This window comes from Camarhynchus parvulus, chromosome 1A (genome assembly GCF_901933205.1).
Source record: "Camarhynchus parvulus chromosome 1A, STF_HiC, whole genome shotgun sequence".
In the NCBI taxonomy this organism is placed as follows: domain Eukaryota; kingdom Metazoa; phylum Chordata; class Aves; order Passeriformes; family Thraupidae; genus Camarhynchus; species Camarhynchus parvulus.
This window is the reverse complement of record NC_044586.1, coordinates 30,952,658-31,024,746: the sequence shown is the minus strand read 5'-3', so window position 1 is coordinate 31,024,746 and position 72,089 is coordinate 30,952,658. Positions and strand designations below refer to the sequence as shown.

The 72,089-nt window shown below is 37.3% G+C and overlaps 2 protein-coding genes across 2 annotated transcripts; one reads left to right on the top strand and one right to left on the bottom strand.

Moving 5' to 3' along the window:
- Positions 1-13,579: 13,579 nt before the first annotated feature.
- On the bottom strand, positions 13,580-18,912 carry CCDC59 (coiled-coil domain containing 59). Its single transcript, XM_030960195.1, has 4 exons — positions 18,767-18,912; positions 17,353-17,575; positions 16,488-16,587; positions 13,580-13,951 (listed from the first exon to the last, which is right to left on the bottom strand). Exons 1-4 carry the CDS (start codon positions 18,897-18,899, stop codon positions 13,790-13,792), a joined length of 618 nt encoding a protein of 205 aa, XP_030816055.1. The 5' UTR covers positions 18,900-18,912; the 3' UTR covers positions 13,580-13,789.
- Positions 18,913-18,973: 61 nt separating this feature from the next.
- METTL25 (methyltransferase like 25) lies at positions 18,974-64,699 on the top strand. The gene is given in 14 exon segments (XM_030960824.1): positions 18,974-19,055; positions 19,058-19,126; positions 19,129-19,224; positions 23,152-23,316; positions 27,853-27,953; positions 33,357-33,989; positions 36,220-36,364; positions 45,524-45,618; positions 48,075-48,104; positions 49,195-49,268; positions 51,447-51,540; positions 62,117-62,191; positions 62,815-62,886; positions 64,458-64,699. Coding segments are annotated over 14 exon segments (1,830 nt in total). The 3' UTR covers positions 64,557-64,699.
- The last annotated feature ends 7,390 nt before the right edge of the window (positions 64,700-72,089 follow it).

The window sequence follows — 72,089 nt, the reverse complement described above, 5'->3', positions numbered from 1 at the left end:
ACAAGAGGCATCATCAGCTTCTTTCATTCGATTTTTCATAACTTTGGTTTCCATGACAACAAAGGAGGCAATTCCTCAAATTCGGCAGCTCATTATTTGAGACAGTTTGCTAGTTTGTTGTTTTCTCTGGAGAGGAGAGACACTACTTTTTTTTTTTTTTTTGTAAAGTCTCTTGTATGAAATTCATAATTCGGTGGATGAAATCTGAAGGAAAAAGTAATTGAAGTGAAGCCTCTCTTTGGGTACCTGGTATATCTTGTGAAGAACACTTACTGAGACTTATATTGGTTCTTCCTCCACTCCCAGTTCGCAGACTTATGTTGCCAATATAGCAATATAACTCTCTTGGTTTTCTGAGACAAAATTTGACACAATTTGAACTCTCACTAAGAAAAAAATACTTGTAAGGTGAGGAAGAGATTGTTTTCCTTTTTTTTTTTTCGCCCTTAAGCACAGCATCCAGAACTCTGCAGCTCCCCAGTAAGTGGATGAAAATACTGTTGATCTTAGCCACGTATGAACTCTCATTATGTTAGGAAATACCTCTTGAAAATGCAACTAAGCAAGATCCCAAGTTCTGCTAGTAATTTTTTTTAAAGACTTGTTTATTTTTATATGTTATGTTTGAGAAATCCACCTATAGAAAAGCAGTTTGCTGAAGAAGGCACAAATCAGACTTCCTATAAATGTACAGGCAGTATGAAAAGGTTTCTTTACCAATAACCTGGCTCTATCACTTGAAAAATATCCTTTTAGAAAGGGTACTAGTGTAGGGGAGGATACGGTATGCATATTTTTCACTTCTAAATGGAACATTTAGAGAACTATTTAGTTCTCTAAGTGTTCCACATGCAGGCAAGGCAAGAGGAAATATAAACCAACATGAACATTTGAATCTTGAAATGTAAGCAGAAAATCCGTTAAGCAGCATTTCCTGCTATTAGCCCCATTTAAAGTACAATACCATAATATATGAATATCCAGTTTCAGAATTTGAATCCAAATTCTTCCATGGGTTTTAAAAGGCCACACTATTGGTCCTGATAGAATCAGATCTTGTAGGAAATCATAATTTTCTTCACAGTCTCAGCATATCATTACTGAGCAGTGTTTTATGGCATGAAGTTAGGTTTCTTCTGACAACTTTAGAAATGCTGAAAGCCAGACACTGTTGCTAAGCAGTAAACATGTTGTTTGCAATGTTGCCTGCTTTTTCTAATTTAGCATCAAACCACATTAGCTGCATAGAATTTCAGGTCTGTCAAATCTGTATTCATCCACAACTTTTGTTTCCTGGTACTATACGAGGTTCTTGGAATCCAGATGTTTTAACTAGACAACAGAAAAAAAGAATTCAAGAGCTTCACCACAGAGAAAGTACCTCAAATACCTTATAGTGGCACAGCAAAGTCTTTCAACAACAACCAAACTACCAGAACCAAACCAAACCAACAAAACTAAACAAAAACACTCCAAAAATTTAGTAAAGTGAAATGTTGCATGCAAATGGCAGAAAGGTGATAAGTAAAGCAGCGATGAAGGAATGCATGAGGGAACTGACTCTTACCCTTCACCAAAAAAAAAGTCCCAAAGTGATAATGTTTACTTGTATGCAATCCAAACAAGTTTCCAACTTGTTTTCTGATGTGGTAAAGGACTGCAGTTCTGCTTCTGTGGAATCACTACATTAAAAAAAGACCAATTTAAAAAGGATCCATCTCAGGAAGAAAGACTTCTGTTCAAAAAAACATAACTAAAGATTTGATATATTGCTGTAACTTTATTTTCCCTTGTTTCTAAATGTGATTTGTAGCTCCTCTTTTCAATGCTCCACTGTTTCTGGCTTGACTTCAGCATCCAGACCCCAGTCATAAATAGGATTTTCCAACAGTTAGGAAAGCTTTATAGCTTGTGATCCACACGCTCATAAGGTTCCATGAACTACATGTAGTGAGATAACAGAATATTTCTCAAGAAACCCAAGGGCCATATATTGTCATGCAGCAGTCTGTTTGCCTGTTTTGGGTTTTTTTTCCAAAGTGTTCAATGCCATCATCGGAAAATTTCTTGCAGTCCGCAACTGGACACAGTGACACACATCTCACACTCCAGCATAATGCAACTGTAGGCTGTAGCAGGATTGTGGGCAGTAAAAATGGATTACATTACAGGGTATAAATAACCTAGACATATCATTATTTTTGACTGAACTTACACTTCATTTTACACTAGCATGCAATCCACTGGTGAATTTAAATACATTAATATTTAAATTAAAATACATGAAGTAAAATTAGTAACTACAGAAGGACTGAGCTTCCTTTGTAGAAGTGTGCAGTTTGTTTTTAGAACCAAGTTTTGTAAAGGTTTTATTGACCTAGCGGTTGAATGGAGAAACACATGTTTATTCAGACTACACATTTGTTAACACTGTTTTGAAATGACAGTTTGGCTTTCTCTCAAGAAAATGTTGTTTGGGATACACAAAGGAAATCTTGAATGACATGATTTCTGTTAAGATTGCTCCTTTTCTTTTGTAAAGGATACACAAAGTTTCATTCATCTCCCTTTAAAGTAAACTGAGGGCATCACAACTAGGAGTTTCTGAAATGCCCTTAAATGCCCTCTCTGTGCTTCATGAAAGCTGCAGGTTCTACTGAATGTTTTCCTGAGCCATTGTCAAAACACCAAACAGTTTTGCCTTTCAAAGACATGACCCCAGGTGCCCATCTGAGGTGATGCATTTGTTTCTTGACACCAGAGGGAAGGTGACTTATGCTTGTTACAGGATGAAATACTCACTGTGCATTGTTACATGGTGTTTTCAAGCAGAAGTCTCTAGCTGTAGCTATTTTAAAAGCAGGAGTGTAATGAGAAATCAGCAGTTCACCATTAATTAACTGCATTTTTCTTTGAGTTCATAAAAATCTGTGTGTTTCCTATTACAGAGACAGCCAGGTCTTGAGGCACCGTGTTTGTGTTACCATCTTTATATGCTAGCAAAAAGAAATAAAACATGTTCATCTGAAGGTCTAGTGAGCTTGCCTTTACAGCTTAAAAATTACTGACACAGCAAATAAAGGGCTATGGTCCACAAGATCTATCAAGTGTGGCAATCAGATCTTTGAACTCCATCATTTCAAGAAATGAAAGACCAGAATGGGAGCAAAAAAGGTCAAGAAAAGAAACAGATGTTGAAAACACAAGGTGAAAATCTGATTGCCTTCAAAAGATCAAAATTTTATTTCAAGAAGCAATTAAATGAAGTTAATACAAGCTGCTTCATTTATGGCTAATCATCACACTTAAATACATGCCTCCTTTTTAAATATTAAAGTATCTGGATAATTTTACTATTACTGTTACAGCTATTACTTCTATGGTTTTATGACAGAAATTTGGTTCTCTTTTAATGAAACAAATTTTTTAAATATCTGATGTTTTCTTATTAGAATAGCTCTATTGAGTTTAAAAACAATTGAATTATTTGTTGCTACTTTATTTTCTGGGAGATATAGTTGCTATGGTATGTCAACATACAATGCATCAGCATCTTGTTATGTTAACATATGTTAACATACAATGTTAACATATGTTAACATAACAAGATGCTGACTCCACAGGGCATTGCTACCCAGTATGACTTTTACTTTGTTTGAGATCTACCTGTTATGAATCATGGCCTCATCCTACACTGAGATTTGCCTTACAGACTCTTCTTTTGATTCACGTAAAGGCAAGGAAGAGCTCTGGCAGAAGATCCAACAGTGGAGATTGGATCCAGAGAGTTGGGGGTTCTCTGTGGTTTTTTTTATTATTATTATTTGGTTTTGGTTGGTTTGTTGGTTTTGGGTTTTTTTAGGGCTCAGCCTGCACACCAGTAAATTGCAAAGCAAAAATTGTAATAGAGATCAGTTTCAAATGTGTCTGCTTCATTCATTTTTCCACATTGAAAAAGGACAGAGGCCAAGCAAGCAAGCTTTGCTGACTTGAAGAGGAACCTAAAAGAAAGCTGTCCAATTCCGAAGAGATGCTTTGCTTTAAGACTCTCTGGAGAAAATACTGTTGTGAAGCTCTATGGCGAAGGGCTATTAACAAGAAAAGTGGTGGGGAAAAACATTCATGTTCATTCTTTTTTACTTTGGAAGACAGTAAAACCCCAAAACAAGAAGCATAATCAATGTAGTGGCTTGGAATGTATACTCTATTCACTACAGAGAGCTACCAGAAACATCCCACAAAATTATTCATTTTCTGTTCCCCAGGGGCTAGACTTCCTTTGACAGTTACTTTTGCTCTGAGACAGGCTAAGAAAAGCGCCTCATATGATGGCAAGTGTAAAAAAGTAGCATCTTCAGACTTGAACATCAGTTTTCCTGACTTCCAGCAGAAGAGTTGCAGGCTATGACAAATCCAAATGAAGAAATCTTACTCCAATTTTCAGATACTGAAATAATATAACCAGTGTAGAGGAAAAGTACCTAGATATTACTAGCATCAAGTATGGCAAGAAAAATAACAACAGCCTTCGAAATAGATGGGCAAAGAAGGATCATGCGCTTCTGAAGTACGGCTCCAACCATACCATGGTTTCTTAGTATCTGTTTTAAAACTTTATTTTATGCCTTTGTGTAAAGAATGTGATTACTTCCCTGGAACTGATCACTCTTAAAACAAACTGGTTTATGGATCCAGGGTAAAAACCAGACAGTGGAAAGTATGCAGCAATGCTGAGTATGTAAAATCTTGACATTTTAAGCATGTACATGCATGTGTATGTACGTACACATATATGAGTGTAGGCATGAGCACACAAAACCAGTGTTTTTATTAGTCTCACACTGTAGGTCAAAACTGCAGAGACGTTGTAGACTGTGGAAGAGATAATGTTACAGATAATACTAAAATATTCATATTCTTTTTATGAAGGTACAGAATGAAGAATAAAAAAATCATTACTACCTACTACTTCTCAATCATCCTCAATTTAAAAGGTTTTGATAGAAGAATCAGAATGCAAATACGTTGTATCTGATCCTATTGCACCATAAGTGGAAGAAAATGTGCATAATGTGCAGGCTGAATTGTACTTCCATAAAGCACTGGATAAATGGTGATGAATAAAATATATAAAACAGCAGAGTCACTTTTCTGCCCCACTCACTCCTGATGCCCACTTGTGCACTGGTTCTGCTGGATACTGCTCAAAGAGGAAAGGATTCTCTGCACCTCACAGGAGAGAGTGGTGCCAAGCCAGCATCATTCCTGTTATATTCACACCTTAATATTAGCAGATGTTTAGCAGGGAGTGATTTACAGAAAGGAGCTGAGATGTCAACTACCTGTCCCTGTTCTGACTGACATGACCCTTGAAGCTTCACATGACAGACGCTACAGTGGCTGGCTGGGTGTGCCCTTCTCACCCTGCCTCACTCCAGCTCTGCATGAATTGCTGCTTTACTGCCTCAGGTATGGCTCTAGCCTCCAGATTCCAACCACAATTATTACCCAGCACAATTCTCCTGAGCAGGCATCAAAGAAATCTCAGTCTGTAGAATTCAAATTCAATGGTCTGTCAGGACTCTGTTTCCAAAAGCCATCTGGAACAAAACCTAACATTTAACAAGCACTTATCGTTACATAAAACATTCCCTGTCATACATACACTGTTGTTGTTAGAATACTGCTAGAGCTCCAGCAAACAAAGTAATCCCTTCAGTTATGCTTTTCCCCAGGAATTTTTTCACAGTATGTGAGTAATTGTGCTGAGGTGTTTGTCAATCATATTATGTAAACAAGCTCTCGGTGATTATTTCACTTGGAAAACATCCATTTACGCATAAAACTCACAAGAAAAATCAAATTTGTAAGTTGCCACAACTTGTATATATTATACATTTAATCTCAGGAGAGTAACAGTCAAGATAAAATCTGCATAAATGCACAAGGGTACTTTCTCTTGTAAATTTTTGGATTGGCTTAGTTCCTCATAAATCTACAAGACAAAAGTATCCAAAGTCATAAAGAAGCTGTCTAGCTATTTTACAACCTTATATTGTAATAACATTGTATTATTTGCTGGAATAAAGAGATGCCTGAATTGAAGTGCATGGCTGGGTCGGTAGTTTTTTCAAGTACTATTCCCCAGTATGTAATTTCTAAATAACAATATAATTGAAATATAATTGAGACATGGTCACTGAAACTGAGCTACAAAAATTTATAATTCTGTGGGATAACTCATCATCTGTCAGAGTGAAGGATAAGACCAAATATTACTGATCTGAATGAAGTTCTTTTCAAAATAATTATATAAGACTTTTAGAATGATCTTGGTACAGCTGATAACATTGAGTTTAAAATCTTCAGTGAAAGGCTTCTTTTTTTTCCCCTTAGAATCTATGCATACAAGATGATATAGATTATTTTAGAAAACAGGATAAAATACTTGTGAAAATATTCTTGTACTGCAGGACTGTTAGGCCTTAAAAATATAACAGCTATTGCTATTTTTATATGGAGTATCTCTGCCTCTTTATGATGCTCATTTTTTGAATAATACTAAATGAGCTGAATTTATGCACATAAATTAGTACTTCTGCATTTTCATTTTTATTACATACATACATCACAGGGTTGCACAGATTAATATAAAAATCCTTTTTATGTTCAACAGAGCAGAAACAAAGAAGGATAGGGAAATGAATATCAATAAGAAATTGTAGAAAATCAATAGAGGAAATTAAAGGATAACAAGGGAACTCTATAGCTGACAGTAAGGAAAATAAAACTAATTTAAGCTCTATTTAGGACAGAAGGAACCCTATCAATTCTATTTCGGCAAAAACTGATTAAAAAATCATAAATGGCCTAAGATTTCAATAAATATTTCTACTTGCTACTTGAGGAAAGAGGAAAATGGGATACAAATTGTGTATTTACCATTTAAAAATATTATTTAACAGGTTATAAGATGGCTCAGAACTTACTGGATGACTGCACTCAGAGGGTCATGGGTTGCTGGTTGGAGACAGTGAAAAGTAGAACACAAGGGTCTATCCTGTCTTGTCTGTTTATTAGCAGCCTGGGCACAAAACTGGGGAGACCAATTGCCATGCTCAAAGGCAAAGGCAGGACTTGGATTCAGACCTAGGCAGGGCAGAGGAACAGGCAAATAGGGGCAAGGACAAATGGGAGTCCTGGACATGGGTTAGAAGGACCTGGCAGCACATCACATGATCCACTCTTGAATTTGAGAGCATCCTGACCTGGGTGAAAACACTGCTTTCATGATCAAGTGTTTCTGTCCTTTACACTGTGTTGTGAAAAGCAACAGAACCAGTAATGCTGGAATTCAATTCTCCAGAGGAAGGAACTCCTGCCCATCTCTCCTTGGGTCAGTGCATAGGCTGAAACCTTCCTTCTGTAACCCCACCTGAAGGCTGCCCTCACTCTCCCCAGTGGACTGGTCATCCAAGACTCAGGTCTCATGTGACACAGTAGAATAACCTGGGCTCAGACTCCCACTAAAGTGCTGTGAGGAGGTCTGTCAAGTGACAGAAGAAACAAAAGTCTCATGAAGGGGTAGTATTATTGATACAGTATCAATAGTAACTCAAAGATACAAGAGAGAAAATACCAGCATGAAAATATGAAAAGGTCTGATGGGAAAACAGGCAGGTTAGTTGGGATGGTCTCTTTAGTTTGGAATGAGTTGTGAAGCATTGGGTCAAACTGGCAGTGTTGTCAGTGTTGATGCTGCTGGCGGCAGACAGCACAATGAAATACTGAGGATATGTGTTGGTGTCCAACCCTTCCTGCTTCTGAATTATTCCAGACTGTTTGCCAAGGTTTTTCACACCAGAGGTGGTGGGCACTCTGTTTTTTAGGCTAACAGCTCATTCCTAGCGTCTCTTTTATGTTAAATAATAAATTTTTGCTGTTTTACTTTAAAGGTGCATCTATCCTGACTTCAGGCTGTCTTCATGCCTGGCTGAAGATGCCCAAGTGAACCAGCCAAAAGGGAGTACAACAGCATTGCAGCAGCACAGCATCACATGGGTTGACCGTGGGGCACTGACTTGTCTCACAGATGGTCAGTATTTGCCAAGACTCCACTTACTAATTGCAATTCCTCTGGAGACTCTCTGCAAGCATTTCCCAGGAACAAGGAGCACAGAATAGGCATCTATAGACAAAATTACAAAGCCTGACCTTGTGGTACTTGTGCTTCCCCTGACTAGAACTGACTATGTGGATGTTAGTCAAAACTCTTGCTAGATCTCATTTCACTTTGTTTTTCCTTCCCACACAGTTCACAGCAGAAAAGACTTTATACAAAGTTGCTTTGAGAGACATCAACAGAAGAACAGTCAATGACAGATGTCATCACCATTACGGCTGACAGACAGAGGTCCTGGGCTGAAACTGTGTCCAAGACCCAGAAAAGCAGATTAGGCAGAGATTATCAAATCCCAGAACCCCACAGTGCTCCATTAACAATCCCTGTGTATATATGTAACGGATGTCAATAACCAGCTTTTGGCCCTTTGTGGCATTCACATTATCTGAACATGAGTCCTTCGCCCAGGGTTTTTTCTCCTGGAAACCTGAAAGGCAGAGAGAGGCCTCAGAGAAAAGAAAAACAATTTTTATCTCATTTGCTTCTCCTTTGTTGTGCTCGTGTGGAATGTGTTTGGAGATTGTTTACCCAGAGTGATTGCTTGATTGGACTCCGGTGTGAGTTGTTTTCACTCATTGGCTAATCAGGGCCAAGCTGTGTCGGGACTCTGGAAAGAGTCACGAGTTTTCATTATTATCTTTTTAGCATTCAGTAAGTATCTTTTCTGTATTCTTTAGTATAGTATAGTATAGTATAGTATTCTTTAATATAATATAGTATAGTATTCTTTAATATAATATAGTATAATAAAGTATATAAATTAGCCTTCTGATGAGATGGAGTCCTCCTCATCATTCTTTCCCCTCGTTGGGGTTGCCTGAATTTACAATAGCCCTTTACTCCCAGTTCCGTCTGCAAGGTCACAGACCCCACTGAAGCAGCTCCTCTAGCAGAATCACTGCAGGGGGATGCAGGCACATCCCCTGTGGCATTTTGGATTGGCCCCCTAAAGCAGACGCTCACGTGGCTAAAAGTATTTGAGCTGCCTGTGACACTGGGGCCACCACAATGCTCAGCCACAGCTGTCAGCACCTGCAGGAGAAAGCTGAGCCCAGCTGTGGAATTGTGATTAGTTTCTGCTGTAAGAACGGTTTTGTGCTGATACTACTACCAGGGCAGCAAGTGGAAAATGAGGGATTGCGGCAAAGACTCTTACTTGGCATTGGATAAGAGTATAATTTAGTAGAAAACAAGGTGTTGTGCAATGCACAATGGCTGGTAGAACAGTTAGCCTTGCTCAGCTTTCGTGCCCCTACCAAGAGAAAAATGTTGATAAACTGGCAATTAGCTCTGAGAAGAGTCAAAAAATTACTGAAGCAGATTCTATACTGCAAGACTTCGGGGTTCCAGCTAGGTATTTCAGGAAGGATAAATACATATGCAACTGCTGCAATATTGTTTTTGTAACTGGCAGGATACGGCCAAAATTCTAAGAGAACAGCATAAAATTAAAACTAAGGGATACATCTGAGAAATTCAAGAAAATTTTCCATTGATTCTGTAATGCAGACACAATTCTAAATTATAATCACAAAATTTTAAGGAAGATGTGCGCAACTTCAAATAGCTAGCAAGTCTTAAAGACTTCATTAAGCAGGGCTACTGGGTTTTGTTCTTAATGTCCCTTCCTTTTTTTACGTTTTTTAATCTACAAATTGCTGTCTCCTGATGAAATTTAGCTCCATGCCTCCACCCAGTGGGCTTTTCTTAATCAAAAACAAAAAGAGACCCTAAAAAGTGCATGCACACACTGTACATCACCAGCAGCAACATTGGTGGTGTGAATTATTTCTTTCCATCTTTTCTGTAGAGTGGATCAGCTGAAATGTAGACAGGTATTTGATATTACCTTCTGCAGCTAGATAACCACAAATGTGAGATCTTTAAAAACGTTTTAATATTGCTTCCATCATATGTTTGCCATTGCTATAGAAACAGTAATTGGGAAGCATCCAAATCCAGTTGTCACCAAAGAAAAACTTAAATTTCAGAGTGGGGGTTTTTTAATCTAAAAAATCTGAAATTAGTTTTAATTTTTAAAATAAATGAGAAGCAGATTAAAACACTGGCTTGTGATTATAAATAACCCTTTACTCTGTAGTACTTCTTTTCCATACGTAAACTAAGGAAAAGTATTTTCTATATTTTTTCCTTCCAAATGAGATTATTTATTGACTTCCAATGGCACCTCTGCCTTAAACTGGAAGAACTATCCTGGATATATATCCTAAAGAGCTTATAAAAAAATGAGTTCTGTAGATGTCAACTTCTTAGTTAAATTACATATGGTATTTAAGATATATGCACTGGTTTTGTAAAACTGTGGTTCATATAAACTGAATATTCTTTACACTAAGAAACACATGGTTGTTACCAGTTCTCCAATTATCTTTTCTTTCCATTCCTTTCTTTTCTGTCAGGCCTCTTACTAAACTATGGTGTGTCACTATATATTAAAAAATATAAACTTCAGAGGAAGTGCACATTTAATATATCAAAGAAGAAAACACAATTTAGGGAAACACCTTTATGCCAAGCCATGAAGAAGAACAAGATCCCTTCCTTCATTCCAGACTGAGAAATAAAAAATACACTTTTATGATCCCCCACCACTTTAATGATATCTTCCTTACTTCTAATACCAAAACCACTCCAGAATAACTCTCTTTCCCATACAATAGCTCTACTACTCTCTGCAAAGATCTGTTTACAATTTACTAATACTACCATAGAACTGAAACTAAAAGACAATGATATCAAAGGATAATGAAAAGCTTTTTAGCCTGTAATTAATCTGCAGCTGTTAACAGATAAGAAAATCTGCAGTCTTCAGTACAAATTAGATTTTGGTGGAGTAGGAATAATAGCCCAAACATATTAGATAATGATTCAAACTGCAAAGAAGTCATACACTAACCTTCTGTTCTTACATTTCTTATACCACAGGTCAAAGAATCATTTCTATATCAAGTGCATAATTTTCTAGGAGATTGCACTGTTTTGAGAGATACCTAATACAAACTGACAGACAAAGATGCTTCGAGCTATTCCTGCTTTTTGGAGGGGAGGGGGGTGTATTGGTTTTTTTTTTGTTTCATAATGTTGTGGATTTTTTACAGCTGCTACAGGTCTGAGATAGCTTCATTTCACATTTGTCAAATGACATTCTAGGGAAATGGAAAGAGTCTTACCTATACATTACAGTTTCAGGTTAAGCTCACTTCTGATCTGTTTCTTTCCCCTTTTTTGGTTTTTAGTTACAAGCTTTTCCTTAAATAGTAAATATCCTAACTTCACCATACCAATGTTTTTGGTTTGTGAATCCAAATCCAGGAAAGGTAATTAACTATTTTAAAAGAGTTTACAATAGAACCCAAGAATCTTCAGAAAGTTAAAATTATTCTAAAATTGTCTTAGTGTCAAAGTTATGACTATATATTACTTTTGTAAATACTTGTACTTTTCAGAATCAAGGAATTTGGCAAACACTATTCATTTGGATTTTATACAGAGAATTAAATGTAGGTCCATCTTCTAACCAAAATCCTTAGGCTTTCTTCAGTTGTGAGTGCTGAAGGTATGAACAATATTCAGAACTTACTTGGAATTTAAAACTTTTGTGAAAAATTTCTTTCAGAGCAAAAATGTTTCCTAATATCCTAACATCCAATCTAAACCTGCCTGGTGCAACTTGAGACACTATTTCCTCTTTCCTCTGTCACTTGTTACCTGAGAGAAGAGGCTGACCTCCCTCTGGCTACAGCCTCCTTTCAGGCAGTCTTAGAGAGAGATAAGGTCTCTCCCGAAAGAGTGTCAAAGGTCTTGCTAAAGTTGAGGTAATTAACATCCACACTTCCTCCCTTATCCACTAAGCACATCACCTTCACAGAGAGTGAGATTAGGCTGGTCAAGCAGCACCTGCTTCTCATACTACCATGCTGGCTGGGCCTTATCTCCTGGTTGTCCTGTACCTGATGTGTGATGGCAGTCAGGGTAATCTGCTCCATGACCTTCCCTGGCATCGAGGTCAAACTGAGACCTGTAGTTCCTCAGATCCTCTTCTGGTTCTTCTTGTAAAAAAAACAAACCAAAAAACAACAAACAAACAAAACAAAAAACTACTCTGCCAGAAATTAATAAGGCTTAGGTTGCAACTTCAGGGAAAAAACCAAACTAATAAGGCATCAGAGGAACAATGAGGTAGCTTTTTATTTTTCCTTTTTGTTTGTCTTTATGTGATTAAGAATGTGCTTAAGCCCCACTGATTGAAGGTGCAGCCCAATCCTAGGTGTGTTTCTTCTGAACACATACAGCAAGTGAGGATGTGAGCTGGAAGAGCTCCCCTGCCCCCACTCATGCAGTGAAAATTGGATAACTTGCTCTAATCCAAAGTATGATGCAGAAGTGGAAGGTGTTCCTGTGTATGTTGTAACTGTGTTCTGTACCCCTCCTGCATTCCCAAAGAAATATTTGTTAAATACAAAACATTTGTAAGTTTTGGCATGATTTATTGCTCCTAGTGCAAAGGCAATTTATCAGCCTATCTCCACTGCCTTCAGAGCAGATTACTGTATGGATCAAGAAGCAACAGCTCATACACTTGAACGTTCAGCAACTGAAATTACCACAAAATGATATCTATATAGAGAAGATTGGTTTTAAAATAACACTGACAACAGTAATCACTACCACTTGGACAAGAATACACTGTTTTAAAATAAAAAGTGATCATCTTAAGATATTGCCTGAAAATCAGACCAGTATATACAGGTAAGTATGTGAAGTTATGGGTGTGTAAATGATATCCACAAAAAGGGATCCTCAACTAGTTTCTCAACTGACAAATGCTATGTTTTCTCAACTGGGTTGATGGCAAGATATTAAAAAAAGACACAAACATAGCGATAACCTCACTTTTCAGGAAAATACATAAATCCAGTCTTGATAATATTGATCCAAATAGCTATTAATTAAAAGCTACATAGGAGAAAACAAATTTCATGACAAAGTTGTACACAAAAGGTAGAGCAATTCACATGTTACAAGTTACAAATCAGCTTTACGAATGGGACATCAATCATTATGCCAAGATCTTTACATCCAAACCACTTTTGAACCTTTGGCAAGATTTATTCTTTGTGGAGAATGAGAACTAAAACTAGCCACCCAAGTATAGTATATGTACTTTGTTTTCATATGCCCAACCTATCCAAGAGCACACAAAACATGCTCCTAAAACTGGCAGTTCTTGAGATATCAAACACGTCACATACATCATTTTAATCCTCCCAAGTGAGTGCAATTTTAGTAGTCACAATCGCAGGAAGTATTAGATTCATGGTCAGATGGTGCTACAGCCTATTATTTCGAATTCAAGATGTCACACAGCTAATAGAATTTAAGTTTAGAAATACAGACTATTTATTTTCAAGGTACCAAATCCCTTTCACTCTCAGCATAGAATACATATTTTCAGGATGAATATGTCATTACTGGACTGATGAGATAAATAAAGGCAATAACAAAAGTAATTTGGAAGCAAAAAGACATTATTTATTAAACGTAATATAATAAAATATCCACAGCTAACTTAAATATATGCAGGGGTTATGTATTTTGCTGTATTTTCTGAAGAAGAAATTCTACTTGTAAATTTAGATTTGGCTGTCCTTTTTTTGTCTTCTTACTCAGTATTTTAAAAGCTTCCATTTTCTTTTTCTTGTACAAACGTTGAGCTTCTTCTCTTTGTTGTTTTCTTTTTTCTGCTTCCTGCAATTAAATAAATATGTAAGATTATGAAACAATTACAAACCCTCTGTGACTGTGAAGCTATTTATAAGCAATAAAGTTTATTTTGTATAGGTACTGGCAATTAGGTATTGTACTGCCAACAGAAACACCATTTGTCTAAAGCTGAATCAGGATGTTCTTCCAGCACATACTACAATCAGAACAAATTATACAGCCTCAAGCTTCAAGAGAAGAACCAAGTTTTCTTCAGCAGAACATCCTACAATAAGGTTTGCTGCTGCAATGCATACTACTTCCTTTCTGTGAAATGTGCTCCTTGACTACTCTCTTTAAATGACAAACTGGTATAAAATTGCCACTTTCTCCTCTTGAGTGCAAGAAAGAAAAAGGTGATGCAGCAGCTCCCATGTATCTTGCCAATCCAGATGTGCTAGGATATGGAACACCTCTGCATGGGACAGTCTGATAGGATACGGGACCTATCTGGACCATGTGTTGGGCAGGTTTGTGATACTAAGACAGCTTTATCTAGGGAAAATTAATCCAGACCACACCCTAGTGACCTGTTCTCTTTAAAGCAACATAGGCTCTGTCTTTACATCAAAGAGAGATGGAATGAAACCACAAACCTTAATCAAATTTTTACCTGTAAAACCTTCCATGAAGCACGCATGCAACCAAACTACTAATGGAACATTAACTATATATGGATTGACTATTAACACTATACAGATAATCACCACAATGTTACATTCAGATTTTATCCAACATCTCACACCCCCTTCTCCAGTGTTGTAATTTTACTCAGTAATTTGGGCAAACATCCACAAGCCAGATAACCAGCTTACTTCACTTATATCACATCCTACCAAAATATTCCAGACATCACAAATCAGACTGAAAGACTGCTTCAGTTCATTTGGATAATTTATTCTCATACAGTTTACTTTTGAAATGCAATGCCACGCTGATCACATAGACAAGCATTTCTGCAGAATGCCTGAACAGATGATAATATATGGATAATATTTTTGTTTTCCACAGTATAGATGGCTTCAGCAATGTACAAAAACTAGTAAGAATTGCTCTCTGATATAAAATTTACAGGATACAATTCAAAGAAAGATTTCTAAACAGAAATCTAAGAAGGATTTTCCTCAGGGAAAAACTCCAAACATTCAAATAAATATGCATATGCAAAAATATGCACAGATAACCTCCCTCACAGACAACCTCTTCAGAAACCTTGACTTATTTTACCATAATGTCTGACACAATTTATTCTCTCTTTAAAAAAAAAAAACAGAGCAGCATCAGCTCTAACTTACCTGTAATTCACTTTGTATCTAATAATTTTTCTGTTGTTCAGCATATTCTTGTAAACAACATGCAAGTTAAGCTACCAACCAAATGCTCACTTCAAAGCAAGAACATTCATCTTACTTAGACAGTTGCTATTTACGTTCATATTTTTACTAAATACTAGCTTTTTTTTCCATAATGTTCCACCTAAGTACTCCACCTAAATGATTACTGTATTGGGGCACTTAGCTCATGTTTTACCTAACTATCTTTAACAAAAATAAAAATGCCAACATCTGCACTCAGGAAAGTCCTATGTGCTGCTCAAAAAGAACTCCCTGAAGTCTTGCTGGGGTTTTGCTTGTTCCCATCCTCTCTAAATAAGCTGGTCATAACATTAATTTCTTTTGACACAATCTGTAGCTAATATACAAAAAAGCAGCCATGAGCTCAATAACCATGTAAATCACCCAGACTCACAGATCAGCTTGCATAAAACTAAATATAGCTGAAGAAACAGTATCTTTTATACAGCTATATATTCAATATTTATACAATAGCTACTGAAATTTAGTATGTCACCAGGAAGTTACACAACTTCTACAAGGTTACACTGTGTGCCATTTTACAGTACAATGAACAGTGTCTTGGGAGAGAAGAAAACTACATAAGGACCACTCAAATTAATAATTCAAGTGAGCTGATCGACAGTGATGATATTACAATATGTCCTGTAATAAATCCAATAAAATAATTCCAATTAAATTCAAATGAAGGGAATGACTAAAAAATTTAACTGTGGATACTATTAAATTTAATTGTTTCACTGTTGGTCAAAGTTCATAAAAAAGTAAAATGAGGACTGCATTATGATAATGCCATAAGAAACAGGATGGGTATTTCATTTTTCATCACAAGATGATGGTATTGCTATTACTTCCCCTTCTACAAAATTTAAGAGGTCTAATATAATCCACTGGGGTATGCAGATCAAGTTCCAAGCTTTTTTTCATGTACCAAGTGACATAATAAAATCCTGCTATGGGCAACCGCAAGATGAAAATGGTAAGAACAAAGAGAATGATCCTTTGAACACCCACGTGCCTGAATACCACTGTCAAGTTGAAAAAGACTGAAAGAGTTCCAATACCTCCTACAGTCTTCCCTGGGTTCAGATGGAAGACAAGGAGGTGGAAATGGTATTAATCCGGATTTTGTTTAACATCAAGTAAGAACTCTGTTTAAGATTTACCTCTTTCTTTCTAGCATGCTCAGCCTTTATTTTCTCATAGTCTTCTTTTGCCTTCTGATTGGATGTTTTATTTTTAAACTTCTCTTGAGTTCCAACTGACCTGGGGGAAAAAGTACACGTTCTTGAGACACTGAGTACCATGAAGCAGACATAACCATAGATACCACTGCAGAATCACAGCCCAGTCTTCCACTGCTTTTTGCATCTTCAGGGAAGTTAACTACAAATACAGGTTTCAGAACACTCATCCTTCTACACTGAATGGATTGTTTGCACCACTCTCACATGATTGCAACACCATGCCAGGCCATACATGAGCAGTCAGCAAGAAAACATAACAAACTGAACTTCTTCAATGCCAAATGTACCAAAGACCAGAGTGCACACAACTGTTAGTAATGCAGACACCTTCTCTGCTGTATCTTCACATGGATGATGTTTCCTTAAGCTTAAAGACTGCCTAAAACAGTTTTCCCCATCATTCAAGCTCCTCAGAGCTAGAAAACCTGAACACACTAGCTTAGAGCTGCATTCTCTCTTTCTAGTTCCAACACATGGAAGCAAGTGCAGAGAGATGAGAACATTCATTTAGAAATATCACTCTCTTATGGAAAAACAATGAAAAATTTTTCCCTTATTCTCACCTCCATCTGCTGGCAATAATGTGCAATGACGCCTCACTGTCTCAAGTACAAAACTGTTACACTGCCATTTATTTTTCTAAAAAGCACGAAAAAATATTTAAGACATAACAGCATTTTTAGTAAAGTAAATCACTAAAGTCCATATGAACTTTTAAGATCTAAAATATTTCTTTAGTGATAGAAGAAACTACTTTTTTTAAAGGCATGCTTTGAAAACTTACTCTGCTGCTTTATTAAGCTTTTCCTCTGGTGACACTGAATCATCTGGAGTCCTGCGCCGCTTCTTAAGCTTTTCTTCCTCTGCAAGGTAAAGATGTTTCAAGTGCTCGGGATAGGTGTCTGTAAACTGATCATCCTGCTGGGAATGCACTTGTCTTCTCTTTTTCAGTAATTTCCTGTACTGCCGTTCAATCTTTTGTTTCCTCCGAAATGCAAATCCTCGTCCTGAAAGCACAAGGAAAAGGCAGTTAAACACTCCTGCACCTTTCAACTGTTTGAATGGCAGGACCCTTGCCATCTGTCTTCTTCCCACACTGAAAAAAGCCACAATTTCAATAAGGACCAGTCATAAGCTCAAGGAAAGAACCACTATGATTAGGTTGTTCCCTACTGCAGCATTGCAGCTTGCACAGGTTTACTGAAAATGACTGCCCAAACCCCCGGGAGAGCACTGCAAACACTGCTGCTTAATGCCCACTCACCACCTCACCTTTGCCAATGCTTTTTGAGTCCAGTGGAAAGATGTATTACCATTTCACTTCACTCCTACTCTTGGCAGCTTCTAAAGCAATATGAAAATAGATTCTAAAGTATCTCCTAAAAGCAGTCTCAAGAAAACACTGGTAATAACGCTGACAGCAGCAGCTGTGACACAGCAAAATAGTCACTAAATCGTCCTATCACTCTACATTAATGATCCACTATGTCTTTTCACTTAAATACTATTTATTGCTACTACTTTCTCGCTGCACATGTCCAGGAAATGTTTTTCTACAGCTACATCATAGAATCCTTTCTGCTTAAAGGAAAGCTCAGACACTGGCTGTTTCAGCCTTGATCATTAAAGAAAACTTATCAAAGTTGAAGATGCTTTTTTCCTAATGCCTTATTTTTTATTGCATTAGTCTTAAGATCTACTGACTTTCATAATATTCACTAACAAAACAGTTTCGGAAAGGAAGCCAAATTAGTTGCAACTTTTCCTTTCATTCTTTCTCCAAAGCTGCCACTTCAGCAAAGTGCTGCTAAAGGCCATGCTCTTTTTCCTATTAATTTTTACATCTGCATAACTACCTACCAATAATCTGAACCTCTCTTCAGACATGCTTCTGTTTAACTGTACGCCTTTCTATGGAGAAAACGCAAAGCGATTCCTCAAGCCGAAGATCATCGCCACGCGGCCCAGGGGCTGCAATCGGAGCCCCGGGAGCTCCAGCTCACACAGGCTGCCCCAGCCAGCCCTGCAGCCCCCGGCCCCGAGTCCACGGTGGCGAGGCGGGGCTGCGGGCTCCGCCAGCCCAAACCCCCGCCGGGGCTGGCCCCAGCCGGGACGCTCGGGTCGAGCCAGCTCGCAGCTGGGTCAGGGACTCGGGCCTTCTTCGGCGCCCCTTCATACCCACCGGCGGCCCGACTCACCCTCCTGGACGCTGCCGACAACGCTGCGCAGCAGGACGGGCCTCCACCGCCGCTTTCGGCCGGGCCCGCGGGCCGCCGCTCCCGCCTTGGCCGCCGCCGCCGGCCCTGGCCCATCGTGCCTCGCCGCCGCCATCGCGCTTCCGGCGCCGCGCACCGAGATGACGTCACCGATCCGCGCCGCAGCGCGGACGGGCCGCGCGCGGGGCCATGTCGCGGCCGTCGCGCGCGCTCCCGGCGCAGCTGCCCCCGGCGGCGGCGGCGCGGGCGCTGCGGCGCGCGGCGCGGTTCGTGGGCGCGCGCTGCCGCTGTGCCGCGCGCACACCGTGGAGTTCTTCACGCGCGGGCTCTGGCAGCGGCTCGTGGCGCCGCCCCCGACGCCGTGCTCGAGGCGCTGCGCGCGGCCGGGCCGCTGGCGCGCCCCCTGGCGGCGGGCTCGGGCACCGCGGCGGCTCCGTGCGGTGAGTGAGGCCGGGACGCGGGGGGCGCTCCGCCGTGCGGGGGAGCGGGACGCGGTCGGACCCGCCCCGCTTCGGAGAGACCGCAGCCGGCCCGGGAATTGCACTGCCGGGGCTCGCGGTAGTGCCGCTCGTGACGGTGGTCTCATGTTTGGAAAGGGAACCCCAAAGTGTCAGATTCCTGCACTCTGACTGAGCCCTGAGGAACACAATTGAAATGAAAAAAAAAACCCCAAATCAAACAAAACATCCAAGAAACCTCCACGAGTGGAAAGATGTAGCAGTTAAAAGTGAAAAGAGTGCTGGAACTGGAGATGCGGAGGACAGCTGGAAAAGGCTTAAAAGCCGCTTTCCTGTGTCTGTAATAGTCAGTGTGTCTGGCACAGGAAAGCAGCTGCTTTATTTCTGACGAGATCTGTTTAAGGAGCACTTCATATTTTTAGTGATTTTCACGAAACTGAAGAGGAAGCCAGCTAGGCTGCTGCGTTGCTGAATGTGCTGCAGTCCAAGGAGGAGGGGAACGTAGCAGTAATGCTGCTTCAGGCAGGGCACAGAAATGAAGATAAAGCATCTGAAAGCTGTGGTGTTTGGGGGGACTGAGCCCAAGCAGGGAGATCACTTTCAAATCCAAGGTGAAATCTCTGACAAAGCACTTAGCTGAGAAAAGCCAGTGTCGTGCCAAAGCATATGGAGTGTAGATAGCTGTCACATTGCGTTAGCTCTGAAATGCTACGGTAAATGGCACTCGAGGCAGAAAAATGTGTGTGCAGTGTAAGAGGAGGCTCCACAGAAAGTAGCATGTGCTTTTTGGCACAGAATACAAGTTAAGATAATTATTTGGACTCAGAAAGAGATTGAAGAACTGTGAATTGCTACATCACTAGCAACATTTCTCTGTTGGATCTGAAGACCTTTCAAAATATTAACTGTAAGACTCATTTTTAAAGGGTTGAGTTATTTGGGAAAAATCCCACAGAGTTTATTTGTGTGTGGAAAAGACACTGGATTATGAATTACCTTCAAGAGCCAAATGGAAATAAGACAGTGGTCTGGTCAGCCAGCAAAAGTGTTGGGAAGCAGCAAGGACAGGCTTAATGTTCTTGACAGGTAATGTCAGAGTCAGAACTGATCCAGAGCAACAGGACATAAAATTGAATGTAAATAGAAGCTGGAACAAAACTAATCAGATGCAATCATCATAAAGAAAACAGTAAAGGAAAATTAAGCTGATCTAACCTGCTTCTATGGGAAAGTCCATGGAACGATTGAAACACCAAAGTGGTGGCCTGTAGAGTAGCATGAGAATCAGGAAGGCAGAGTATTGTTTTGTAGAATTCAAAATTGGATAATAATTTAATAGTCTGCATTCAAAATGCATGTTACAGAATCTGATGCAGAGATTACTGTAACAAAAAGACAATTTATGTCTAAAATATGGCACGTCTTTTGAAGAGTATGAAGCTTTCATGCTGTGGCTAAAATATGAAATTTCTTCTTTGATTTCTACAGGAATTGTTTCTGATAACCAAAATAAAAAAGGAAGAATTGCCCCTTTTTTCTGACTTTAACACTCCAGTATGCTAGTTAACAGAATGCACTGTAGCAGTGGGCGTATGCTTGTTGATTTGTTGGTTCATGCTTTACTCATTTTACTGCATGGTATCTGTCCATCCAGTCATATGATGAAAATACTTCGTAGTAGAATATGAGTTTTTCAGTGAAGATACCTGCAAGCATCTACTTACATTTGCAAATTAATGCACTGCTAGCCTGTATTAAAATTAGGAGGGAGAGAGAGAAATGTAATATCATGGCTCACTTGAGTGCATTAATAACATGCAACTCAATAACATTAGGGATCAGAAAAAGACCATTAGAGATCTTGAAACCCAGCATAAACAGAAATTACTCTTTCTTGTTCAAAGTCGTTTCCTTATAATGACCATGTGAAGGATGGAACCCTTGTTTTCACTTGTACTCTGCAGAAAAATGTAAGATCCCTTTTTAGGTTCAGAAACTGGTTTGAATACATCAAAAAGCTGTCACTTGCCATATTGCATTTTGTTGATCACGTCATTGCTGTAAATCAGACACAGGCGCAGACAAATCTGTTTTTAAGTATTTTCATAATTCACTGTAAATTACTGTTTGTATTGTGATTCCAACTTTGGGGCATGTATTTCTTTCCTCTCAAGATTTGTTTGCAAATGTATAGACTGACTGGTTTTCCTGGATTTCCTCTTGTGAGCATCCTGAGCAGAAATGTGTCCAAAAACCTAACATTTTTAATATTCATAAATAATGCAAAGTTCACCAACTGTCATTCTGTAGCTTGAAGTTAGGCTTCAGATGCCTTAAAGCAGTTGGTTCCTGTTTTTTAGTGATCAAGCTGGGACAACAATTTAAGTTAGGTGGGAGTGTTATTAGGGGTGATCTTATATGAGAATCTGCTAGTTCTGTCATGTTCTTCCACCAGATAACCAAGTTAAGGAGTGTTATAGAGCATGGGCATTGCTGCATTGGATTTCAGTTAAGTGACATTTGTAAGAACAGCAATTATGTTTTATGTCAGCTGCTGAAAAAGTGAAAGCACATCTATTTTCTTATCTTTCTGTAATAAATCTTACAGAAGAGACATTGTAAAGCAAAGTTGCCCCTTCTTCCTGAAAGCTGTGGTCTATATTTCTTGTCTCTAATATCCTATTACAATCTTACCCTTCATGAAGACTACACTAACTAAAATTTGTTCAGACAAGGAAGTTGTTTATGGAGAAATGTGGCTTTCTTTTTAGATTTTGTGGCAGAGAGGAGTAAGAAGTGCTGTGCAGACAACGGAACCTTGTTAATTCTGGTCATAGCCTAGACAATATTTATGCTTTCTTAGATACAAAATTTGTTTGCTGTGCTTGTGCCTTTGTAGTGTCATATCGGGAAAATTAACATGGTTTAGGACTGTTTTCAGTGGACTGTAATATGTGCATGACCTTTCATTATGGTCATGCAAGGAAATAAATAGCGTTAGAGCTGAGGTCAATCCAAACAGCTGTATACATTGTCGTGCCAGATTCAGGAAAGCTACTGTGCTAGGTATGTACTTCCTCAAAATCTACCTATGACACAAAAGACAAACCAGGAGACTTTTTCCAAAAATTTTTGTAATTGTTTGATTGCTGGACTGGGTGCCTTTTATATGTTGAAAAGAATTTCAAATATATAAAAATTATTAGCAAAACCACGTAGAATTCACAAGTAGTTTCATGCAAAATAGAGAGGAATTAGGCAATTCAAAACAATCTCAGAATTAATAAATTATTCATACTAATATGTTTCACTTAAAAATAGATGTACATTTTTAAAACTAAGTAGTAAGCAATACCAAAATTAGCTATTTTATCATGACTCTAACAAAATACACATTGGAATCTAACTTTGGCTCACACCTGGTTGGAAATAAAAATGAATTTAATTCTCCCAGTATTCATCAGTTACAAAGCAGCTTGGAAAGTACGTGAATGGAGTGATTGTAAATCCAAACATTTCATATACGAAGCAGCTGCATTCCTTTAAAAAAATCTAGCAGCATATATTGGCAGGTTGGGCTGATTAGGACATGTATAATGAGCAAGTCTGTAAACAGAAGAGAAGTGATAATGTTCACTGAATTAGCTTGTCAGTTATGCTGAAGTAGGTCTGCTGAAACAACAGATTTTGTCACATTTACACTGGTTCAACTAAGAGCAAAATTTGACCTCATTTCTGGAGTGGGAATGCAGCTGAAGAAAAATAATGAGTTTTCCCACTTAGAGAAGCAAGAAAAATGGCCAGTTGTGTGTGATACTAAGTATTTATTACCTGTAGTTCTCTGTCAGCAGTATTAGAGAGCTGTTAAGTGCTGCTTACAAAAATCTTTTCCTTTTCTTTTATGTGCAGATGATGACATCTTTTCCAGTGCATTTTGTGAGAACTCTGAGAAGCTTATCAATGTACATTTGTTTGCCCTGGCTGCTAAGTATTATTCTTTGTCCAGCCTTGGAGTGTGCACCCCATTAGAAGATGTGCTTGAAGCACTGAAAGGAGACAGTGAAGGAGCAACAGGTATATTTACATTTGTATTTTAATGTTTACTTATTCACTATAGGACTATACAAGAGTTTTGGTTTTGGAGGCTAGTTTGTTGTTTGAGGATTTTTTCCTACATGATCCTCACTCCCATTTTCATTTGTTCTTGGATAGTTTCTTTATTGCCTTTGTTTACGAAAAGGATTCTCTTGCTAAAATTTGAGCATTTGATGTCTGTAGACCCATCATGGGATTCAGTTTTAAAGGGGATGGAACAGAGAAGAGGGCACATCGCTGTATGAGATACTTTGTTAATTCTCATTTTTGTCTTGTCCCCAAGTGGGGACAGAATCATAGTTGCTACTCATGGTTTTCTTAGAAGTATCACCCTAAAATATGACAAATATATGATGTCTTAGAAAAAAAAGATCTTATTAAATCTGTATTTTTGGGCCTAATACCAATTATATGTGGTGAAAGAGGAGTAATTTCATTTTCTGTAGTTAAGGAAATTGAATTAAAACACTCTTAAATTGGCATCAAGTTGGACACTGGGAATCTTACCGCTTATAATTTTTGAATCAGATGATAAACTGACATTTATCCTTACTTGGACTGTTGTAATTTCACTGCAGATGTGCTATTCATGGAGTCCTCAGCCTCACTACATTTTGAAATTTCTCATTAGTTTTTAAGAGACAGACTGAGCAGCTCTCTGCCTTTGCCTTCTAGTGCCTTTTATCTCTGGGATGCATGAAAACTCCTGACATTTCTTATCCTAAGTGATAGCACCATTATACAAATGTTGTGCATCTCTCCCGTTTTCTACAGTGATCTCTTCCCAATTTTGCCATTTTTCATTGTTGGCTCCTCCGGTTGTTTTAGAAGTATTAGAATGCCATTGCTGAGGTACTCCTAATGATTTGTAGTGCACTCATCTTCCTTTCTGTCTTCTTTCCTTATGCCCTTAGTTCATTGGAAACCCTTTTTTCTTCCTTGACAACTGTATGCTTCTTTTCTTTCCCACTAGCTTTTTCATTATTTTCATTTTTACTATATCTCATTCTCCATGTTCCTCTTAATTTTCTGTAATTCTCTAGTTCTACCTTCTTGTACTTGAGTTCATACCTGGATTAACTTTTTTAGCCAAAACTTTGAGGATTCTTTCGTTTTCTTGTCATGTAGAATGGAGCATCAGGAATAAGGGAGTTGCTGAATATCTTGTTTCTGTGTTGCAGAAGTGATGCTTGGTTGGGTTACTGGGGCCTGGGTTTGTATTTTTGCAGTACTTCTGGGTTGTACTTCTTGGGAAAAATAAAATATGTTCCAAATGTGTACAATAGAATTATAATTCAGAACCTTTGTGCTGAATTGGCAGTAAATATCAGTTAAATTAACTTAATTGAAGTTCCTGGTAATCATTTGGCAGAGGCAAAATACCAACTAAGGGATTCATAGTGTGGAAGTTGCCAAATGAAAGTTGAGATCATTGAGGTATTTTAGATATTTTGAACTAATTTCTATATTTCAGAAGATATGATGGTTCCCTGACATGCTAAAGCATGCAAGTTGAAAGAAATGTAAGTCTGAGGAAACTGGCAACGTTATGATGGTGTTGCTTATATTCTGAAAAATATGCATCAGGATAATTCTGTTTATGTTTCAGATGTTTTTAATATGTTTTCTTCCTATAAGATAAACAGGCTTTTGAGCCCATTCCCACAGTTTGCATACTTACATAGTTCTCTAGATCCTTTGCAATCTTAATGTAGATTTATTGCTATCCTTCCTGGGAATAACTGGGAAGCACAAACATCTTAAGCACGTTGTGGACACAGCTACTCAGAATGGAGGTCTGAGTCGGAAGGGTGTTCCCTTTGCTTCATAACCACCCACAGGAGAGGGTTGGATTGAGAGTGCTCCACCTTTGCAGTGTGTTCAGGGCCAAGGCAATAATCATGCCATGTACTGAATACTAACGAATCTATCTTTAAATTCCATGTGCTGGAGTATCACTCTCCTCAGAAGGGTTTATTTGAGTATATGGAACTGAATCCAGTTCTTCACTCTGGATCATGGAGTTAGATCATCCTAGTAAACTTCTGTATAGATGGTTGTGTGGCGTGGACTATGGATTTATACTTCTGTATCTAGTGTATCTGAATTTCCACATCTCTGGGGTGTAAAACCCCTACACCCTGCCATAGGAGGTCTTAAAAACATCTGTGTGAGCTGTATATAAAAACAGTCTCTCCTCAATTTGCTCAGCTTCACAACTAAAGATGTGGCTGTAAACAGCACTATGGAGTTAAAGCAGTTCTTCAAATGGAATACAGGTACTCATGCTAGGGATTCCCAGTGGAAATGAGCAGCATTTCATTACCAACTAAAACTGGTAACACGAAGCTTTCTGTTACTCTATCGTATCCAAGCTGCTTCTGTAATGCATTTGAAACCATACTATCTTTTTTCCATCACAAAGGGAGATGGTTCTCTAAATTTCTGATGTTTTTTGAAACTAGTATTTGTTCTGCCTGCATCAGTTGTACACATAATAAGGAAATGTATAATTATTTGTTTCAAGAAAATAATTTTGTGATAGCAGAAAGAATTTACACAGTTTGAGTCAAACTAGTATTATTTTTAATTCAAATTTTCAGTTGTCCGGACAATATAGAACAGTCCCTAGATACATTTGTTTGCATTAGTTTGTAATATGTACTTGTTTTTCAGAATAATATAAAAACCTATCAGAATTTTGCATAAAAAGCAGGGGAAAAAATTACTTTAAAAACTGTAATTTTCTCCAAAAGATATAGTTTTCCCTGAGCTGAAATATAAACAGTGTGTTATCCTGCAGAAAGTAGGGAAAGAAGTCAAAAAGTGCTTAAGAAGCTTTCATAACTAAGATGATAAATAAACTATATATGTACATATAAACAAATTATGTCTTTTCTATCTGGAACCTCAGCTTTTGTAAATTAGGTAATTGTTCTGGATTTCTACCATGTTTGAAATGCTTAATTTGGATTAAGTACTCTCTGACATAGTACTTCACCTAGCATTACCCCATTCAGTCTTTTGAGTTCCTAATAGAGAAAAGAGTAAAGGTGCAGTATGTGGTCATCGTACAAAGTGACAGTGCTGCTTTGGAGAAAAAACAACTTTTATTTCTGTCAAGAAGTTAAATGTCTGTTTCTTCTCATTCCAGTTCTGCTTCTTTTTCTGATGAGCCTATCCAGACACAAAAATGTTCAAACATAAACAAAAAGAGAGACTTCTTTACTTTTTAATTTTTTTTCCTGTCTGTTTTTCTTTAACCTGATATGTTACAAATTAAGAACTTTTTAGGATTCTTAACAATTTTAAAGTTAAGGAAATTCTTCAATGAGATGACAAACACTTGTTTCTGCTATTTGTATTTTTTAAGTCTTTTAGTCTATTTTTCCTTTTGTCAGTTCATAGAGTCTATATTAGATTTTAAGTATTGTCATAACAGCTTGTTATAAAAACCCCAGATGTTTAAGAAATAGACAGATCCCTTGGGGTTTGGGAAAAATAGAGAAAACGCTGGGTTTCTTATGAGCTCGGTTCAATTCCCCACTCTCTTTTAAAGAAGTAACACACTTGGTTCTGCTCCCAGCATGATCTGATGAAGAAATGAGCATGGTTTTTGCCTAATGATCAGTTTCTGGACAGATGAATACATACTGTGCATAAAGCAGAAAATAGGAAAGTATATTAATCTGCCTAGTCATGTAGAAAAATACTGTTTCCTAGGATCATGCTCGTCAGTAATGATCCAGTTTCTTCTGCCATCACTCAGACTTACCATCAATTTAACTAGATCCAAGTGTACTGCAGCATTGGACCCCTAAGAGTAACGTGTGGGTTTTTCCCAGGGGAGTGACTTCTGAGCTTCTGCACAGAGGTTGGCGAGTGCTTGGTGTTCTCCACAAGCAGTTAACCCATGATGGAGGTTGACTCCATCTCGTTAACACATTCTCCATCAACACTGAAATGAGTAATTTTCTGCCATAAAGGTGTTACAGTTCTTTAACTAATCCGTAGGGTAAATAAAGAAAAGGAAAGTTCATCTTCTGAATTTTCCCAGGATCGCTCGTAGCTTTTGGTAGAGGTATTTCCCTCTTGATACTGTCAGCAAATCTGCAGCATTAAGAAGCTGTACAATGTGATTATTTATTGTCCCTGCCCTTTTATTTCATTTATGGAAAGGTAAACATGATAAATGAGACAAATATTTTTTAATAAAAAGGAAGAAATAGTACAGTTTTATAGTTGTAGCCATTGTCTAATATCTGGTCAGGTATTAAATATGCTACATCTTAAAAAAAACTGAGTTTTTTTTACAGGGTGTTGAATATTGCTAATTCATCCATAGTTACAAAATTTACTCTTGTAATAATTTAGTGAGTTTTTAATTAAAAATTACTACCCTGAAAATATATAAACACTGAAGTATATATTAGCTTCTTTTTTTTCCTGATTAATCTTGAATCCTTATTATTACAAGTTGTGTTAATGTGTATTTATTTTCCTAATCTGATACAGGTATCAAACCAGATGAGTTTATGAATAATAAGAAATCACATGAAGTGCAGGTGATGTCAGAGCTGGTAGACAGCATAGCAAATTATTGTGGGATAAAGCAGGTAAGAAAGCATTTCTTATTTTGTCTTACCAGGTACCTTCCGAGTTATTCTCCTTGTTTTGTGCAAATACACCACTTTGATATTCTGTCACTGCTGTTCTTATTTTTCCTGTACATAATTGGAGCTAAAGAAGAGCTGTTGGGACCAAACTGAAGGACAATTTTGTTTACAAATGTATTGTTCCAAAGGAACAGCCTTTCAGTGACTCATAATCACTCATGAGTAATTTTAAAAAGTGTTGAGCAGCTAAAAACTGTTCTGCTTTTTGGACCGGTACTGCCTTGTTTGTCAGTAGTATATTGCTGGCAGTGTTGCACATGTGTCAGTAGGAGAGCTGCCTTGTGTCATGCACACAAAGAGTGTCACACAGAGACCAAGGCAGAATGTCTTGAGAAATTTTGAAAGCTCCTCTTATTCTGACGCAAGATTTAAATAATTTCCTATTGTTTAATGCTGTTCACCGTTGCTTAACGTGGATTGAGATCTATAAATTGGAAATCTAGTTATGATGTTTTTAGTTTGAAGAGAGACCAAATTAAGCAGAGATTTATGTAAGAGTGTGTATGAAATACATTTAGTAGAACATGTATGAGGCCTGGACACCCAACACCATTATCACCAAGCAATTACTGCATGAGTTGGCTGTTTCATACATCAGATGCTAGGTTTGTCTTTGGGTGGTGAAGAATTGCAGGATTCCTTTCTCAAATTTGATTGTAACTTAAACCTTTTTTTAATAAACATGTAATTATGACTGCACAGTGCACTAAGATCACCGTTTCAGTAAAACCTTGTAGACGTTTATTTATGGATCTGTTGACAAAACACAAGCACCCCAGCAATACTTGACATTTTTGAGTAGTATTTTTCACATTTTGTAGACAAAATGCACCAATACCATTTCCTCAGTTTACATATATATGCTTTTTCATAAGCTTTTTCAGTGTTAAACTTTGTGTTAGATTCCATACCTTAGGCTTGTGTTGTGGTAAGGGTAAATTTTTCAGGTGAGCTGAGTTCGTTTATTTGTTTTAATCTCTGTAATGCTGGTAACTGGCCAATGTAGCCTCATCCTTGCTTTAAACTGGAGGTGTCATGGGACTCTCAATAGACATTTGATTCCTTTCTATATCTGAGCTGCAGTTGCTTTCCATGCAAGGGGCTGTAACTGTAAATGGAGACTTATTTCCTCCAGGCTGATATTCATTCCCACAAAGATTTGTGCAGAGCAAACTATATTTGTTTAAAACCAAAGGTTAATAAGGTACCTGCCCAGGTTTTATGGTGAGGGTATTTTCTCTGAGTATTCTTTTTTGTAAGTAAATATGTAATATTGAGTATAGTTTAAAATTAATGTACCTGCAGTATCCCAGGTTGCTGTTGCTCCCACCACAGGGAAAGCCCCAAAACTTGGATTCAGCTCTGAATTGCTGAAGTTGAACTTTGGTTAGGAGGTTATTTGGCTCAGACTGAATTTAATTTAGATAAGTAAATGATGCTGTATTCTTGCTAGATTTGGGTCAGGCCTTTGTGGCATCCTTGGAAACAGAGATCAAAATTCTCAGTCCTGACCATCTGTTTTGTGAGGAACAGCTGATGAAGACAAAGTTTTAGGCAGTGTTCTTACATCTGGGATTGTCAAGTAAATAGAGAGCTTTAATTAAGGCCAAACATTACTGGGTGAGACGCAATCAGTTTGTGAGCATCTGCAATCACTTACAGCGATGGAAGACGCGCTCTCCTGCAGCCCTTGAAGAGCCACCACAGTGACAAGTGTGGGTGCCCTCCCCAAAGTGGGGGTGCTCTGTGGAGAACAGAAATACACCAGCAGCACGCTTGTGAATGTCTTGTATTCTCTCATGAGCATGTTGTTTTGCCTTGTTTACCTTTTGTTTCAGGCAAATATTAGTTGTTCAGTCCTTTCATGTACTGAAAAAGCTATAGGAGGGTATAGTTTGCTTACAGTGCAGCAGTAAGTAGTCTCTGCATTTGCTGGAAAGTGGTGTTTCATACAGTGTTTTCATTTAGATTTAAATAGCTCCTGTGAGATTCAGGAATGAAAAGAAAGGAAAAACCCTGTTCAGAAAGTAAAAAAGTGAAGCCGTCTTAATAACGTAACCAAAGTTTTGATGTAGCTGGTTGCTAATAAAATCACAAACCAATCCTTACTAAGTATCTGTCAACATGCTGCAGTTTCATCCAGGGATTAATACTTTTATCAGGTAGCTTGGAGTATCTCTATACATGGGGTTATTTTCTGTTTACTTTTTAAAAAAATTATAACAAATGAAAAATATTATTGCAGTGTATCACTAAATATGAAATGCTGACTGCTCTATAATAACTTTTTTCCATTTTAGTTATACACTAAACAATATTTATTTGCGCAAAGTTACAAAACTCTAATATAAGAAAAGAGCTTTCCTGTTATTTTGGAAAATAAAAAAAAGAAAAGCCTCCTTCTTAGTCTTTAAAAAGCAACTCCTTTTGGTTTTGATTTCTTTCAACTTAAAAAAAAGTAGCAATTATAAATTTTTAGTTTTTCCTTATTGATTTTTTTCTGCCCTTCTCTCAAAACAAAATATATGTAGCATTTAATTAAAAAATCTAGAGCCGTGAAAACACAACACGTTTTACAACAGCACATGTCCTCAGGGTGTTTCTTCCAGATATTACAGATCACTGACAGCTTGAAAAATGCCCTCCATTTCACCTCTGTACCCACGTTATATAATGGGTGGTAGACGATATTGCTCTGTTGGTATTTTATAATGTACAACAGTAAATAGCAAAATAAGAATAAAAGCAAACATTTTATTACCACTATAATCACTTCTAGGTTTATGATTTTAATTTAAACATTAAAGCAAAATAACTGAAGGGCTTTTTTCTTCCAGTAGTTTGCTGACCCTTTTAAGCACTGTTCCTATCATATAAGTGGAACTTTTTTTATTAAAGAAATTCTTGATTAAACTCTGAAAAGAAGCCAGTGTTGACTCCTCTTTGCTTAAGCACACATTTGTTTTATTTAATGTATTGGTCAAAGTTTTCCTTGGAAATTGCAGCATGTGCAGCAAGACTTGGAGTGTATAATGTAAGGATGATATAATTCTGCATTCAGCATCCATTACATTTGTGATTTGGTGCTGGGAAATGTTGGAATGCTTGATTGTGCCAGAAATTGTGTTTAAACATAGGACCCAACTCACTGTGGACAAGACCTTTGGAGTTTATTATATCATGGAAATTTCATTTTAAAGGTTCATGCGTGACAGATATGCTTTGGATTGCTTATTACCTTTCCCTATGTAATCAATGGAAGGTAAAGCAGGGAATAATTTAATTCAGTTTATTTGTTTAGCGCAAGATCGTTGCTTGCTATTTTTAGTCAACTTTTCCTTTTGTTTCTAAATCCCAGTGCTAATTTAACAGTGTCTTACTATTTTCTATTTACCTGAGCAACTTTCCCCGAGTTGGTCTCTACAGCCACTAGGGGTCACACTTAGGAATTATTCACTACCCCCTTCTTGGGTCCAAAAGCCGCTTTTTACTGAAAAAATTCAAAACTTGAAGTGGAGGTGTGCATATTCTACATAATTGTAATAGCTGTTAAACAAAAGGGTGGGTAAAATTATTCCTTCAGCACTTCTCTTTCATTTCAAATGCCAGAAACACAGAATGGGTCAGATTGCAAGGGACCACAGTGGGTCATGTGGTCCAAGCTCCCTGCTCAAGCAGGGTCATCCTAGAGCACGTGGCAGAGGATGGTGCCCAGATTATTCCTTAATATCTTAATATTCCAGTGCTCAGTCATCTGCACAGTAAAGAAGTTCTTCCTCGTATTCTGGTAGAATTTCCTGTGCATCTGTTCCCACCCGTTGCCTCTTGTCCTATTACATGGCACCACTGAGAAGAGCCTGGGAGCCTCCTCTGACACACTCCCTTCACATACTTATGCTCTTGGTTGTCTCCTTTCAAGACTGAACAGGCCCGGCTCCCTCAGCCTTTCCTCATAAAAGAGGTGCTCCAGTCCCCTCATGATCTTTGTTGCCCTCTGCTTGACGTGCTCCAGGAGCTCCAGGTCTCTCCTGCGCTGAGGTGCCCAGAACCGGGCACAGTGCTCCAGGTGTGGCCTCACTGGGGCTCAGTAGAGCAGAACATTGGCAATGAATGTGACAAATAAATGACATTTTAAAAAGTATGCCTAAGTTATATAGATTCCATTTCATGTAATTCATTCCTGTACAGGTTTATTTCAAAAAATTTTATGGTTGTAGCTTGTCTAGATTGCAAATATTCATCAATATCACATGATGACTACCCATGAGAATGCCATGTGCTACCTGAATAAACAATTTGTACCTAATAGTATTCTCCACTGTGTTACATAGTCCTTAGTGACACTGGCTCAAATTTTTCTTTCTAATTCCATGGATGTCCAAATCTTTTTTATTACGATAATTAATAAGTCTTTCTTTCTCATTGAGTAAGAATATTGCTGTATTGAATATTTTTACCTGGTAAATAACTGCCAATTCTTATAAAATATTTTGTTATGTATTTTGTTACATATTAAAACACAGATTATATAAAGCTGTGATTATGTACTGAAAGGTCTCAGGTTACTCTTGTTTTTGCTAACACTTTGTAAGGGTATTTCCTTCCTGAGTTACATCAGTCACTGAACTAGCACATGGTATCAGCTATGACACAAATTAAACTGGTACCTATCACTCCTTCCTCCAGAATGGGCAGTGGAAAGTATATGTGGCTTATGAGCCCCTTTGTTTATTAGAAAAGCATCCTCATGTTAAACAAAGCTGTATGGATTGCTTTCACAGAATGGGGAAGCAGAATAAACAAGCATTCTGACATAAAAGAGTATCAATATCACCCATCTTTAGGTCAGATCTGAAGGGATAAAATTAAGCACTGAAACTAAAGATACTTTTTGCTGTACACCCACTGGTTGTAGGCTCCTCGGTGTGGGAATTAGGTGCCTAAAGCTGAATACTGTGAACTGTATATTTGCTAACTCTGACCCAGTTCAGCAAGGGCAGGTGGAATTGCTGGTGGTTTATGGTTATTTTTTTTGGCAGAAGAAAGGCCTGTGTCAAAAAATGTACTGAAAATCTTTACAAGAAGCAGGGCATGTAAATTGCATAAACATTGCAATGTCTATTTTCTGGAGCACATCAGTTAAGACTTAATTCTGTGTTTTAAAGTCAGGAAAAAAAACTCAAAAAAAGCAAAAGAACTAACTGCATTGAGAAGTATGATGCTAATAAGGTAACTATTCAATCCATGCTTAAATTTTTAGGGAATAATTTTGCACTTAAAGTGTGCCTTGTTGCTCATTAATATAGCAATTTTCTTATCCTTTATTTTTTCTCCATTATCTAGGTGATTGATATAGGTTCTGGGAAAGGCTACCTGAGTTCATTTTTGTCCATGCAATATAACTTAAAGGTTTATGGCATTGACTCCTCAAGCTCCAACACAAATGGTGCTCATGAAAGAAATAGAAAATTGAAGAAACACTGGAGAGCATATCAGAGTCGGGGAAAAGAAAGCCTCAAAAGCCGGAGTTTGGAAATGGCAAATGACAGGCCAGTGGAACATGAACTTAATTGTAAAACAATCAACGAAGAGCTCTTAAATAATGCCAATAGTCTTCAAAATCAGGGCCAAGTGATTGTCCAAGATTTTGTTCCTTCTTGTGGTTTCACAGAAATGGCTGCACTTGAAGCCAACACAGAAACTGAAGCTGGTTTAGTGACTGGGACACAATCTCATGAGACCAAACTTTCTGAAGAGGTTCTTGCTGTTCTAAATGTTCTTCCTGTTGATGCTGTAGAAGATTTTTCTTCATCTCATTGTAACTGTGGGGAACTGTGTGAAGAGGAAAAAGTACAAAGAAAAATGACATCTCTCAAGACTAAAGCAAGAAAGTCAAGTGAATCAAACCTGTATCTTCCATTGACCTCTTGCATCACTGCAGAAACAGAACTTAGTGACATCATAACAGATCTGGAGGTTATTTTATGCTAAATATTTACTGTATTTAGATTGTCTGTTGTCTTTATGTTGCCATTTTAATATGTACATGTTTGCTGAGTGTACATAGAATATTCTGGTGTAAATGAATATTCTGGCCCAATAATGGTTTTTAACCACATAGCAGAAGTATGTCTACCATATAAAGATTGTATTTATATTTTGATATATGTGTTGGGATGTTTTTGAATCAGTCTTTAGAATTTATGAGGTAGATAATAATCAGCTGGCAAAGTTAACAGCATATTCAGTTATTTTACAACTGTCATTATAGATAGAATCTAATTATTATGAATTTATTATTATTTACCACGTAGATGCATATATTAAGCATTGGAGTTTCAATTTTCCTAAAAGTTACTTTTTCAAGTTACGTATTTTTATATCTTCATTCACACTGGGAAGGCATAGGAGAATTTCTTGTGTATAGTACTCAAGATGAAGATTTTGTAAAGAATTATTTTATTTTGACTTTACAGAATTACTTTAATTTCATTTAGTAATTTACTAGCTGGCAGGGTTTGTGCCTGCACAAACAAGCCCAAGTTCAGCTGCCAGTGGCACAAGGCTAGAAACTCTGAGGTTGTATGTTTAGTTTTTATGCCTGAACTAACATACATTGATTGAGTAGATGCATCAGTCTTCAAACTTCTCTGTGTTCAGTAGTAACCAATCTATTTTATTCCAGGGTGTAATAATCTCTGATTCGAGACCATAGGTTTGTGCTGATAGCCCTATAACTTGAGCTATAAATGTAGCTGAGTATCTGAGAACATGTGGAGCAAGCTCATGTCTGTCTGCAAAAAACACCCTGAGCAGCAGGATTTGTTGATGAAGCACATGCCTATACATTTGCACAGCTGGATTTTGTATCCTCTTAGTGTCTAATTTGTAATTTGTTGAAGGTGGAAGAAATTCTATATCACTGCCTTTCTTGATATAAAAAAATACTGTCAGGGAACATGAAAGAGGAAGGCAGAAGTTTTACTGTTTCAGACATGAATGCACTATGTAATAAAGGCAGGTGAGATAATCAGATAAAATCACAATGATTATAGAATGGTATCTCAATTGAGTGACCCTGGCCTAATTTCTTGTTGATAACCTGGAAAAGTGAAGGCTCTAGGGAGACTTAGTAGCACCTTCCAGTACCTAAATGGTACAAGAAGAGTGGAGAGAGAATTTTTAAGAGGGCATGTAATGATATAATAAGGGGGAATGGCCTTAAGATGAAGGAGGGTAGATTTAGATTAGGTAGATATTAAAAGGAAATTCTTTACTGTAAGGGTGATGAGACACTGGAAAAAATTGCTCAAAGAGGTTGTGGATGCCACTAGAAGTGTTGAAGGTTAGGCTGGATGAGGCTTTGAGCAACCTGGTCTTGTGGGGCAGGGGAGTTGGAACTAGGTGATCTCTAAGGTCCTTTCCAACCCTAATGACTTTTTGATTCTGTGAGTAATAAATATGTCTGGAATTCAAAGCAACACCCTGTTTGCCATGTGGATCCCAACCGATAATGTCAGAAGGGAAATATCTTGTTATGAATGGTTAGAGGAGAGAGAATTTTCATGGAGAAATGGAGGCAAAAGCAAAGGAAAAAAGGAAAGTAGGAAATAGAATGGACAGAAGAGCAGAGCATCTGAAGTTCTTACTTTGTGCTGTGAAGGAGAATGCCCATTTGTTGTTGAATAGTAGCAGGCATACTAAGGAACTGTCAGTACTGCTGTTTGGGAAATAACCAAGCTGTTCTTCACCTCATAGCTGTGTTTAGGAAGTTGGTTTGATTTCAACAACTTAAACTAGCAGAAATGCCTTAGATAGGTCCAGCCAGATTTACAACAAGGAATCTTTACTAAGAAAAGTAGCAGTGGTACTAATAACACGAACAGGAAACCTAGGAAAGACTAGAGAAAAAGGTCTGTGCCCAGTTAACTGTAGATATTCCCTTCCATGCAGCTGTGTTACTCATAGTCTTGAACTTCTGCATCATGGCCAGTTTTCATCATATTTTTGTAGCACTGAAGAGCTTTGATTAGCATTGAAAAATTCTAGAATAGAACAGCAGGAGTCCTCGTGGAGTTGAGTATTTCTACCTTACAGTTCACTATTTGCACCACATTTGGGTTTTGGAGTTTGTTTTTATTTGTGCTCTATCAGTTGAACAAGGAGATGACTTATTGTTGCCTTTTTTTTTTCTTTTTCTTCTTAGGACTGTATGATGGTGGGTCTACATACATGTGGAGATCTTGCCGCAAATACGCTACGAATTTTTACTGCCAAGCCTGAAATCAAAGCTGTTTGCAGTGTGGGCTGCTGCTACCATCTGCTGTCAGAACAGTTTGAAAACCAAGAAGGTAATTCTTCTGAGCTTAACTTGTGGCTGCCAGTTTGCATGTTAAGAGTATTATACCATTTAAGTAATAACCTCCTTGTGTTTGTTCCTTTCCAGTGGCTTATTTAGTACTGCTTTTATTTCCTTTATGAGGGTCATTCACTCCCAGATGCATTGTTACTTTTCCGTTTTGCCAACGTTCCTCATATTTTTACTGAGATTAGGGACATAAGTGCATAGTGGTTTTATATGGTTATAACTACAGCTGGTTTTATTTCATTAACTCACTTATAAATGTATAGACTCTTTTAGTCCAGTATGTTTCCACCCTTTTGAAATATTTTGTACCAGATTTTGTTCTTGGCTGTCTGCGTGCAACATCCAATTATGTTAAGTTGTACATACACAACAATGAGCAGAATTAAGATTTTGTAATGTAAAGTAATACTCAACAAAACAGTCATCTGAGTGCTGTGCCAGTCTTTGCCCATCACGAAGCAGTACATATATAAGAGTTTTTCTTGAGAAGATAACATGAAAATTATTTGTGGATTCAGAATATAGATGAATTTTCCTACAAATGGGAACGAGGGGTTTCATTTTTGAGAGAAAATTGGTATTTTTACTTGAAATTGTGTATAATGAAAAATATTTAAGGAACTGGCTTTCTTGAGACAAGTGCTTCATAGCTGGTATGTCTAAATGACCATGTGCTGACATGCTGCAACCTCATCATCATATCAGTAAATCTGAAAAAGGCATGGCTTGGCAAGGTTTACTTCAGCTCTTTCAGGGAACTTCACAGACACGAAGTGTGGGACCATGAAGGCACGTGGGACCCAGGTATTGCTCTTTGAGAGTTAGCTGCTTAAGTAGTCACAGCACAGCCCCACTGACCATGACACATGCTAGCTCTTTCTTGCTTTAATAATCTTTTCATGTTGTTTTTAATTAACTCTGCAACTCTTTTAAGAGTTTTTTTCAGTGTATTAGTCTTAGTAATTTCAAAATACTTCAGCCCACTCCAAAAGCAAAGGAAAAGAAAATACAATTGAAATTTCTGTGCTACAAAAAAAGCAGTTAGAGAAAAAACACGCAATTACTTTTACATCAGAGTTTTAAGAAATTAAAAACTTTTCAGGTACTTCTCATTAAGTCTGAGTGTCTGAAACATTTGGTTGTTTCTTATTGCAAAGAGGACATGGCTTCCTGTGCTAGGAAGGATTACTTTTTTGCAGACCAGTGCATAAACTCAGACACCCCCAAAGGATCAGACATGATAACCTTTTCAAAGTTCAAACAAACAGATATATGTACATGGTTAGAAGAGATACTGCAGTTTCATAGCAGTATGAAAATGAAGTAAAATTGCATGTTGAATTGATTTTACTCTGCTTGAAGGACAAAATTATTCTCAAAGGAGAACATTTGGACAGAACAAAAGGAAATTACAGTATACTTTTTTTGGGAAAGAATATATATATTGTCCTAATACTGCTCAAAATAATTATTTTTTTTTTACTATTACTATGAGAGTACATATTCTAAAATGTATAATGCTGTTGTATTCCCCTACTGAGTCATATACCATATGGCTTGTTCTTAAATGTGCAGTGGAGGGCTAAGAGAACAAGGACTGACAATATCTAAGATTTAAGATTTCTTCAAATGGAAAATGGGAAAGAATTCAGACTGTGTCTTGTGTCTACATTTCCTATGCATGGACTTCAAACTGACAAAGCATTCTGGAGGCTGCTAGGGGACTCTGTCTCTTATCAGATGGTATTGGTCCAACAATTCAAGCAGTAAACAAGCTCCTCTTGCAGCTGTCAGAAGCAAGTGGATTTTAATACTGCTTCCAGAATGGACCAAATCATACCATTTAAGTAGCAAGTAACTTCTGAAGGTCATCTGGACCAGATCATGGCACAAAGCAGGACCAACTTAAATCGTTTCAGTCAGGGTCATGTTTTGAATATCTCCAAGGACAGTGTTTCAGTAGCCCATTTCAATGTTTGCCCTCAACATTGATTTCTTTCCTTCATATCCATTCAGAGTTTGCAGCTATTGTGCATTATATATTGTCTTTTTTATTTTGCACTGCCAAGAATAGTCCAGCTTAATCCTTGTTGGTCTTTCCTTTAGGAAAACAGCAGTTAGATCCCTTCTTGACCTTCTCTGCAGCCCTTTAGTGCTTTTGCCACCAATAAATTCATTTCAGTCATTATGGTGGGCTGAAGAGCCCAAAGAACCACTTCAGATACTCTCACAAGGGCTAAAAAGGGAGAATAATTACATCCCTTAATCTGCAGCCTTCACTGTCAAGCTTCAGATTACTATTGATTTTCTAGAGTGCACCTCTCTGAGCCATATCTTTCCATTTTTTCTATAAAGATACTAAGGAAACCTTGCTGAAAGACTTCATAAAATCAAGATAAACTATGACTCTGCTGTCCCTAGTTCATGGAGCCAGTCACTGCCTCGCAGAAGGCAGTAGTTTGTCAGTGCCTGATGAATTCCTGCCAGCTAGTGTCAACCTTCTTCTTACTCTGGTGAGCCTGGACATGGTTACCAGGAAAAGTGCTTCATAAACTTCTTGAGACTATCTGAGCTTATTTAGGTGAAGATAAGTGTGGTTTTCACCTGTTTCCTGTAATCAGGATGGACATGACCTGTCAAAGATGATAGAGTATGGTTTTCATGGGGCACCGGTGAGTTATGTGGTCCTGCAGTGCATCCCATGTGGCCACATGCAGATTTTGTGTATTTCTGGTTGGCCTGTGTGGTACCTCAGCCAGTATAATCTCTGCTGTAGATAGTCCTTTGCTTGCCCACGCTCTGACCCTGAACTCAGGAAAGCTACTGGCTACTCTAGGCCATCAATCAGAGATGGCAGAGACATGCAGATGCTTTGTCTGGAGAGACTACTTTGCAGTGACAGATCTTCCTAAGAAACAAAGAGAATAGGGCAGAACTTGCTGCAACACAGGAAATTACTTACTCATTGGAAGTAAGTCCAGTAAGCAAGGGCTTGCCTACGAGGACACAGTGGGAAGTTCTGTTACAAAGCATTCTACAGTTATTTTATCTTGACTGAGTAGCCTCAAAGTTTTTCAAAATCTGTTTTTAAAATGTCATTTGTTCTCTTTAAAAACTTTTTTATTTTCTTGAGGTGCTCACCCTTAAAGTCAAGGTTGTGAAAAGTCCACCTCAAAGCTCTTGGCCCCAAAGCACATTTTCCATCTTTGCTGTTTCTTTAATGTAAACTCAGAGGGCTGTGCTTGTAAGCACAGTTGAAGCAGAGGAGCCAGCTCACAGAGGAGCTGCAATGGACTTCTGGTTGCCATAAATTGGTATGGCTGGACAGTGTGTTCTTTGGCACTTAAGATTTAATACCAAGATCAGTCTTGTTTGAGGCCAATGAAAAAGTACTTTTTCAGTTCATATTACAGTTTCTATTAACTGGAATTAACTGGTATTCATAGGAATAAAATTTTGTTATGTTGCCTAACATAGTGTTTATAAGTATGAGGCGTTGAGTTGACAAAATATCAACAAAATGTTATTATGGTGTTTTTGTTGGACTACTGAATTACCTTGCTTATCACAAGTTTGGGATATTTTTGTTTTGTTTTGTTTCTGAGATGGCTTCAGGGAATAATGCATTACATTTCTCACATACTCTAAAAATAGTACAGATATTGCAAAATTGGCTGATTCAGTTTGGTGTTGGACCTGCTATGAATAGTTTGTGAGCATTTCTGATGAAAGTAGGTGCCAGCAGTCACAATCTTGAATAATAATGCAATCAGTATATAGTGTCCTTCTATGTGTCTCTAAATAAACTGAATTAATCTGGAAATTTTTGTAATGGGACCAAATTTCCAATTATGCTGGGAATAATTTTGAACTCTTAAGATCATGAAAGCCTTTGCTTTGATTTATTAGCAGCTAAAACAACCAAGAGGTGCTGTGTAACATCAAATTTCAGCTCAATTTTAAAAAGTTGAAGCCAGTGTCTTTTAACACCTGTCTTTAAATTTCACTGTTATAAGCAGTATGAAATTCTAAGTTTCAGTTAATAAGGAATAATATGACAGCTCTTGGAAAATTCTAAGTAGTTTTACTTTGGCTCTCTCTAAGGAGAATTGTCTGTTTATACAGAGATTCTTGTATGGATAAAATATACATAGCCATTAGTATAATTGATTCCTTTGGGGTTTTCTTCTCTGTTACTGCATTGGGTAGTCAATTACATCAGAGTAAAAAAGATTTTACTATTTATCAGAGACATTTTACATAAACCTATTTACATAGTGAGCCATTATGTCAGTTTTTCTGGGAAAAAATCAGTTTGCTAATGATTTTTAGGTTAAAACAAACTGTGTCTCTGTTCAGGAGATATTCTTATGATTTTTGGGAGCTGTTTTATCTTACATTCATCTAAAACATTTTTGGGGCAGCTGGTCTACACTTATCCCTAGACAGAGAAGAACTGAAAATTTAACATACTTTTAAAAAGATTTTACTTTCCTTGAAAAGGAATTTGGGTTTCTGTGTTCTGATTCTGTTTTTTTCATCCTCCATACCACCAAATACATCAGTACCAGTCTAGAATCCAGTGAAATTCTTCAGTATTATATCCTCTGTTTTGAGGAAGAAACCACATGAATGTTGCTTTTGCTCTGGAGCTGCTAAGACCCACCGCAGAGAGGGGGTAACTGAGATTCTTAATAAATCCTTTGGGCGGAATAGAGTGAAACAAATGACAGGTGTGTATATATATAAGAGAGTGTGGGTGTGGGTGTGTGGGTATATATATTTTAGAACACTTTGGTTGCAATAGAAATGTAGCCATTTTGGTTATTATCTATAGTAATATGACATTATAAAAGCATGAAAATAACTACACTGGAGAAAATATATGAGGAAGAGAAAGAAATTATTAGGGTAGCTAGCAGAGAGGGAAGATATCATCACCCATTATTTTTGCACTTCAAGAGCACTTTGCACTTTAGATGTCCATTGGTTGAAGTGATGGACACAGTCTTGATCCATCAGGGGTGGGGCAAGCCATGAAACAAACACTTCAAGGGTTAATATAGGCTCAGGTTCAGGTGGAAATGCTCAGGTACCTCCCCTGTGGGGGGAAGTTTTAATACTTTGGATCATGTGCAGTCCTCAGCACATGTGGTCACAGCACCAAGCCTGACAGAGTTCAAGAAGTGTTTGGGCAATGCTCTCAGGCACATGGTGTGATCCTTGGGGATGGTACTGTGCAGGGCTAAGAGGTGATCTTGATGATCCTTTGGGTCCCTTCCAACTCAGCATATTCTTTGATTCTGCAATTTGAAATAAGAGATAGGTGTAGTTGTATAGATACTTTTAGTGATAGCTGTCTGATAGAAGCTATTTTGAGGTTGGCTTAAGTACGACAAAACATAAACTCCAGATTGTGTAAGGATTTCCAAAGACAGGTCACTGCTGGGTAGAGGAGTTCTAAAGCCCTCCAGGAAGCTGTGGAAAGTAGCTTCTTAATAAGGCACTCTGAAAGAAGTTAGCAAAGCTTTTGCAGAATAAACTTTGACTATTAAAAGCTATTGAACATAATTAAGGGAACCAAAAGGGTTGCAAAGGGTAGTCAAAATTCACATACAGAATTTTATTAGACTTGTGAAACATGGGAAAGCCTTGAGTAAGGTGGATTCAGAGGACAAATACTATGAAACTGAATTTTCTAAAGGATTACTTACATAAATATAATGGCTTGGTATCACTCTGTTCCACTCAAATATAAAAGATTACTCACTGTTTCAGGGTATTAGAGTACAGATGATTTATGTGTAGCCTAGGTATATTTTCAAAGATATTCCACAGCCAATGTCTTAAAATAGCTTCCACTGATACCATGGCAACACAGGAAAACACTTCCAAGCAACCGATCAAAAAGCTTAATTTCCTTCCCAAGGCATCTTTAGATATTGCTGCATAGGGAACCTTTCTGTGTATTTGTGACAAAGCTAACTAGTCACTAAACCCCAGATGTTTTCTATAAAAATTGATTCTGAAAAAAAATATGAAACTTGAAAAAATACTAACAAGGTAAGCTTTACAGATGTTAAATGAAAGTATTACCTATTGAAGTTACTATGGTATTTTTCATTAATTAATGTAGCAAGAATATATTAAAACCTGAAACCATGTTACATTTGTACTTTACTCAGTGTGTACAAAGTACTAGGTTAGAATTAGGAATACCAAAGTTTTAATGCACATAATTAAAACATACTCTAGGTTTGGGTGTTGGAAGTTATTTTGGTGACAGCTGATTCTGTTTCCTGGAATTAGAAAGCATGTTTCTTCCCCACTGTCCTCTGCTTCCCCCAGCAAAATCCTGCCTAGTCAAGGGACTTTTTTTGAAAAATACAAACTCCAGGAACAGTGAATTACATGGCTGAGGAAGATTTAGTCTTTTCCATGAAGGAAAAAAATAGTTATCTATTTTTTTTTTTTAATAACAGAGTAGACTGAAAATCTACAATGTTGTGGAAGATAGAGGCTATGGAGGATCTGAAAAAGGTTATTTGCGTTTTAGTACAACTCTGATGAAGTTCACAATATATGCAAAGACACAAAGTAGGGTGTATGTGAAAAAAACTGAGGGTAATAAAGATTAATTTCCACTGAAAAATCTCAGAAGAAAAAATGCCATTTCAATCCATTGAATTACATGATCAGCCAAAAGCAGACATTAGGTTTAGGGTTGGGATTCAGAGATTCTGACAAAGCTTACAGCTTCAGGGACACCAGGGCTGGAAAAGGCATGCCAAGGGGAACACGATGCTGCACCAACATTGCTGTCTCCATACCTTTCTGATGTGGCTCATCCCATGGAACTTAAGTCAGGCTTATTTTTTCCAGTAACATTAAAGCTTGTTGGTCCTGTTTTTTTATAATGACCATATTTTACTGTAAAGCTTTGTGAAGTAAAATTTGAATATTAGCACACTAAAAATTGCAGTATTATTCTTAGAAATGAAAATCGATGGATGGACTAATATTAAAGGTATTGGAGAAGATTGTCCCATTGTCTTGAAGTTGTTATCATTTGTGCACATACAGAGTTGGCAACTGTGCTAAGGATTTTATGAAAAAAATGATTTTCATAGAAGAAATTCTGCCTGACTGGCTAGTCTGTACTGAATTATAACATGGTTGCTTCATGCATTGTTGGACACTTGAGCTGTTTCCTGTGAAATGTTCCATCGAATACTTAAAATATACTTAAAATGTTTTTTGAATATTTTTTGAGATTTATACAGTTTAGAACTGCTGTTGTGTTAGATAGAAGCACAATATAGTGAGCTATATAGTATTAAGTATATCTGAAATAATTGCAGGCATTAAAAGAAATTCCAGTTTTTTAAAATGTAGCTTGTAAATATATGAACTTTATAGCAATATGTTAATCCTAAAAATTTTTAAAGTGTGCTTGAGAGCAGACTGGATGTGAAAAAATAAGTAGAACTTAAAGCAATATTGTAGATGTGTGGTCAACTTTTGATATATATGAAAAATTAATTTCTAACTTGAAGTATTATTTTCCCTCTCTTTTTCTCCTACTTTACAGTTTCAATAATTTAAATGAAGATGATGTTTTGACTGATAATCTTTTCCAAAGATTATCTGAATTATGCATGAATACAGTGCACTGATAATGAGATTTTAGCTGACAGGGTAGTAACTTTAACTTGAATGAATGATTAGTTTGCCTGGAGGACAGGGTATAAATTGGAAGAGATTTGCTTGAAAAGATCAAGGATTTAATCTTTCTAACTCAGTTTGCAAATTTTTATTTTGAAATATTTTAACAATGATATTAGAAAGACATACAATAGGAACCATGTCAGTCATTGTTTTCTTGCACTCAATAAGTTCTTCCTGACATCCCTGCAGTAGAAATATCCATGTATTCCATGTACTCCATAATTAGACTTGAAGTTAATTAATATTTTAGAGCTTGTCATGAGGCACTTACAAATTCTTAGTACATTTCTAGTGCTGAAACCGCTTGCAATCTGCTTGGTCAAATTTCATCTTTATTTCTAAAAAGTCGTCTTTCTCCTTCTGTTAATCATGCTAATAATTAAAATCCTATTCTAAATCATGGTTCTCAAACCAATATTCAGCCCCTAAGAGCCTGTGGCGTCCCATGAGTTGTGGGGAGGGTTCTTTATAGGTTTTTTTTTTTTTCTTTGCTTAACTTTTATGGAGTGAATTTTACTTATATATCTCTGACTGTTGGTAAATTTTCTGCTGTCCCCTCTTTTTAACCCCATTATATGATTTATTCTGAAATATGCCCCAGTCCCCTTCCTGTGCTAAAAAGCCAGGATCTCGGCCAATTTGTGGTTGTTTTTTTTTTAAGAAAGCAGTAAATCTTATTCACTGCTCTAAAAATCAGCTGACAATGTGTTAATGCAAACTCTAAACATTTAGAGTTTGTGTGCATTTAGACGTGACTATTAAGAACATCTATAAAGTAATCTCTGTACCAGTTTTCCCACATTTGCATTAGGGTTAAACACGAATAATTGTCTTGTTATTCAAAATACAAATGATACTGAAACTGAGCACAGATTGTGATGCAAATGCGTTTTGGTGTTTTGAAGAAACAGCAAGAGCCTTTGCAGCTGCTCTTTTCTGGAAAACAAACATTCTGCCTTACAGCAGAATGTTGTTTCAGAACTAGAATAAACAAATACATATTGTTCTGTGTGATGTTTGAAAGATGTTTGGGATAGAATAAGAAGACAATGAGAAGTGGTACTGAAGCCCTGCTGCATGGAATGACTGCTTGGCTTACATCTTGTGATTCATGGCATGATGTAGGTTGCCATGAGTATTTGCAAACTTTTCTCTTGTCTGTTTTTTCAGTGTATTTTTGTAAAGGGTACTCACTTAAAATTGTTTTGGAAAATGTGAAATTATCAGCAATTCAGCATAAACCAAAAACATCTGTTACAGCGAAAACATGTTTTTTGTAGCACCACCACAAGTTTTGGTACTAGATGAGAGCAGTTAAGTGTTTCTACTACATTACCTACTGTTCATCTTGCTCAATCCATTGTGTAGTCTGTAAGAGGAAAAGCTGTGCCTTTTTATTCCCTTCATATTGCAGAATGCCACGACCAAGTCTGGGGATTTCCCATGTGTCAGTACTTGAAGGACAAAGGCTGGTGCTGTGGTCGCAATGCTAGGATGTCAGCATGCTTGGTATGATTCCCCTTCCTTTCTTTTTCTACTGAGAGCTTTGTCCAGATGTTACAGGATTAATTGTTTTTGGCTTCTGATCCTGAAGCCATGACTTTAATCCAAGAATCTACAGGATAACATCATTAATGTTGTAAGCATGATGAATTATATCTAAAAAAATAGTACTGACCTTCCAGCTTTATATATTTTATACTTGCTGGAGGCATGAAAAAATGAGTATTGATAGAAATGTGTTTTAAGAGTGGACAGAAAGGCCAAAACTTTACTGAAACCTAAACAAGGTAACCCCTCAGGATTGTAGTTCTTGGCCAAGGGTTTAGGGAGAAACAAGGTAATTTTAGAAGGATTGCAATCAGTAACTCCCTCAATGCCTTCATGATTCATAATATTGAATGTTCTAGCTGTTTAAAACCTGAACAACCCTGCCTATTCCAAAAACTAGAGGAGCTCTAAAAATCCATGTAGCTTAAGAGTCTGGAAACTTCTTTTTAACATTGCACCAAGAGATAAAGTACTTTTGAAGACTTTGCCTCATCAAGATAGCATGATGAGCTGTTGTCTAATTTGAAAAAACAGGTAGGTACTGAAAATTTTGACCACTGTTTCAGTTAGAAGACCACTATTCCTTCCCTCTATTAATTTTAATTTATGGTATCCAGATAAATCACATCAGGTTCTGGCTAAGCTCTGCTGCTAGGCCTGTACCTCCATTATAGAGAAGAGTATAGACAAAGACTCAGTGTGGACTAATGTATTGAGGTTATGTAAACTTGAACTACCATGATAATTAAATGCTGTCAGGAGAAAATACAGGAGGACAGTTGTTTAGGATCCATAAGGCTTAAATGTGTTACCCTTGGCAAAGTAAAGGAAAAAAATTGTTCATTTTAGAGATGTAGATGTAAAACTCGGCAGAAGTGCTTTCTAAAGGGATTTCCCTTTTCTCTTTTTCTTGTCAGTGTCATACAATACCAGTCCTTCCTCAGCTGACACATTAGTTGTTTCCTATTCCATTTCTTTTGGAAAGAAAAAGGTTGGGCTGTTTTTCAGCAGTGGTAGGAAGATAAATTTTAAAAGCAAATGACCCCCAAGAGAGTACTGATCTTCCTGTATATATCTGTTTTAGATTTCTCACGAATCACAGAAATTTGGCAATTAAAAACTTTTTGTTTGAATATTCACAAAAGGCAAAGAGTTCTCCTGTGTAACTAGATACTTCTCCTGTTATGTTTGTAATTGTCTATATGCATTTTTCATGACTAGGCTTTTCCTTGCCATGTAGGATGTACAAGGGAGCCAGCACAGAGCCACTGTGCGCCCACATTTCTTGGGCTAATGGCTGGTTAGCAGAAAGTTGGCTGAGCAATGACACTCAGAGTTCAAATAGGTTGAATTGCCAAGGGCCAGAGGTGTTGGGCAAGAGTTCCAGCTTCAGAGCCTTACAATATGTCTTGGAACCCATATCCATCTCCTCAGTAGCAGCAGATGGATGCTGCTATGAGAGCTTATGCAGCAGAAGGCAAACCTGATAGTTGGCCAAAGCCATGAATGGAGGAACTGCAGCTGTGTGGACTTTGTTTGAAGAACAGTGTGAAATACAAGATCAGTTCTACCACAAGGAGAAGGAAGTGTGGGTGATTGTGCAACAGGCAGTCTTATTTACTATAGTGAAGTTTGGGAATAAAGGTGATAGTAATCTGTAAATGATGAGGCATTTTTGGTTTGCTACCTAATTTGATGTAGCATCAGATAATCAGATATTGAGGTTTTGTCTTCATTTCTGCTATGATCTTTAAAACTCTGTTGAAAATTTTGTGGGCACAGTATCTTTTCAACTGTTAAGGAGTATTACATGCTTCTAAATATTTGTTTTTTGTCACTATGCCTCATAAACATCAAGTAGTCTCACATCTACATCAGCATTTACAGTATGAAGACTCTAGTGAAAAATATTGCACAGTATTTTAAACTGCCCCAGTCTCTCTGATGTTACTTTATTGGCCTGTATATCAGCAGTTCAGTTTATCAGAGTAGTAGTAATTAAAACTAGTATTATCCATTGAACTAGGATTTGCTTTTAAATAATTAAATATGCCAAGTGAATTAATTGTACTTCAGTAGAAATATATTCAAGAAAAATGCATTTGCTTTTAGCACTTTCACAGAAAGTAATCCTCTGAAATTCTTGTATAATAGAAAGAAAAACAAGCAAATTTCCCATGTATATATTCCCACACAGTTGGATGTCATTGCTTCTCCTATAAATAAACCAAAATAACAGGAGTAGCTGCTTATGAGTGCCTAAAGGTATTAACACTTTAAAGTGTACAAGCTCATGTTATGTCACACCATTAATCTTTTAAAATGTCATCTCCTCTGACTTTTATACAATGTGTTTATAAAATGTTATGATAAAGAATAAACATATCAGCAATTTAATTCCTTGACTCTTAAAGGCTTTGGAGAGAGTTGCAGTCGGCCAAATGGTAAGTAATACTGTTTATTTTAGCCATTGTAAGATAAAATGTGTTTTTCCCCCTTGAATGTTCTTAATCCATGGCCTTTTATTGAACTTCTGCATATCTGGAATCTGAAATACTGGCCTACACTATGTCAAATCCTGATAGATAGCGTGTGTCATCACAAAGTCACATTTTTATTGCTGTGCTTGTACTTAGTGAATCTGTTTTCTTTTTACAATTAAGAGTCTGAGAAAAAAAAAGCACAGCTTAAAATTTAAGGCATCAAACCACCTTTCCTAACTTCCTTTGCTATCTTTCAGCTAATGCATAAATTCAGGGCAAATGTCCTTCTGATATTCCTGGTTTGGATCACTCTATCCCAATGTTTTATCAACTAATGTAAAAATAGACATTGTTATGACAAAAGCTTGAACCTGTTAGAAACATCATCATTCTCGTTTTTAATCCCTGTATATTTTTTCCCTGTGAATATTTTGATTTATTGTTGTGCAAATTATCCTTAAGGGATTGTGGGCACCAACTGTGCAAGTATTTAAAAGGCCAGGCTGAAAGACTTCTTTCCATATTCAATAAGCCCACTGACCCCAGCAGTCTTTTTCTGTGTATTTTTAATTGGCAGTCATTAACTGGTTTTATGCAAACATATTTTCCATAGACAAATGTATGAAATTCTTAGTATTTTTTTTTAGCATAGTACTTTCTACATGGTTCAGGCCACAGTCTGATTGCAGATGATTCAGCTAGGTAATTACTCCTTTTGTCTTCAAAACAACTTAGATAATTGTTGTTTATTCCGCATATTAGAATTCAGATCATGAACAGTGCATTTTCCTCTGTTGTCTTTCTTTCCATCAAGAGAGTCTGGGTTTGGTTTTTTTCTTTCTTGCATTTATGGTTATGTTAGAATCTGATTTAAAAACATCATTTTAACTGGATGCAAGAACATTTAGTAAATTATCGTCTTAAATCTGGTATGACCAGTTGTAAAATATATAACTCAATAAATAGTTAGGGAAGCCAATATTGCTTTTGTTACTCTGATCTTAATTTCAGTGCCAATTTTAAATCCTTGCTGTTGTAAAACTTTTTGCAGCTGCCTACAGAATCATTGTTTTATCGAGCTGTTCTTCAGGTTATTATAGAAGAAATTTATGGTGTCACCAAAAGGTAGGAAGCTCTGAATTCACAGAATACCAACCAAAGATTGATCTGATTCTCTTCCACTTCTGTGTTTCTCTGTGTTGTGGAGAAAGTATGTTTTGGAAACCAGAAGGACGTAGGAATCAGTCTCATCAGGTTGTATATAACATCGGTATTAAAATGCAAAATAGATTTGCTCATCCTCAATCCACATCACAAATGCATTGCCCTTCCTTTACCTGTAGCTGAAATAGGCCGCCTTTGGTACTGGGTACACGGGTAAAGCACATCTTCACCTGAGAATACTCAGTAAATGCACTGAAAAGTCAGCGCAGCCCTGGGCTACCCTGTCATGCAGAAGTCCTGGCAGCTTTGATACTGCAGATGGAAAAAGGCATTTCTGTTTGTCCTGAGTAAAACTGCTGACAGCTTGATGGCCGTCATGGTTCTAAAGAGCTACTCACTGCCTGTGCCTACACTGGCAAATGCTGCTTCCTTGTAGGAATGGGATTTGGAGAGCTGCTGCTGAGGATCTGACATCTACATTATACTCTTCTGTGGTTGCAGTTGGATTAGATTTTATCTTATTCTGTGGGATGTATGCCTGTTAGCACTTGGAGCACATCCAGAAGCACACCTTCCAGTTTAATTTAGTTTGAAAATAACCCATTTTTTGAGCTCTGATACTATTTCACAGTGTGAGCCAAGGCATGAGAGGTGGGAAAAACCAGAAAATTCACTTCAGAAGTATACTCCTGATCTAAAATAAGTGCTAATGCAAATACCCTTAAAACTTTTGCTCGATGTAGAGTCAGTCAGAAAGCTTACCCTTCAGAAGGTCAAATTCCTGAAAGAAGAAATGCTTCTTTATTTTAAAATTGCATAAAATATCACACAAAAAGTCATGGCTGCTAAATTGCAAAGAAAAGAAAAACTGTGAGGTAGATTTTTCAATTTTTGAAGGAAGTATAATTTGGAGAAAGTAATTAAGATTATATGTCTGTAATGAACACAATGGCTACCTTGGAAAGACCTGTCCCACCCCCATGTTTTGTTTTTCTTTCTGAGCAAGATGTTAAATGCCCATCTTCCTAGGAATGATGTAACAACATAATTATTAACTGATTCTCAGTCTGCATCAGCCTAAATGTTTAGGCTGATGCAGACTGAGAATTTGAATTGTTATTTGAATTGTTATTTGAATATTAAATATGACAGCAGAAACTATTTTCAGTGAATGAGGGTCCTTGAAGCTAAACAGCAGTAGAACTGCCACTGAATAAAATCTTTTGAAATCTTTCTGTTGACTTCAGATGTTTATATTCTGGGTTTTAGGTAAGGAGATAAGTTTTACTAAGAATGAAGAGGGAGAAAAGTAAAATACTGAGATACTTCTATGCAGTTTTTCACTGGGAGGGTGCAGGGAGAGTGTATTTCTTGTTAAGTTATTCAGTAGCTGAAAATTCTGTACCTGAATATTTCACCCCTACTCTAGAAGAGAAATGTTAGACTCAGTCAAGAAAGTGAATTCAGACTTAAAAAAAAACTTTGTGTGTTTTTTCTCCAAGATATTTTAAGCACAGAGAAGAGAGCAAATACGAGTGGTCTGCTAGGATTCATTCTTCCTATATGTTTTTTTAGGTTTTTGTGAATTATTTTAGCGTATTTTTTGAAACAACACACATTTTTGTCTGGCTTGAGATGCAAGCTATTGAGTTGTGAACAGGACAGAATTCTGGCATCATTTAGTGCAATAAAAATTGAAAGGATAAGAACACCAGGTAACAAGCAAAAGTGACATTTTTTCAGTTCAATAGTTGCTATTAAATAAATTACAGCAGGATCATGGTAGATTATGGAAGTAATTTAGAAGTATAGAAGGAAATGTGTCACTGGAAATAATAATTTTGTCATTCATATAAGGAAATAAAAAAATGTTAGTGAAGAAATTAAAAACAAACTTCAACTCTCTCAGAGTTTTAGGTAAAATAATAACTGTATAATAACCATAATACAATTACACAGTTCTGTGTCTAGAAGTTACTTCAAGTGTTAGTGAGATTGTTTTAAGTGGAAGGGGGAAAAAGGAAAGTTGTTACTAACTTGGCAGTAGTGGCCATCCAACTGATTTATTTCTCCTGTTAAAAATATCTGAATTTTGTTGTTGGATGTATAAAAGCCTACACCTCAGTACTGTATTTGCAGTGATCGACATGTTGGAAAAACCTTCTCCAAATCATCCTCCTTCACAGACTATGTCAGACGGTCTCTGCAAAAGCTGGAACTGGATGATTCAAAGGTGAGTCACTAATTAGTGACTATATGAAATTGTTATATCCATATAATTTCTTAAGTCAGCACCACAATGCAGTGTTTGAGCCATTGAGTTGATTTATGTCATATATTGCTGTATGAACATTATATTTGAAGACTTAATACCTTTAAATTAGTAAATGTTAAGGAAACAAATGAAGATTTTAAATCGCTTTGTTAGAGAAAAAGAAGTAAATATAGAGATTTAAAATAATTTTGAGATTTTATTTATGTTCTTGAGTATCTTGTCTTATTCTTAGTTCTACAACTGCTCAATTGGTCAACAGATGGCAACATAGCATTAGGCATGGAATATGACTGTGTGAAGATCACAACCATGTTATGACAACAAGTTGTGCAAAGGGGACACTAGAGAGTACTAGACAGATTGTTAACAAATTAAGTACAATCAAAGGAAAAATGGGAGTGGCAAGCATGTAAAATATTTAAGGTAAATGTTGTTGCAGTCTCTGGTAATGTTTAAAACCTGTAGTCAAAATGTCAAATCACTTAAAATTTGCCAGGCACATCAAAGCATGAGCTAGGAGAAACAGGCAAAACCAAATAGGCAAGTAAATTCAAATGACATTGGAATCATCTTGACAGCATTAAGAAAAGGACTTATGCCTGACGTGTGGTGTATTTTAAAAAGATTCTAGTTAATTCTGTAGTTAGCAAATCATAACTAGAGAATGTAGTTACCTGTTTGCTTTTCTGTATGAATAGGTACTAACAAGATGCGTTCACCCCAGTAGAAATAAAATTATGTCTTTCTTCATGTGTGTACAGTCACCCAAAAGCAATAGTGGGCTGTTTGTGTAATAATCAGTTCGCAAGGTCAATGATTGAACTCTGCTAGTGCAGATTTGTTCACTGTTTTCTTTAAAACCAGTAAGCATAGAAAGTTTGTGTCAAGAGGTCTGATTTTAGATATGTTGCCTTTTGCTAAGAAGGGTCTGGACAAATGCAAGTTGCCCTGAGACAAAGATGTCTGTCAACACTACTTCAAGCTGCACATTTATGTGGTTGCTAAAGACCTGATTCAAATAAATGCTTACTTTTGCACATGTTTCTCCTCATTTTATGTGCAGCTGGCTGCATACTGAAGACTGGGTTTTATGCTGATGTAAACAATATTATTTTTTATTTCCCAGCTATATTGAAATCTGCAGCAGCACAAAACCAGTGCTATTTTGATACTACTGAGAGGAAAGTTGTTATTGCTCCCTTAACACTGGTTCTGACCCTGCAGTTTTCATGGTGGAGTCAGCACTGTATCTACACAATATTGGAGAATGTGTTAAATGCCTCTCTTCAGAAAAAAAAAAACTTGCATAGCTAGAAACATGATGAAGCCTAAACATTTGCTCTGAAAGACAACAAAATCAAAGAGAAATTTATGTGGAATTTGAGTTTTTAGCTCTATTTAGAAATGAACAAAAGAGCAGCTGTACTGCACGGACCAAATGTGTACTTTGGCAGTGGACAAAAACCAATGCATTGGGAAGAATATAAGGTGGGAGCAGGCATATATGAAGCACACTTTCAAAATAATTAAAAATGTCCTTGTCATTCACCAAAAAAAAGGGAGGCAATCATTTTCTTAATGCATAAATACATTTAGATTATATTTAAAAAGTAGCTAAAACTTAGTTACATTGTGTAATACAACCAGAGAACTATGAGAAAAAATTGTTTCCATATGAGTCTCTGTTTCACATGTGCAAAGATATTTCCTAAAATACAGAAGTCAAGAAGCTGTGAGTCTCCAGTCTTTTTCTCGGCTTATCAGAATATTAAACAGAATTTCATCTCTGTATGATAATAAAAGTACTGGAAAGGAAAACAGAGGAGTAGAGGCAGTGTTTCTAGGAGTCCCTGCTTTGGTGGCTTGTCAGGTATGGTAAAATCTTACATGGTTTTTATCACTGAAGCTGAATCTGTACTGTGGGATGTAAACATTCTTCTAAACTTAATGGTTCTTGATAAGCCTCACAGCTGCTTCCTTTATACACACCAATACCTCTGTTTCTGATCAAAAGGTAGCCCTGGGGCAATCCAGTATTTTCCAGTTTGGACAATTGTGGAGGCAGGATAAAGAGTGCAAGTATATAGAACACATAACCTGCCTTGATACTCATTTTTGTAAGTTTGTGCCTTTTGCTAAATATGAAGACTCACCAGGTAGAATTATCCAAATACTAAGGGTTTTTTGGCTGTTGATTTTAAGTAAAGATAAGTTCTTGAATCCTGCAAATAATTCATGTGAAGAAACCCCTCTGTGTCTTTCCTTTGTGAAATAGATATGAAGTTTTTGCTTATGTGAAGCAAGAATTAGACTCTTCATGAAAAGAGTCTCAGTCAGAAATGAGTTAGAGTGAGACAACATAGTAAAACAGTTTCTCTACCCAAAAAAGGGCATTTATCAATAACGTAGCACCATTCATTGTTAAGAATTACTGTTCAAGGACTGAAGTTTCCTATTAAGTGAGCCAAAATAATTTCCTTCATTCATGGTGTTTCTTTTTTAGTGTGGGAGAGCCTGTCAATTAAACACGTAGATGCAAATGAAATCCTTTTTTCTGACTTGGTACAGGACCATTCCCTTCACACATCTCTTCACCTCAGTAGTAAAGATGAGGTATAAACCATGACTACTGAATTTCTGACAAAACATTCTCATTCTGTGAGGGCAGGGAATGGTCTTGGAGTGTGAGCATGCTGCTTCACAGGTATGGTTATATTGCTGATAGCTTCAGAATTAATGGAATTGCTCTCTGGGCCATGGATCATAAAATCATAGAAGGGATGTTAATTATCATCTAGTTCCAACCCCCCTACTGTGGGCAGGGACGCCTTTCACTAGGCCACGTGTCTGAAAGCCCCATCCAGCCTGGCTTTGAACATTGCCAGGGATGGGGCATCCACAGCTTCTCTGCACAACCTCTGCCATGTCTCACCATCCCCATAGTGAAGAATTTCTTTCTTACATAATCTAAACCTCATTCATTTTAAAGGCATTTCTCCTTGTCCTGTCACTACATGCCTTTGTGAAAAGTCCCTCTCCACTTCTCTTGTAGGTCCCCTTTAGGTGCTTTAAGGTCTCCTTGGAGCCTTCATTTCTCCAGGCTGCACAGCCCCAACACTCTTAGCCTGCTGGCCACAACTCTTTTAGTGCAGCCATTCAGTGAATTCCTTATCCACCCAGTGGTCTCCAGTTTAGAGACACTAAATGTCATGTGGGATAATGGGAAATGTTTTGCACAAGTCCAGGTAATGATGTCAGTTTCTCTTTCCTTATCTACAAATGCTGTAATCCCTTCATAGAAGGCCATCAGATTTGAAGGCACAATTTGCCATCAATGACCATGTTGGCTGTCACCAGTCACCTCTTTATTTCCTCTGTGTCGTAGCATAGTTTTCAGGAGGATCTGAGGCATGATCTTAGGCATCGAGGTGAGAGTGACTGACCCAATCCCAGGCCTTCAGTTTTTTTCCTTTTTGAAAATGAGTTATGGATTATGTTCCCCTTTTTCCATGGGAACTTCACTAGGCTGACATGACTTCTCAAATATGCTGGATAGTGTCTTAGCAACTTCATCTGCCACTTCCTTCAGGACCTACAGATGTATATTTCATCAGGTCCTATGGACTTGTGCATCTTCACATTCCTAAGATGTTCTTGAGCCTGATCTTCTCCTACAGTGAGCAGTTCTTCATTTAATCAGCCCCTTCCTTTTTCTTCTGAAACTCAGGTGCTCTGGCTGAACCTCTTGCTGGTGAAGACTCAGTCAAAAAAAGTTGTTATCTCAGCATTCTCTGTGAGCTGTGTAACCAGTCTCCTGTTCTGGAGAGTGTGCACATATGCCTATAAAAGCTTTACTTGTTGCTCTTGATGTCAGTCAAGTTTAATTCCATGAGATCTTTATCTTTCCTGACCTGATCCCTGGATGGTTGGACAATATCTCTGTGTTCCTCCCTGGCTACGTGCTCTTGCTTCCACTCTTGATAGCATTCCCTTTTGTTCTTTAGTTTGGCTAAAAGATCATTGTTCCTCCCTGCTGACCTCATGGTATTTTGCCTGACTTCCTCTTTAAGCTTGGAGTATTAACCAGCTTTCGTGGGCCTCTTTTCCCTCCCGGGCTTTATGCCATGGTACTGTGTCAAGCTGATCGCAGAAATCTGGTCTCCTGAAGTCCAGGATAGTGAGTTTACTGTGTGCTCTTCTTGCTGCCCCAAGGACCTTGAATTCCACCATTTCATGGTCGCTGCAGTCAGGGCTTCCCCTTGAGTTTCACATTCCCCACCAGGCATTCCTTATTGGTGGGAATTGAGAGCATTGGCTCACCTATCTCATAGGAAGGAAGTATTCATCAATGTGTTCCAGGAACCTTCTGGGTTGCTTATGCCCTGCTGTGTTGTCCCTCCAGCAGATACTGGTGTGGTTGAAGTGCCCCACAAGGACAAGGGCTTGTGGAAGTGAGGCTGCTCCTTTGTGCTTGTAGAGGGCCATATCTAGAGATGCCTGCACAGGGCTTCAGTAATTGGATACATACCAAAGCAGTATTTTGTTCCTGATTGTTTTCTTTGTCACAGTTCACTCTGTTCCGATAGACTCTGTGTTGTACAGACAGAGCATTAAGGGTCACATAGACTTTGGAGACATTCTTTCTATCCCAAGATTTCTTTTTCCTTTTGTTCACTGTTTTATCTAATTAATGTGAATGGGGAACTCTCTTTTGGGAGAATGGAGCATTCATCCCTGTCCTCTCTCCTAGAGTAGCTGGCCCCTCTGATACTTGTTAGCCTTTTTGCTTTCAAGTATCAAGAGCAACTCCTTCCTCTCCAGCTCAGAACATGTTTCAGCTGTTGGTAGCTGCTTTGCAAATGCATTTAAAATGAAGCCTCTTTATTAACAGATCTGATTGCTGCTTAAGGCAATAAGTGCTACAAATAGCATTGCCAAGACAAAAAGTCCTCATATTAGTATTTATGTATTTTTAGAGTTTTTAAGAAAGAAAACTCAAAACTCTTCAGGTTTCCTGATGTCCTGTTCTTATATTGGGGGAGATTAGCAAAAGATCTTTCATAGGGACTAGCTTAAGTTGATTAAATGAAGAAAGTGCTTACAAAGCTATGGCCTGGATATGTGTCTGACAGCCTTTGGAATCCATTGACTTGGTGCTTTTGCAAACTCCAGACTATTTAATTTTGAGTGTTAAAGCTAGTAGACAATACTGAAATCAGAATTTGTGAAAAAATACTTTTTTCCCACTAGTTGCTTATTTTTTATCAGACAAGTTTGGGGTTTTTTTTACATTTAATAAGTGGAGATGGGTTACTCTTAGCTTACTACAGACTGTCCTTGACTTGTAAATTCTCAGCAGTGACTCGTGGAATATCATGAAATGCAGTTTGCAAATGAAGGGAGATAACATGAAGCTTATTGTGTGGCTTAATTTTCTCTTCTTTTAAAAAGTGTTGGAAAGCTACTCACTTAAGACTGGGAAACTGTCAGTATTGGAATTGTATAGTACATTAAGACATGAGCTAACCTGAATATATGTAGCTGTACTGGGAACTAACAAGAATTTTTGCAAGAAATGGGGAAGAGAGGGACTTTAAACCTAAGATTTCTTATTATCTTAATGTCTACCCCACAGCCAGTATCAGTGTGGATATCTTGAATATCTGAAACTGGTTGGTCTTTGCTAAGAATATTTGTAATTTGGTATGTTTTATTGTGTTCAGCCATTGGGCAAACACGGAGCCAAAGACAAAACAGGGCTCTCCACTTTCCCCTGAATCCTGAAACAGCAATTAACTGAGACAGTCAAAGCAGTCAAGAAATGAAGGTACTACATGGATTTACACACTTAATGCATTTTACAATTGTTGAAGAGTTGACTTTCTTCGCTGTTTTCTTGGACAGAAGGAATTCCATCTCACAGACTTCCTGTGTCCTTTGTTAGTTAGGGAAGTACTAAAGGATGGCTCAGGTAACACTTGCATAGCACTCTATAAAGTGTAGTGCTGATTTTAAGCATAACTGTTTTTCACATAGACAAAATATTATCCCAGTTATGGCACTGTAGCATTTTACTCTGAGAAGGAGTCCCAAGAGATGTGACTTGTATCTCAATTAGGTATAATTATAAATAATATAGATTCCATTCATTTGAAATGCATTTTAAACAAAGTTCTAAATAAACCTAAGTCTTTCAGTAATTTCATTATCCATTTTACATTATTTTACAGTATGTAGCATTATATTATTTTTAACTACCTTAGTCATGGAAAAGTCATAAAATTTTCTGTTAGGTATGTTCTCCCAAATGTTTTGAACTGATCTAAGACACTGCTCTGCTAGAAGGATTGCCTTACAGTTTTCTTGTACTCTCATTAGTGTTCCTGATAGTGCTGGTACAAGTAGAGAGAGGAAACATGGAATTGTGCAGTCAGTGCAGGAAGAAGCAGTCCCTTTGAGGTAGCAAAGAGGAATTGCATGTAACAGACTGTGGAATAGCATCCTTAGGCTGTCTCTTCTCTGGAGGATATGTGCAGCATTGAGCAGTAAAAGAGACTTTGATTCAGTGAAAATACTCTTAGTCTAGGAAAGGATACAGCGCTGAAAAAATCCTCTCTGCACGAACATGAAGTGTGGTATCAGTACTTGCCCCACACCTTGTGCCTGAATATCTTCTTTTCAGCCTATGCTCTATCAGCATGCCTGCAGTCCAAGGTGGGTGTGCTCAGGTGTGTGGTATCTCACATGCTTGCTCTCAGAGCTCTGTGACAGTCTCACTGCATGCACAACAGATCAGTCAGCCCTAAGGCTCATGTTTAGTGCCATCTCCACCATATGGTATTTATGGTATATATGCTATCCCTATATGGTGTTGTTACAACTAGGTCACTGGAGACCTTGTCTGGTTGTCCTGCTTGTTCTGGCTGTTGGAGTGACCACATAAAGCCACAAAGAAATCAGTTCCAAATAAAGCTTGCACCACATCACCATGCAAAGAGACGAGGTCCTTTTGTTGACAACCTGATAAAGACCAGGAGACATTGTAGCTCTGTCGGGGCGGAAATACTGGCCAAAATGAAATGAAGGTCACTTCAGTGTCAGTAACAAAAGCTAGATCTTTGAGTGCAGAGTCATTATTAAGATAAATGTATATATTTGGGTTTTTTCATGTTTATAGAATCAACATCAAAATGTAAGAAAAAAGTTCAATGCATGTATATGAAGAAATTTTTTTTGATACACAAATGAGTGACAACACAGAGAACAGTTGCTTGGACAACTTCAGTGGCTGAATGGGGCTTGCTTTGCATGTGGAAGTACAATTCTTCAAAAATGCCAAGAGTAAACTACTCCCATTTCACCTTAGAAGGAGAGCTGAAGTTTGTGTTAGGTACCAAAGGCAGGTGGAAAGCTGTTGCAGTTTCAGACAAAGCCAATGTTATCTGGATTTTAGTAGTTTCCCAATAAATTCACCACATGGCTAACTACCAGTTACCCTTTTCATGCCCTTCTCTACCAATGGTTATCAATGGACACTTTCTCTCTTTTCCAGCTGAGCTGTTGCATTGAATTGGTTTCCTCACCAAACTGTTATCTGAGGCACAGTTTGGAATAGTACCTAGTCTATGTCCATGACAGCGGGATGTGTTCAGTCAGAATGTGTGATAGGCAGGGAAGGAAGGGAAAAGCACATACTTGAGTACAGCAGTGTGCAAGAGACATTTTTGACCCACTTTTTATTTGCCAAACATTTCACAGCTTGTTTTCTTTTAATTTGAATGCTTCATCTTGAAAAATGGAGAACATAAAGGAAGCAAAAGCAGAAAGGTTCCAAGGTCACATTTTTCCAAATATAGATCTTTGTATTTTAATTCCAAATAGCCTGTAATTTCAAAAATCCATTATACTAAAACCCTATTAATACTCAGTTGAAATGAAAAGCTTATAGGGCAGAGGTTAAATAAACTATTTTGTTTATTTCATGACCAGTATATTTTAGTTGGTTTGACTGTTTAGAGGGGAAGAGAAAAACAAAAAGAACTCTAAAATATTTGTACAGCTTCACAGGAAATAAAATAGCAATAAGACCAAAAAATTCTTATTAGTCCACATTAGTACTTCTGGATAAGCTGCTCAAACTTGCCTTTGCAGTTGGGAGAATGTACTTTCTAAATTAAAAAAATATGACTGAAATACTACAAAAGTTTTTTCTGATCTCTTGTTTTAAAGCAGAGTTACAATTATGCATCATTCCTGAAAATAGTATTTGTCAGATCTTCTAAAAGCTTCTTGTGATTGAGACGGACAACCTTGCCAGTCCTTAATTAACCTCTAAGAGAAAATGTTTCTTCAAGTTTTTGGCTGACTGGTTTGTTTGGGGTATTTTTTGCTGCAATCCAAGCCCATTAGTTCTTGTCCTATCCACTACAGAAACAGTGAACAAACTGTTCCCTACTTCTTGGTGATAGCCCCGTAAAAACTGTTATTATCCCCACTCTCAATTTTGTCTCATTTAGCCCAATCAGTTCTAGTTCTCTGAGTCTTTCTTCATAGGTCATATTTTCTAGATCTCTGATCTATTTTCCCTCTCAGGACATTTTCAGACAGTTCATTTCTTTCTTTGAAATCTGATGCCCAAAAATGGATGCAGTATTCCAGCTAGAGCTTTTCCACTGCCAGAGTTGAAGGATTACTTCCTGCACTTTGCAGGCTGCTCTCCCATACATGTCACAGAATGGTGATTGTTTTTGATTTTTTTTGCAGTAGCACAACTGTGACTCTCACTCCGCTTATGATCTGCTCTGTCTTCCAGACTGTCATTTGGTGCTCCCCATCCTGAACAGCTGATTATTTCTGCCTGAGCCTAGTCCCTTCTGCTTTTCTGCACAGCATTTCAAACTTCTTCTCTAAGCAATGCTCCAGTTTCTGAAAGTTATTTTAAGTTCTGGCAGTGCCTTCCTGTTGCACATTTGCAGACTTAACTAATGTGGTTTCTATTCTATTGTCTGAATTCTTAATTAAAATATTGCATTCCATAATGGACCTCCAGTCAGCAGGTCGTTCCAGTTGCTCACAGACTCATTAAGAACCACTCTCTGATTGTGGTTGTTCAAACAGACTTTTTTGTACTTTATAGTGAAGCTTGTTTCCTAAATTTGCTTATGAAACTATTATGGGAAATGTTATCAAAAATCTTTTTGAAATCAAAAGATATGAGAACCAGTTGTTTTTGTCTGTAATGAATCCTTTTACCCTCCTTGCAAGTGAAGTAGACTGACTTGTGATTTATTCTTGATGAATTTGTGTTGATTCTTACTCATTTGCTCATCTTTCAGTGGTTTTAAATGCTTTATTTGTTCAATTTTTTCAGTGCATTGGATCTGAACTGTCTGTTCTATAATAAAAGACACATATCTGCTATCTGTCTGACATACTCTCTTTGAGAACTTCTCAGTGACAATGCGTAATAGTTCTGAGGTCACTTCAGTCCCTTCTTGGCTATCCCAGGATAAAGTTTATAATACTCACCTGATTTGAAAACTTACATATTTTTAAATGTTTCCTGGTTTGTTTCCCTATTTTAGACAAAGATTTTACTTCTTTGCAACTGTATTAGCCATGTGCTCTCAGATGATTCTTCTAACAAAATGTGCAAAAATTTATTAAACACTTCAGCTTTCCTGGTCTTTTGTCATAGAGTCAGAGAATCATTTAGGCTGAAAAAGACTTTTAAGAGCAGCAATTCCAACTGTTAACTCAGCACTTTAAGTCCACCACTAAGCCATGTCCCTGAGTGCCACATCTCCATGTCTGTCAGAGCCATTACTTTTCTGCTAAGTTTGGACTCCTTCATTCCATAGCCATGACAGAACAGCCATACTGCAAAACTCCCAGTACTGCAGAAGTGCATCAGGCTCTTCCAGCTCTGCTCTTCCCAGCAGCCTCCATCAGCAATAATGCTGCAATCCTACTTCCCACTTCTTTGGCCAGCTCAAGTGTGTTGTTCAGTGTCCAGGACTGTGGCCAGCAGAGCAGACACATCATGACCTTCAAAAGCCAGGAGATGTGGTGGTCTGGCTGCCCTTTAGAGAACATGCTTTGTGAAGAGCTATCGTGGTCACAGCTGCAGCAGCTGCTCTGCTGCACTGGCCAGCAAGGGCTGAAAAGGCTTGGTCAAGTTCCTGGACTGTCTGTGTATCAAATTCAGCCCCAAATTGTGGCATTTACAGTCATAGCAGCAGTGCTGGCCACTCTCCACTTCACTGTGTAATTCTCATTTAAGAATGACTGGAGTTTTCTGAATAATGGATATATCTCAGTATTTCATGTCAGTGGAAAATGCTGTGTGAAGAACAGTTACTCTAAATAAGAACTGAGAAACTGCTATTGGAAAATTATTATAAATATTAGCAAAGTGCTAATTTCAAAAATTAAACACAGATTTCATTTTGTAGTGTGACAATATGTAATTTTAAAGTTCCCTTGAAAAAGTAACTACAATAACTCTGATATCTCTTTTTTTAATCCCTTGCAGCTCCCAGACAGCTGTATAATGGATTACTATGAAAAGTACAAGCACAGAATGAATGAGCTTGAAGCATTTAATATGGTAAAAGTTATGGGATTAATACTACTACCTTGCATATATATGTGCTAGTCTAGAACAAAGCCCTGTTAAGTTTTATGTGGAGGTGGACTGTCTCACTCTGTGGTATGCAATCTCAAAAAACAAAGCAGTTCCCCCTTCCATACTTTGGAGCATGTCCTGTTCCAGAACTATATTAGGTGTAAGTAAAGTAATAAAGTGAACACATGGTAGATTCTTTTTCAAGAGGGACTATTGCACTGGAAAATGGAATGTCAGTCTCCTTTTAAATCTAGACTGGTCTCCATGCAGTTATTTCATAAAAAACTCTTTTTATTGAAATTCATTATTTCCCTCTTTAAAATTGTTCTGCTACATTTAATATTATTTTCTTGTTGGACAATGTCTGAGAAACAACTAAATAACATAGTTCCCTGACTTTATGGCATTCCATGTATTTTTGATCTTTAATATAATCTGTTTTGAAGATGTCCATACCATAGGGAGAACTAGCAAGGTGACATTTATACAACAGAACCCCTAAAAAATGATTGACCTTCCTGGAATTGTTGTGAGGAAATGTAGCCATTTGGAAGTGTATTGCCTGTCTTTCCCAAAGGGATTATAGCATCTAATCTTTCTTTCAGTTGAAGGTTGTTCTGGCTCCTTGCATAGAAGTTTTGATACTTCTGGATCGTCTTTGCTACCTCAAGGAGCAGGTATTTTTGCATTCTCTTTTATGATACCTAAAGGCTACATCACAGAAATGAAGCTATTTCAGTCAATTTATTACTGTGCAGATGAAAAGTCTCTGTTGCAGAATTATTATTCTCATCATATTTGGAAAAGTATAAGTATTCATTCCAGTTAGTATAAACATATGCCCAGCAGATGTTTTTATTTTCAACAAAGCAGCAAGAGTAAAGTTTATGCTCTTTTAATTGTATGGTAATTACTAGTCAATAGATAGTAAAAAATAAATTAATCAAAGATGCATCAAATCTCATTTTATACACCATAATGCGACATTTAATACTTTGAAATTTTTGGAAATGCTAAACAAATATTGTGCTGTTAATACTCGAGCTTTCAATTAATGTGCTTTGGAACATATTCAAAAAAAAATTTGAATTAGATCCAAAATGTTTATGACTTTTTTTTACTGTTTCTTAATTAAGATCAATAATGAGAGAGAGTGCACTTCTAACTGTATGGGTCAGCTGAGGTACATTTGACTAACATACAGCCTGGATATATTTTACAAGTATAGATCTGGGATATAATAAGCCAATGCTACTACATTTATTCCATGATGACTTCCATTATTACACTGTTTCTTCTAACACTGATTTGGAGCTTAGCCTGCTTAACTTGAAAGCACTGGTGGTACTTTTTCTGCACCAGTAAACATTTTTCACACAACTAATAATTTCCTAAGAGGAAATGGTAGCATCTTCCAGCTTCTGTTCTGGGCCATGGTCAAAGTGAAATTTTAAAATAAAGTTTAAACTCATTCATATGAATAGCTGTGTTTTTCCCCTATAAACCTTTCATTTTAACAACTCCATTTTATCATAAGTGAAAACTCATTTTATTCTCTGTCACGGTGCACTTGGAACAACTGAATTGTAGTAAATGTATGCCTTTGTTCTAACAGGTATTTTTACAGAGAGGCAATTTGAAATAGTTAAATAATGATGTATTTTCCCAAATGCCAACCAGTTAAAAATTGCATAGAAATATGTATGATTTCCAAGGTGGGAGATCAAACTTGATGCATATAGCACTAATTCACCTTTTCTAAATGTAATTTATGCATGGATTTAATCTTGTACTGAATGATTCACAAAATGTGTTTAGGAAGAAAAATAAAAGTTATAAAAGCCAAATGCAGCATGATGACCAGATCCAGCCAGCCTGATTCATTTGAAAAGTCAATTAATTAGCTTCAGTAGTAGAATGTACAACATAAAATGAGTATGACATGATCCTTAATTTCTTTGCTCTAGTTCAACCAAAAAGCAAAGCTTTATTGATTAAGCAGGTGGGAAGCTATCACTTGATAGCACCAGAAATAATTAAATTACTTTAAAATTGATCCTGTTATGGGCGTCCTTTTTTCACAACAAACTTTCCCCCCATTTTCTTATTATATAAGTGGTTTTCCTGCTTTGCATTAGGATAATTCTATTTGTTTTCAAATTTGTATTTCAAAATGTGGACTTATTACAATATTTTAGCTTATAAGTCAAACAAATTTTTATGCACTTCAATCATATGTCATTTTCAGGAAAACATTGCCTGGTCTGGACTTGTGAAGTTATTTGATCCTGTGAAGTCCCCGAGATGCTATGCAGTTATTGCTCTGAAGAACCAGTCTTGTTCTTAAGTGGAAGCAAATTGCAAAGAGATTGGAAATTCTGAATTGATAGTGCTGTTTCCTCCCTTTTATTCTGTTATTTTTTATTGATTCCTCAAGTACAATGTTTGTTTTTCAGATGCAAAAGAAAAAAGTGTAATGCTTCTTTGAATCTTCAGAAATAAATATCTCCTTTATAAATATGATTGCTTCCTTATGTAATTTATTAATGTTGAACATCTGACTTAGTTAAAAATGTTACATTATAAGTGTGATTATTATTCTAAATAGCATTTATATTTCTTCTTTTTAAGGTATTATGCTTGTGTATCCTTTCTCTTGATACTTCTAAACTCAACCTCAATTTTTACCTGTAGCTGGTATCAGCAGTCTCAGACTAGGCTCAATTTTTCTTTTCTGGATTCAGATGATGCAGAGTACATACAGAAAAAAACCCTGTGTTGTAAACAAGAGGCTTGTAGGCACTCAGTTTGTGGTAATTAGGAGTGGGGCTGGGGCCCAGCCCCATCCCCAATGGGCTAGAGCTGTGAAAAGCAGCTGAGCAGCATTGAAGGCAGTGAGCCATGGAGTGCCCAGGGGCACTGACCAACCACCAAAGGGAACAGAGGGCACATGGATGCAGTGCATCAACAGGAGGGGATAAAAGGTTGGGCTAAAGAACAAGAAGGGTGGATGTTTGCTGCCTTTTGAAGTGATGTCAGTCTGTATGGGCAGATGCCTGAAGCCTTCTGATAGGGTATGGTGCTGCTCTGTATGGGTGAGTGCTTAAAGCCCTTTCAAATTGTATGAGGGTACTCTGTGTATTGTGGCCATCTCAACTGTGGCATGTGCTGTGCCATATGCTGTGGTAGAGGCTCATAGGCTAAGTAGGATCTTTGTACAGCATCTTCTTCAGGTCATCAGGACCAGCATATTTATAGAACAGCCTGGAAGAGCCTAAGTAGTGGCTACCTGCAGAGGACAGTTTTATATCAACCCCTTCTTCATTCAGGCATTTTCCTGGCATGCACTTGCTTGCCTGTCATTCTGAAAGTAAAATATGTGTGCTCTAATCCTGTGGGAGATTTCCCAGTGCTTAAGAATCGGCTGCCCTGCTGGGGTTCAGTCTGTAATCTTGGGGTTGTATTGGAAAGCTATTATCTGGCCCAAATCTGTTGGATATAAACACTTTGGTACCCAAATGAATTAAAACTTCTCAGGCAGTTTCTTTTTAGCTGTGCTGTGTTCATGAGTGGGAAATTTATTTGTTGATGCATTTATCTCAATGGGTTGCCTAATTAAACTTGCAGATTTTCCGTCAATTAAAAAAGAAAAAAGTTTGTTTTCCAAGTCCTAGTGCTTTTATTAGAATTTTCCAGCATATATAAAATATAATTAACTACTAGTCCACAGATAAAAAGGACAATAAATCAATAATAAAATACAGCATTAAAGAAAAAAAAGGGGAGAAAGAAGGAAAGAGGAGGATACACATGGAAGAATAAGAATAACAAAAATATTTTTTGTGTTTAGGAAGAAAGAATAACAAAAATATTTTTATATTAATTGTAAAAATATTTTTATATTAATTGTATCATGACAGTAATTAGACTGAGACTGAGATGTGGAATGGCTTTTACTTTGATGCACTTTGTGGAATATTATGAGAGCCTGTGGACATGACCACTCAAGAATAGAGAAGTAAGGTAATTTTCTAACAAGTCAGATCTTTCTTGATGTATTCGTTCACTTGGAAGAAATATTTTGTTTTTATGTCTGTCTAAAATCGCTGCTATCTGTTTTAGAACTCCAGTCCTTAAGTCTATGGTTCCAGTATGAGTTTCTGATATTTGTTTGGTCTTAGTATTTTCAATCCTTAGAGCTGCTGAACATCTTCAGTGCCCTAAGAAATTAATAGAAGCTGCAGGTCTGGAGCAGTAGAGCTAAGAGAAAGTGAGGGCTTCCATATATGCTACCTTTTGTTATACAGAGAGTACTGAGGAAACTAACAAGCTGCTGAATTTTTTTCCCAGGAGAGGAATCAAAAGAAAAAAATCGTTTCCTAACCTCTAAACATCTGGAAGGAAAAAACCAATATTATCTGATATAAAAAGGCACTGTAAAGTACATGATGTTAAAAAAGGTGAACAAAAATCCTAGAAAAATAGGTTTTGTTATATTATGTTCTGCTAAGACATGATGACTAATTGTTACTGAAGTGTTACAGTGTTGTCATCCCTATCTTACGTGCTGTTGGAAAAATATACTTGGGGAAGAAATTGCCTTTTTTCTGTTATGAGTTTGTTCTTCTTTTTCAGACCAAATTCTAAAAACTGGGCATATATGATGTTTAAACAAAGCAAGCAAATTTCCCACTGAAAACAAGGGCTTGAAGGTACCTTTTTATGGTCCAAAAATATTCATTTGAGTGAGCCCTGTCTGGTTTAACCTGAACACAGTTGAAGTTGCAAAGGGTATACAGACTAGTGTTAATTTTATGTGATATGTGTGTAATGCTAGGTAAATTCAAAGTTGAATTTTTATTACTATCTTAAGAGAACATTTGCAACAGTTTAGAAAAACAAGCACATCTCTAGGATTAGCACAAGTGCTTGTCTACTGTTTTAAAAGGGTCTGAATAAATTTGCATTCCCTCCCCCAGCAACTTCTCAGGCTCTTTCAGTACTTTTCGTGCACTTTGTAGTCTATGCAGGCAAAAACAGGCAATGTGCTTTTAGAATAATAACTATCAAGAGGTTTATATGATGAGTGTGGATTCAAGCAAAGTCAGTTGCTGTCTGCTCTCAAAGCTGTTTCAAAGCTCTGGGTGCCTGAATACCTATGAGTTATTGTTTACACAGTTGAAAAATCCCTGACAGTAATCAAGATGAATAAAACCACTTTTCTTCAGGGTTATTGCCAGAAGTTCTCTCATAAAGTAAACTGTATCCTAAATATGATGAGGTCTTTTGATAGGAAAGAATCTCCATTTTCTTTCAGTGTGACAGACCATTATCTTGCTGTGCTCCCTTAGGAACAGAGGATATACCTGCTTTCCATCAGGTGTTTGCCTGATTCTGTTTGTGGCATAGCAGTGCATTCCCTAACAGATTCAGAGTGTTTTATTTATCTTTCTTAAGGTTCAAACCTGTTCTTAGATGGAGGAATAAGAGTATGTGCAGGGTATGTGGGCAACATTATTATTTAAGAGATCAGCATAGCCCTAAAATCTCCAAGCCCGCTTTTGTGACTAATTGGGCAGGTGGAGTGGGGTTCCACTGGGGCTGGTGCTGTTTAACATCCTTGTTGGAGACATGGACAGTGGGATGGAGTGCATCTCAGCAAGTTTGCAGATGACACCAAGCTGTGTGGTGTGGTCAGTGTGCTGGAGGGAAGGGATGCTCTCCAGAGGGACCTGGATAGGCTTGAGAGATGGGCCTGCAAGAACCTCATGAAGCTTAACAAGGCCAACTGGAAGGTCCTGTACCTGATTTGGGGCAATCCCAAACACAAACACAGGCTGGGCAGAGAATGGACTGCGATGAGCCCTGGGGAGAAGGACAAGGGGGAATGGTCTCAAGCTGAAGGAGGGTAGGTTTAGAATAGATGTTAGGAAAAAATGATGAGGCAATGGAACAGTTGCCAGAGAGGTTATGGACTCCTCATTCCAGGGGGTGTTCAAGCTCAAGTTGGATAGGGCTCTAAGACCTGGTCTAGTAGAGGGTGTCCCTGCCTGTGTCAGGGGGGTTGAAACTAGATGGTCTTCATGGTCCCTTCCAACTCACCCCATTCTGTGATTCTAGGTCTGATTTCTCACTTCTAACATCACACCACAAAAAATTTTGTGCTGTTTTAATTTCTGGGATTTTAGTTTCAAGGGTTTTTTTCTGATTGAATATTAGGTATATTTTGTGGTAAGTTATCTTCTTCATTGACATTATTCATTACTGTTTAAGTGCTTAATATCTGTTCAGAGTTAACATGCTTTTGCTGTGTCTTGATGGACTTAAAATCTTGAGACTCCGTGTCCTGTGATGGCATAATATCTGCACAGGGGAAGCATGCTAAATATATTTGGCTTTGTGGCAGCAATATGTCTTTTAAATGACTGGAGTACTTATTGGTTTATGTTTACTTCTTTCCTAAAAACTATCCTAAGTGTGTCTTTATATTGCCAAATATCACTGGTACTAAGGGCAAGTGGTAAAACAGGCCCAGCACCAAGGAAGTCCTCCTTTCTTATGTGTGAACTGGCCAACTTAGTGTGGTGCTTCAGACTTTCCTTTCCCAGGGAAGTAACTGAATATCCATCATTGTTAGCATCTTACATCTCTTTATCTCATGCATTTTAGCATTCTCACTGATATTTCTTCTCCTTCTTCCTGATGTGTAGCCTAGTGCACTGAAAAGAGGGGAATTTGTGCTAGGCTGTGGGCCATGAAGAATTTTCAGTATTTGTAAGCAAATCAGGACTGAGGTACAGTTATCCAGACACTTAAACCAGCCACCTAACGTTTAAAACTGTGACTTTAGCTCCCTAAGTTTCTGAAATCCATTCAAAATTTGAATTCCAAAATCCTGCCAGATGGGAGCATGGCCTAATTCTCTGGGAATCCAGCTGCAGTTCTCTCCCTATCTGAAATAACCAACTCAGATTGGTGGGTATCCTGTATCTCCAGGCAGCTGCTGAATAAGATGGTTTCTTTGAATTTGCTTATCCCTGCTTGTTATCTCTGTCAATGTTGTATTTCAGTGTACTTTGAGATAGACTAAAATCCTTCTGAGATTTAGGATGCCTCAGAGAAGCTAAACCACAGTTACTCTTCTTGTTGCTTTCTGCCTTAAATTAATTCTTGATGATCAGAAAGATTAGTAAGCACCAGACATCCTGAGAGGCATAGGCTATTAAAAATTACTGTGCACAATATCTTCTCTTCACAAGTCTTTCTCAATTCAAGAGCGCAAAAGCATTTTCTTCACAGGAATTCCAAAGCACATTATCATGAAACTCAGACATCTAAGGAAACCCACCAACATAATGAAGATTGGCCTCGAACTGTTAAAACATGCTGTTGTTCCCCAGTCTTCCCAGTATAAACCTACATTCTCTTCAAGGCTGTTTGCAATGTCTGTGTCAAACTGGAAACAAATAGACACTTGTCTCACATTCACAGTGATGCTGTTCATTAAATCAGCAAGAGAATGACATTTTAGTCTCTGCTTTATGCTAAAAGGCAACAGAATCCTTAGAATAGGTATGCCAAACATTCAAAGATTTCTTCTGATACCATTATTGAAATCCTTTGAACAGATGTTTTCAGACAGTTCAGTCTGTTTCTTACTTCAGTCACTACTGACTGTCATCAGCCAGTCTACAGTGTCTTGTGGTTTATGTTCCACAGGTGGACCTTTCTCAGAATACACTTGTCCAAACAGTAAATTGTTTCAACTATTTGCTAGGAGTGGTAGCTCCTCCTAGGTTTATTTATGGGTTTTATAGTAAATTTAAGTTGTTTTATCCAAATGGAATCCTGCTATATACCATAATTTTCTCAGAAATGTGCATTTGAAGTACACCAGAAAATAGTTTCTAGTTACCAATTAAGTGTAAAAGAAATTGCGATTGTACCATGTGTGTTCTTGGGTAGGAAAGCACAGTATATGACAGGCTACATCATGAGGTGCACTGTTGGCCAGAATCTGATAATTCACAAATACAAAACACATAGACAGCATTACATGGAGAAAATATCTCAGATTTGCAGTTTTACCATACACTTTATGGTAACATAAAGTGAATTGCTGGTCTTTATAAACCATAGGAAGAAATGTAATTATGTTATTTAACTGGAATACAGGAAAACTGGAACTTTCAGTAAGTAAACAGGAGAGTCACATCTTAAATTGCCTTACAATTTAGGCACTTGCTGCAATTTTCTGGGGGGCAACCATCTGACATACTGTTTGCCCCAGGAAATCAAGCTGTTTTCTACATAACATTTATTTTATACCTGTTCTGTATTTCAAGTCTATGCTTGTTTTGGATTTTCTTTGTATAGTAGTTGATTATTAAATTATCTCTTTTTCAGTGTTTTGCAATTACAGTTACAGTGGTTATAAGGACTTTTTATTTCTTCTCATAGCGAACACATGCTAACAAGATACAATTATTTAATATCTTTGCTTAAGATTAACAAAGACTGTCCAAAAGCAAAATATCACTTCTGAATTTAGCTGCAGTTTATCTGTGGATTAACAAATTCTGCATGTGAAACCTGTGAAACTCTTATGTTTTCATTAGAGAATTCTCAGATTTATACAAGTCTTTCTTTTTGCATCTTGACCAGTATGAGCTTACTGATGTAGATAAAGATGTTGTCAGGGTAGCTGGTATTGGGTTTCACATGGAATTTATCAGGAAAATCAAGATGCACTAAATCTACTGAGCCAACAAATCAGATTGTTAGACTGAAGCTGAGATGGCCTTAACACACTGTCAAGTCTTTCATGACTCACTGATGAAAAGAGCAAAGCTGTCTGCTTACTGAATAACTGGGTAGTGTCTGGCACTGAAGGAGAAAATGCCAAAGCAGAAAGGAGCAGTGATCACCTCTCTCGATTATAGAGACCTTCAGAAACAAGAATTAAAATGTACAGTTGTAAATCCATGCTGTTTATTACACCTCCTATTCTTAGAGTAGTGAATAAAGACTGACAGCAGAAGCAACCATGCTGTTTCTCAACTATAAATCCTAAATTCACTTGTTAGTATTAGAAAGGCTAAAGTCATCAAAAGGACACACAGATGTTAAAAACTACAAGAAGAGCTGTACATTACTTGAATAAACGTGCCATTTGCTAAGCTTTTTATACTCTGAGGCATGGGCATCAATTCAAAGAACACAATTCACAAAATACTCAATGAGCAGCATATAAAACAAGTTATATCAGTTTTAAGTTCTCTGATGTTTATTGACAGACTATCATTAGCTAATACAAAAATGCTTTCATTTCACAGAAATTTTAGTTTTAATTTGAGAATATAAATAATGGTAGAGAGTCACATAGTAAAAATGCATATCATTAGGATTAAGGTCTAGACAAATTCTTGATTTAAGTAAAAGATGTCTGTCCAACAATGTAGTGAAGACCTGTGTTGTCTTTTGAGTCACTGGCTAATTTCTGTTGATTGCCATGGGAGCAGGCTTGGATACAAAAGCATGTGCTGAAGACAAACAGTGTGGATGATCAAATACCTTTTGTACAAGGACTGTTCCAAATTTACATTTCTGAAGGTGAAGAGATTGTGTACTCTTCCTTTATCCAGACATATTGGAGTTGAACAGTATAGAAATTATTGTGAATGCTGGTTCATCATTGAAATCTTCCTGACATATACTGAGAGAAGGCTTAAATGGCTTTTTGTTCTTTTGTTTTTATAATTTCAGATCATATGTTTGAATGCATCAAAACTCTCAGGATTTTCTCTTCCCTCACTAGTCCTTAACAATGAGGGCACTGGATACAGTAACAGAGTTAAATGGCACTTTTTGTTCCTGAGAA

Bases quoted from the DNA above. Each gene is read 5' to 3' on its own strand.
- CCDC59 (XM_030960195.1), bottom strand. From the start codon at position 18,899: ATGGCGGCGGCGAGGCACGATGGGCCAGGGCCGGCGGCGGCGGCCAAG. The intron at 17,576-18,766 runs GTGAGTCGGGCC...TTGTGCTTTCAG, and splicing joins TGTCGGCAGCGTCCAGGAGG to GACGAGGATTTGCATTTCGG. The intron at 13,952-16,487 runs GTAAATCTTAAA...ATTTAATTGCAG, and splicing joins AGCATGCTAGAAAGAAAGAG to GAAGCAGAAAAAAGAAAACA.